The following is a 72,089-nucleotide window of genomic DNA, read 5'->3' as shown; positions in this document are numbered from 1 at the left end:
CCTTCTGCGGAACCATCGCCCAAGAGGCAGAAACAAAATTCAGGATAGATGGGAATCAGACCCCTTCCTTGTGGTTGCACAGAACCACTCTGATATGCCAGTTTTCACCGTTAAGCCAGAGGCTGGCGGCCCTACGCGGGTAGTGCACAGGGACCAAATGAAACCTTGCACTTTCGAGTGGCCCAGGTTGCAGAAAAGTCCCCGACCCCATCATTCACATAGGGCCTCAGATGAGTCCATGTCTGAGGATGCTGATATGATTTATGTGCCACATCGCACTGTCCCTGCCCCTCCTAACCAACAAACGCCTGGCACTCACCAGACACCTCACATGCTGCACGCACCCAACCACAGTACACCATGCAGAGACACTGACATAGGGGGGAGGGAAGGAAATGGTGAGCATTCGGGTGTAATGGAAGACCACTGCAATGAAGTTGAGTCAGATGCATCTTTTGATGATGCAGATGAGTCAAGTATTGATGGTGAGGATCAGCCTCTGCCTACTAGGCCTCAGAGAAGTTCTAGGGGTCAGCTCCCCCTTAGATTCAAAGACTATGTCTTGAAATATGTGTATGTTCTGTTTTGCTGTTACGTGTTCATGTTCTTACCATCTACACTACTTTTGTTTATGTTTGATGTAAGGTAAAAAAAAGGGGGAAAGCTCCCTGGTGGCACACATGGACTATAGTGTTCAAGTGGACATTGATCAACATGGTCCAATGCTGTCAAAAAGTCTTGGTGGTGGCAGGGTTTGGAAGGGGGGAATGTGGGGAGTAACGTGATGTGACGCTCGGCCAAGGAGGGAGAGCGATAGGTGTAGAGAGAGAGTGGAGATGCGGAGCAGAAGAAGGATGGAGGGGGAATTCCGACCGGGCAGCGGACGCCGGAGGGGGAATTCCGGACGGGGCAGCGGACGCCTACAGCCAGAGGAGTTTGGTGCAGTGAAGATATATGCCTGCAAGTAAACTTGTCTTAAGAAAAGTTCGGGTGTTGGAACCGTGCGAGTGGGGACAGCTGGCGAGCCGCGGCGAGAAGACGGCGCTGGGGTCCATGAACGTTGGTTCGCTCTGATCCGAACAGGTCGAACATTCCTTTCTCTACCCTCTCCCTTCTTCTCTTCTATGGAACTGTGAGTATACCCTGCCACCTGACTTCACCGAAGGCAGCATTGCTTTAAGGAGCCTTTTGCACCTTGGGGACAGAACTTTTGTGCAGCTGCGGGGCGGGGTCTCACCGAACGGATAACCGGTATTCGATTCCAAGGAACTGTGCTTACAGTTGTGTTGGTGGACATTCGGGACGCCGTGACGTTATTGCCTATATTGTTTTGCTGTATGTTTGTGATGTATTTGTATGCCTAGACTGGCGGTAACACTGATGATGTTTACTTTATGTGGGAAAATTGGGGTTGTCTCACCACGGTTTGCATTTTCAAATGAGGTTACTGTTAAATGATCCAGCATTTCAGTTAGTACGGTCCCGGGACATATTTAATAGTTTTGAGGGTTTTTTTTTTTTAAATTTCGATTCAAAATAAGAGTTTGGGTTCATAAGGAACTGATTGCATTTAAGTGCCTCTGAAGGTTATTTGGTGACATAATTTTCTGTTGATTACTCCAGGCCAACTTTTATTTTATGGTCCGATTGTTTCGTTAAAAAAAAAAAAGCAATTTACTATTCCATTTCCATTTATCAGTTTCTGAGCTTGAAGCTCTAATAAAATATAATTGTTTATCCAAACTGGTTGTTTATTCTAAGTTGTGGGGGGGGGGGAAGACATCAACATATCACACTCTCACAGGCGCATACTTCAAATAACTTCTACGCTTCTTAACCTACTACTAGTAGTATTAAGTGATACAGGATAGAAATTCTCATGTAAGTTCAGGCGCTTACACATAAAACAAAATATAAGGCTTTAACCCAGTGGTTAAATATAAGTATATTTACTCAATTGCTAAAGTAGAAATTTGAGGATGTCATGCAACTTCAACAACTCTGGGCCCTAGGCAACTGCTTATGTTTGCCTAATGGTAAGACCGCCCCTGCAATGACGTCATCAGTGACTTTGCCTCCAGAAAAGCTAGGAAGGAACGATTTTGAGGTCATTGTTGAGCTCTTGCTGTTCTTATGTTTGCTTTCATTATTTAAGTATCTTTTTTAACAATCTAGTTTTGATTATATTAATGTTTGTCTATTTTGGTTTTATTTAAAAGATTGCACATTTAAGGCACATTTGCAAATAGTTATATAATATGTTTTTTGACAGTCTCTATTCAGAAGTTTCAATAAAAGAGTGAAGTATTTTAAGTATAATTTATTTATTTTGTTTGTTTTTCACATTGAGTCTGGTTCTGGGGAGGTTTCTTCCTGTTAAAAGGGAGTTTTTCTTCTCCACTGTCAAAGGGATTGCCTTTGAGTCAATTTGCCACATCTTGCCGGCAGCCAACAGGCCGGAATCTACCTCATCCTCTGGGAAAGGACTGAAGTTTATGACCAGGTTAGTGGCTCACACATTCATAATCTTACTCTGCCAGATTGATGTGGTCACTAACCTGTGTTTTCTCCCTGCAGAGGTTCCGGCCTTAGACACACTCACTGTTCACTGCAGATCCGTAGTTTTTAATAAACTCTTTTTAAGATACGACACTGTCTGTCTCTCTGAATACTGAGTTCTCTGTTCTGAGAGCCGACAAAAAGGGGAAGGAATGAGATTCTTTTTTGGAAAGGGGTTGGCCGATGCATTAGGTAATTATCTGTCTCTTGTGTCTCCTAGAGCTTCCTAGGACTAAAGACTGATTTTCTGGAACCCCATGACCCAGTCCACTGAAATAACGTGCTAAAAACTTTTTTTTCCTTTTGATGTCTAGTTACTGCCATGGACTAGCGACCTGTCCAGGGTGTACCCCGCTACTCGACCGTAGACAGCTGGAGATAGGCACCACCACCCCTTGTGACCCCGCTTGGGAGTAAGCGTTTCAGAAAATGGATGGATTGATGTTTAATTAAGGTGCTCTATGTTTGGACAAGCATATTAGTTAGGTTTTGAATGCGTTAATTTAAAATCCTTAAAGTTGATAGTTTCATATGAAAAGATTTGGACTGAATGCTGACCTCATTAAGTGTGTGTGTGAATGAGAGTGTGAGTGGCTGGGCATTTGCTGTTTTTCTCTATCCCTCCATTTGTCCTGGAGGTTAATTTGCCAAAGGTGAGTGGCTGGCATTGTTAGCTTCTGGCTACCTCTTTCTGGGCCAAATGCACTGATCTCTATTTATTTTCTGGATTGCTGATTGCCCAAAAGAATTGAAGCAACTGTCCGCAATGTTTGTACTCCCCACTACCACGGAGAGTAAAGCCTACATGTATAGCATTTGGCTGCAAAAATAAGCAGTTTGCCGGCTGTGGGAAGTCGTTTCACAGCTAGTTTCACTGTAAGTGTGTGCATACATACTTGTATGTATAGTTTTTTTCTTCAAATGATCAGATTCTTGTTGTAAATAAGAGCAAAGCAAAATATTAACTTGATGTTGCTTTTATTTGACCAATTTGTGTGATTTTGCTAGTGTAGAAACTGAAGCTCTGTTAACCAAATAAATTGGTTCATCTCTAATGTAAATCCGTCAGATTTAAAGGCTAATGCACAGACACAAAATAAAAGTATATGGCGTCATGCATGCACAATTGGCAAATAGGAAAATACTATAGCATTAACAGCATTAACAGTAATTCAGTCTTTATGTAGAATCTTAAAACTATATGTAGGATGTGATTACCATAACAACGTAATCAATACATGTAATCTAAATGTACATCATCAATTTAGCACTTTTGGCACATCTGTATTATTGTGTTCCATAAACACATACATTTTATTGTGATGGATTTGTATAATATGTTATATTACATGATTTATAGACTTCATTGACTTAATAATGACTACACAATGTGCAATATTAAAATAATCTGCTTATGCAATGAAAACAAGTTTCTGTCAAAGTGATGGATTTATCTTTATTTTAAGTCTTAAGCCCCTCTAAAAATGAGAACATCATCTTTGTTCCATGCTGTAGTGCATGGAACACTTGTTTACATCAGGACCAGTCAAACATGTACCAATATGGCGGCCGGTGGCTTCACTTTAACCCTGTACTACCTACGGGCTATCAGCATTCCAGTGAATAAATAGATCAGTGGTCACATGATACAAAAAAGGATTGTGAGCTTTTACGATCCATTGTCTCAGCTGAAACCTGCCTTGAAGCTTGATCCCAATTGTTTTGCTACAATGTTGATACTGGTTAATGAATTTTGAATCACTATACTTGCCATTATTTTAAAGGGTTATCACGAAATTCATGAATGCACTTAAATTTAAAATGGGACATTCCTTAGAGACCTTTTCCCCTGTTCCCCGTTTGCTAGCTTCCGTTTAACTTGTGTTTATTTTCAGTAGTTTGTAGTGTTTGCATAAATATCAGATATGATATAATTTGAGTAATAGCAAAATAAAGATATCAACACAGCCTGTAGTAGTTTCAGGTTATTTTTACAGTGAAGGATTTATCACTGAGAGCCAGACCCCCTTCTTTTGGTTAACAACTTGATTAGACAGAGGCAAATATTTTCCTGGTGGTTAATGATTAATTTTTTTTTTTTATTTAACCTTTATTTAACCAGGAAGTTCCGTAATAACTCTGCTTGAATTATAAACCAAGTTATTGACATTTTTGGGTGGAGAAGAAATCTTTTTAACAGCCTGTTCGAAACATCCAGTCATAAAGGTTAGCAGTTGACAACGCCTGGTAATTGAGCAAATTGTCAGTTATAATAATTGAACTTTTTTTGGTTTTAACCTTGATCTAAAACTATCTAACTATAGCTTCCAGTTCTAGTTAATAATAACCTGCTGGTGAAATATCACAACAGAGGAAAGTGGGTTGCAGAATATTAAGTTGCCTTGCCAATAAGAACATAAAGGCACACCCAGGACTTTGTGACCTAAAAGTTATTTGAAATGATTCCTCAGGCCAATATACAGTGCTTGACATTATAAATACTACGAGCAGGGCTCCCCTATTGAAATACCACTTATATATGTTGGGAGAAGACGCACCGTCGTTGGCCAGCTCATGTGACCTGGGAGAACATATCGCTTTACTTGCCACAGTCACGTATATAGTCATGGAGCTAGGGCTTTTGCTCTACTATCTTTCTGCCTACTGGACTACTGGTCATGGCTAAGGCAAGGAAAAAGTTGAAACTTTTGAGGAGGCTAAAGGCACAAAACGTGAAAGGGATTGTGCGTTAGGAAAAACAAGAGTCGATCTTGGAAAGGAGTTTCGGGGCAGATCAAGGATTTTCAAAATGTTTGTGTGCACTTAAGGATAATATCAAGACAACATGAAGTGAAATTGGTGTTGCCCAACCAGGGGTGTGTGTGCCCCTTGTGGTCTGTGATCTGGTTCTGATTCGACCTCGGCTCTGGATATTCCCTCAGGGACACTGTTGCCTCCCAGAAGTCAGCTAGCGTTAGCTTATCATCCCTCTGAACTCTGGAAACGGCACCGGCCGTAATTGTTGGACAATCCGCTTCTTGGATTCTTCTCCTTCCCCTGTGATCAGACTGAAATCATAATCAGGTTAGTAATTTTTTGCCTTTAGTTGCTATCAGCCTGATATTCTTAGTCACTGACCTGAGCTTTCTATCCCTGCAGAGAATCCGGTTACTTAGTTTTGTACAAAGTACAGAGAATCTGTTCTTTGTTAAATAAAACTTGTTTGAAGTTAGTCCTGATCTATCTGCTTTAAATATTGAGACGCCCCATCCGATTCAGTTGCCCTGCCGCTGTTCCAGCCTGTCCCAGAGAGCAGCAGCGTTTCTTATGCCCTCCGAGCTGAACCTAGATGCCAAGCATGGTCCCCAATCAAAAGACATGGGAGGAAGAACAGGCTGACTTTTGCGACACTGCTGTGGCCACTAGGGGTGCTAGTTAGAGGTTTAGTGGCCAAAAGTTACAAAGTATGCCTTTAAACACATATTTTTAACATAGGCTCTTAGGTTTCCTTTAGTTAAACAATGGCATTTGTCAATCTTTAGATAAGTCAGGTGATAGGCCCCAACTGGTAAAAGAAGTATTCTGTTTTCATAAAGGGAGATAAACTTCCTGTTAATAAAACTTAAAGATTCATTAGACAGAAAGTTGTATCCGCATGCATGAGAACAGTGGGTATCTTCATTTTCTATATATAAGATATATACAATACTAACTCAGAAATGATTTGATATGTTAAATGTGTTAAACAATGAATCTTCCCAATGTTGCCGAATATCATACCCCACAATTTGCACTTGACTACCAGAGATTTTTTTATATATATTTTAAACTTTATTTTTTAATAATAAAACAAACAATAATAATTTCTTATTTAAGAGTTTGGAGCTTATCATGTGATAGAACAAGTTACCTTTAATCTTCCCTGAACATATGTGCATCATTCACATTTTCTAAAGCATTTGATTTGTTCTAAACATCTTAACAAATTCTGACACAAAAATAAAACAGTAGAGCTTTGACCTTCCTCTTCCATCACTTTACGTTTTCCTCTGCTCCAGTCAACCACCCCACAACGGATTAGCTCGGAGGAAGACCCATTTCCTCTTTGAGGCTGCTAAAATATTAATCAAAACACAGAGGAGTGTGCTGCAGCTCCCAAGATGCATGTCTTCTAATTGTAATACACGGGGAAAGGCAGAGAGGGAGGAGTACTGACTGTAATAGCATCAGAGAGGGGGAGGAGAGCAGGAGGGCCAGAGGTGATGAGGGGCTTTCACAAGGGACAAAGGGAATAAGAAAAAGGGACAAGACAGACAGGAAGAGTGGTAGAGAGAGGACAAGGGATGTGTGGAGAATTGTTGGACAAAATGAGCTGATATAAAGAGCTTCGAGAGATAGTCGAGATCAAAGGAGTATCATCGCCTCTCACAACTAATTTCATGTGCTTAGAGTTTTAGATAGCCTTGTGTGAAACTTCAGACTATGAATAATAGATAAAAACCATACAAATATCCAATTTAGCTGAACATTTCTTCTTGCTTATCAGCAACGTCAAATATTTGCTTTGGTTTTTGTGCCTGTGGTTCGTTTAGGAATAGAAGAGACAGAAAAGAAAGAACTCCAACATTTTTAACACATGTATATTTTACCTAAAATTCAAAGTTGATACAACTTGTGTGTTTTAAAGAAAAAGCTGTCTCTGTCTCGTGGGCCAAATCCAAACCTGCCTTTGGAACTAAGCCACTGCCACTGGGGACATCAGAGGAAAATCCACACTAATCATATGACTAAGCTTTCTCGTGGTAAGAGTAGACAAATTGTGTTATTTTGGCTCATTTTTTACACTTGGCTTTGAATCTTTCTTTTATTAGATAATTTGAGCACACTGACAGTTTTCATGTTTCCTAAGAATGTTTGAAAACCACATTAGTGTGATGAAAACTGTGAAATTAGTCACACACATGTTGCAGACAGCCTCTTTACTGACAGTTTAAGGTTGACAGATGCATGAAAAACATGGTCGGTAAAGCACAGCAAGCTGATCTATGGAAAATGCAAACTGTATATCCTCTTAGGTCATCTTCAGCTAACATGCAAATATCTGTGACTGTTCCCCTGCCTGGTAATTAGGTAGACGTGAAGTTCCCATGGATTACACACAAGCAGTGTGCTGCCATACTTCTCTTCCTCCTTCGTACATCAAAAATCCCAGGAGGTAGGGCCATTTTGGGAAAGGTGACATAACTCTGGTGACCGCTGTCTACTTGACCATTTCAATAATTAGATGGAACTGAAGCTTCATTGTATGCAAATACTGCTGTGCGTGACAACAATGTTGAAGAGAATTGAACTGAGGTAACCAAACATTAACTTCTCTTAGAATAATAAACGCAATGTAAAAAAAAGTCAAAGAAGGGTTGTGATGGTTTCAAAAATGAAGTAAATAAAATGCAATAATGCATCAACATATATTATTTTTTCTTCATAGAGATAAACCTTCCACTGAGAAGCTTTTTTTCTCCTGGGTTGCTTTTGCTAATATAAACAAAGTAGACTAACCTTGTGGGCCCAATCAATGCTTATTTTGAATACTATCGATTAACAGTTCGGATTATTGATTATCATTCCATCTAAGATATCCCAGTGGTTCTGATAAGGGCATGCTGTGGAACAGATGGCCAACCATCAACTGTGTTAGGGGACACATACAGCATGATCTTTTCTTTTGAAACACTTGTACAATGTTCTAGAACTTCCTGTTTATCATAAAGGTAATTGTTTTTGTTTTTTGTTTTTTCATAACTGATTGCCACTGACATCCTCCAACTTAAGAAGTCTGACATAACAGAGCTCCTTCTTTGGTCCAAAATATGCTTATTAATCGATTTTAGTAACCATTAAAACATATAAAAGTAGATGTGAATTAAACAGAATACATTTAAAAAAATTTAAGACAGAGTTTGATGAATCCATATGAAATAATAATGTCAATGTAATGTCTGCATTGTTCTCTAGATGATACGGTAAAAATTCTAGTTTTTCACTGGACAGAAAAGGTGGGGATCTATTGTAACATTAGAAAGTGCAAAATGCTTGGTTGGAGCAGATGGCTACTCATATTAAATAAGGTTGTATAATAAGTTTTCTTTTTGCCAAAATTTAGTCATTCCTTCCTTTCCACACATGCTCCCTGAGGAGGAGAGATCACTCCTAAGTCATTGACTTGTAAAAATATGCTGGCCTTTCTCTGCCATTCTCTGGGAGGGTGCAGTGTTTACTGTGACGGTCCTTGCTTTTGGGAACCTTTGGATGACTAGAGCTCTGACCATTTTCCAAGTCTGCTGTAGTTCCTGGGGGGCAGGTCTGGTGATCCTCAATGTGTGTGTATATATATATATATATATATATATATATATATATGTGTATATATATAAATACTACTGGAAAGCATTAACATTTGTGGTATTATTCCCTTCTCCGACTTTATGCATGCTTGGTTATTACCATTCACTACATGTCATCATTACATCATGAACAAATGTGTGAAGGGGGAGGAACAGTAGACTGAGATAGGTAGAGCTGAACAAATCTGTATTTTTAGAGTTCTTGGTCAAAACATTTTTAAAGTGTCAAAGAATAGGTTTTGATAGGTTAAATTTTTACCACCTATCATTTTTCATCACTCTGTGAATTATTTTTGCTTAACTTTTAGTATCTGATTAGAAATTATGTTTCATACTTCCTTTAGGCACGACAGAGGGAAATACATACATCTGTGAACCCTTGCTTGTTGCTTTTTTCACTTTCTGTAACTTCACTTCCTATCACTTTTCCTTGCTATGGATGAATCATAGAACTAAAACATCCCTGTATTTCTGCTAAAAATGATTTTCTGATCATACAATTATATGGCTAAGAAATAGAAAAGATGAGTAAGCACAAAGGGGATGGACATTAAAGTTTTAACTGAATGACTTCCATTAACTTATTGAACGATTTAAAATATGAGCATGGCATAAACAGTAAATTAACTTGTTGGTTAAAAGGGGTGTCATACAGCTTAAGTTTGACGCTGCTTCAAGCTACAATAAAAAAAAGATTCAGCCACATTGGCTACAGAAAGGCTCCTACTGTACAGGTTGAGCACATATCCTGATTTGGGCAGGACTGTGCCAGATTTTTTACTTTTGCCCTGTTTCCCACAAATTGAAACAATGTCATTTATTTGAGTGGGTCAAATTATGAAAGTCAAAGACAAATTACTTAGTGGGTCATTTTCTTAATATAAAGAAAGTCGAGCTGAAGTCATTGTCACCAAGCACTTCCAATAAAAAAAAGAAATGTCATGACAACTTGCACTACTATCTTAAAATTAAGCAGAAGATCTGACCAAAGTGGAACATTGCTCTAACTTGATTGGACCTATGCAAAGCAAAAAATTCTAGGCCTTTTAGGGTCTTTTTTTACTAGAACTCTCCAACTTTTTAGCTTTCAATGTATCTTTATTTAAAAAACATATCTTTTATACAGATACAGTACATTAATGCAATATTTTACAGTTAAATAATATTAATGAAACATATCTTAACTATATAGCTATTTTTGCCCTCTTTCCTTTTAAATTAAGGGTCTCTTGGAGCCTAACCCTATATGTTGAGATAACCAGGGGTGGGGATAGGCAGGCAGGCTGGCTGGCAGGCAGGCTGGCTTTGTTTTATGGTTGAGTGGATGAGCTTCTCATGGAGGATGACTGGGTGGATCATGCTGAAGGCCACATGAAGGCAACAAGTATGATCCTGGCATACATCCCTGGGTGATGGAGCGAGATCATGTGCTGTCCCAAGATAATTGCACCCTCTACAGACCTGTTTGCATGGTAAACACACAGAAGGGGGTCAAGCATGCAGCCCGTTTCATTATAAACCTGTGATGTTGTGGATAATGGAGGAGCATTTAAGTATTTCAGGTTAAGTGATTGGATAAGCCCAGATGCTATGTTGTCTGGGCAGGGAGTTGAGACAGCCTGGCTCGTGGAGCTCCTGAGGCAGCTCACAGGTACTACAAGACCAAGTGTACCGGTGCCCAGGCAGTGGCAGAGGCAAACAATTAAGTGAGACCTCAAAGCAATTCTGGTAAATTATCCAGTTCCTGAGAGGGTGAAACAATGTTTCACTAACACTATTTACAGTGAGTGTGGAGAGCTGCTGACCTTGACTGTGAACATTGTAAGAAGGGTGAGAAATATTTTTGAGGATTTACTTAACATTACTGTACTTAACTTTAAAAGTGGAAGAAGAGATTGGATGCTTGAAGATGGAGTTGCTCATCAGCCTGAAGTCAGTGATGTTGTCAAAAAGTTCCATAATGGTAAGACTTTGCAGGTGAATGACATCAGTATAGAGTATGCTGTGTCTCTGAATGTTGTGGGCTGTCAGGGCAGATGCACCTGATGTCTTAGATACAGTCCTAATCATAATAATAATAACAATAATAGTAATAATAATATTAAATCTTTTTAGAAAGCACCCAAACAAACTGTACAAACTGACAACAACATCAAACAAGATGTGCTTTAAGTTTAGACTTGAAGTTGGAAAAGTGTCAGTAATATCGAGGGCTGGAGAACTCCAGGGTTTGAGGAGGACCTACTCCTACTTTGTTCCCCATGGTGATGAGACATGAGGGAGGAACAGTAAGGTCAAGGGAAGAGAAACTGGTCTTAAAGCAATTCTGGCAAACCATCGTCTTTAGAGTCTGCCAGACCACGGATTGGCAGACACCCACCAGTCCTCCCCCTTATTAGAAAGAGTAACAAAGGCTGTGATCCAACTACAGGGGTACCATATTTCCCACCCATCCCAGCAAGACCGATTATATTTTTAAAATAATTATTCAAAAATCTAGAGATTTTTTTTAATTCACACCCATTCTGGCTTTAAAATGCATGTCCCATTGAATAATCATTATAATAATGTGCATGGGAGAGGGAGCAGTTCAGACACCAACCTGAAAAAAAATAAATAAAAATACAACTTCCTGAATAAACTTTTTTCAGGTCTGCAAAAAAGGGTCTTGACTGTGCTGGTCTCGGTACAGACATTGCAGGTCTGCAGCCAGACTCTCTTTGCACCTGACAACTTACATCAATATTTATATGAAACTTATTTTTTCTTTTTTTTAAATAAAGTTTAAGCATTGTCTTTGAACTTTCTTTCATAATCATTTTAATCAAATTACTTTTACTAAACACTTTTATACTAATTGTATGGCATTGATCTAAACATTGTCTTAAGATTATACGTATCTTAACTTCTGTAGGAGCTGCTGCTCACCCTTTCCTGATGAATAAATGAAAATACTGCTACAGCTGTGTTGAGCTGTGGACAGAGCCCCTGTGCCTTTACTGTTTTGTCAGCAGTGCAGGTTAGCTCTTGTCAGCCAGCCAGTGTTGAGCAATGCACTTTACATATGGGGGCTCTTCCGTAATGAGCCTCTATGTATGGGTATCATGTGAGATATCTGAGCTAGTGTTTGCCAATCCATGGCCAAGGTCAAAGTCAGCCCACCACACCACTGACTCCCCAACCCTATCCATCACCTGAGAACACAGACCGCAGCTAAGCTCACATTCCAACCCCTCTGGTCATCCTAACACCAATTTGGGGGGAACTTCATCATTTCATGATCATACCTATTTATTAGCTCACAATACCTCCATTATATTACTATAATATTATATCCCAAGATATTGCTGCCATTTTAGAATTTGATATTCACAAAATAAATACATAAAACAAATATTTGGTGTAAAATTTGTTTCTTTGTTTTCCAAAAAGCACTTCCTTTTATCCTACCACAAGTTTACTGCTTGTGCTAAATTGCTTATTTGTTCCTACATAAAAAGGAGAGGAGCTGCAGTGCACAGGAGCCTGGAAACATCTTACCATGCACGACCATCAGTAGTCAGTACTAGCTTCCATGTATAAGATTATATGTCAATATCTTTTGGAACTCAGGGTTAAAATAAAGAAAAAACAAAACAAAAAACATGTAGCTTAAGTAAGGAACGTTTGTGCAGCTGTATGCATATATGTGAAAATGAAGCTCACTTTTTGCAGTCGGGCAGGTCATCCTCTTCCACAGACCCAAGAATGAAGGATCTTACGGTATGGAAAACAGACTATAGTGTCTATATGTGCATGTTTGTAATTATTATTATTTTATTTTTTTCAGCAAGGTTGAACACAAATTGTGTTACATTTTTCCTTTTTTAAATACTAAAACAAATTTAGAGGTCTTTTTTTTTTTTTTTTTTTTTTTTTTTTTTACAATTTCCATGTAGGTTTCTTTAGATGGCAAAGAAAGATGCTGCACCAGTCAATCTCCTTTTACAGTTTTTCTTTCTCCAAAAAACAAACCCATGCATTAGAACATGCAGGCTCTATTAACTTACAGTTTGGCCAGATAGTCTAATGATTTATTTTTTAAGGCACAGTCTTGTGATAATGTATTTTTTTAAACTAATGCAGGTTGTATTCTTTTGAGGTGAAAACATTGGACAATACAATAGTTGATTTTGTATTCAGAATTATTAACTGAAGAAAAAAAATGTTTCATTTCTTTTTATAAGAATTATCAAATGAAACATCTTATGGTAAACGTGTGGAAGACACAAAAATTGTATTGTAAATTGTATTCATTTTTGAAGAGCTTAAAGTTATTGTTAACATAGAAAGCAATTACTACTTTCTCCTCTGAACAGCAAATGCAGAATAAAGAGATGAAGCAAGTATGTATGTTTTGTAGTGAAAATTAGAATAACCTACAAAAAGCAGGGTTGGGTTTTGCTTTGAGTTTATTGGCTGTACATATTCAGATATATTCTCTAAAATACAGGAATCAGGATTTCTTTTTAAATGCTGTGCATATCCTCCCTACCAGGGTTAATGTTTGCCATGTTTCATAATGTACAAATTATAAAAAAAAAAAAGACAAAACATACAGAAAGCTTCTCTCAGTTTAGTCTAGTATGATTTTTTTTTTTTTTACATGAGTTCGTTTTCATCATCACTATTACCTGACCTTGTGTGAAAAATATTGTGATTTGGAGTAGGTATACAAGAAAAGTGAAAAAAGAAAGAACGGATGGATTTCCTGCCTGTTGTGATATATGACCAATCTGCCTTTCTGTGTTCAGATTTGCTGTTAATGGCTGATGTTCAAGATTTGAATTCTTTGTTTAGTTTTTTTCTTTCTCTTAATCAATAAATTGGCAACCGTTTGATGAAATGCTAATCCATTGTGTTAAAATGAGCCTGAACTGATTTTGTCTCTCTTGAGCAATGGGGTTGTTTTTATTACAACTTTACAGATGCGCTTCAAAAGAGGGCCTTAATCATCCATTTCTGAAAATCCTTTACTATTGATTATCAAATGTTCATGAACAAACAATTAGTTTTAGTAGAAATGTTAGGTTTGATCAATATTGCCCTCCCTTTCTTACATTCCATTGCAAACAATGCATATTACATTTTATGTGTTATTGTCACCTGTGGATTTAATTAGGGTACAACTCCCTTATAAGATTTAACAAAAAAATTATAATTCTTAAGAAACTTGAAAAAGAAGTAACATTAAAATAGAGTAACTTTTTCGCTGAGGAACAGCAATGATGACCTCCTGTTTGTATTATAACTATATTGACTATAATAATTGTAATTATTTGATGAGTTTACTGTGTTTACATTTAGTCATGCTTAAGTGACTGGAAACCATTTAAAGCTGCAAATAAATGTGAAAACTAAATGCTCACTGTGAGCTCATCAATATTACCAATAAGATATGGAAGCTTGAAAAGCTTTAATTCTTTTCATATTTTTTATTTTCAGATAACAATTAACAAAATATCTCAAAATAAATTTGTTACTATATGCTTTCATCCCTCAATGTCTTCTTCTAACTGCTAGAATGAGATATAGGTAGCTGTCATAGGAATAGATCTTAAGCTATGTTCTTCAAATTCAATGTGGGAGTACAACATTCCTGTGAAAAGTTTCTGAACATAGCTGAGCCAAATGTAGTAATTTTCCTATAAATGGTACAAAAGAAAAATTGTCAATATATCTTTAACAGTGAGTGCTTTTGAATAGTTTGACAAACAAGCTCACAGAAACTCTGTAAAAGACGGATAAAAAGTTGAGTTTTTAATTCCTGCACATAAGAAGTGGACACAGCTTAATGAAATTTATATTTTTAATCTCCATCGCATAAATAAATTCATTATATTGCCTAACTAAGTTTTTAGGGGAGAAAAAAAACGAAAGAAAACTAAAGTGTTTAGTCATCAAATTTGCTGATGGACTGTGGCGAAAACACCACACTGATAGAGTGAAGTCAAGTTAGTATTCAAACATAACGTCAAATTCAGACAGATTTACAATAGAAAAGAATAACAACTGCAGTCCTAGATGCAAATATAAACAAAAGAGCATTCCTGAAGGTGTAGTTAAACAACAATGCCCTCTGTTGGTGTGCCATTGCAACCGTCATTCCAACTGAGGCCATCATGCTAAAAGCACACTGATGTCTTTTTTAGCACACTCAGCAGAAGCATAGCATTGAACTGCATTCACCTCAAACCCCAAAGTCTGTCCTTATTAGTCTTCTAACTACCACAAAGTGCTCTGTTGTTAATTTACTAATGTTATAAAGCTACAGCAGCATTTCTGCCAAGATGGGAGAGCCTTAAAAACATATTAATTAACAATAATGAATAAAACCACAGTAGGTAGGTCTAAGAGACTCAAAGAGTAACAGGCTGTATTCAGGGTCTCAGATAGTGCAGTTGTGTGTGTACATATGTGTGTTTAAGTATGGGATTGAGAAGGAGGAAGGTTTATTGGATCACAGAAGGACTTTTTGACAGGAATGAACATAGAGCCTTTCGTTTCCCTGTTGCGTTATCTACTGAACCGGAACAATGGTGTAGACAAACAGGGGCGCCCCAGAGAGCCTGGCAGGCTAAGTGAGTGAGCACAGAGGCTTAATATGACAGCTCAACTTGCGAGTCTAGAGCAAGGAAAATGTCCTACACTGTAGAAGGCTGTGAACAGCCTCTTAGCAAATCAAGCTGCAGCATTTACTTCAAGCGTCTTAAAGCGCTGAAATCCTACCAAAGTCTATGTGTCTTAGAGGGTCAGTTTTCCAGAGAAACTAATTTTGCTTTTAAGCTTGTTTATGTTGAGGTTGTTTTTCCACAGTATATGGATATGGAGAAGATGGATGGATGGAATTGCCTACTTTTCTACTTTTATTGAATAAGCAAGTAAACAGAAACTTTAAAACAAAAAATAGTGTAATATTAAAAAAAACAAAATGTAGCATTCCTACAAAAAAAACGAATCAAACAGACAAAATGTGTAAACTACAGTCTTTATTATATTACACATCCAGAATCTTCTTCAATGATTGAAAATATAGTACATTCTTCGTATTGTTCCAATAGCTTTATATCAGTACAATAACTCAATGTTGCATTGTGTGGGGGAGGTACCTAAATTAACTGTAGATTAATCAGTAATTTTAAGGATCATGTTTTGATTTCGGCCTTCTCACCATATCTGATCCATTTCTGATTAAACTTGTCAAATCTGCTTTCTCTTTCCTTGTCAACTCTGTCAAACAGCCACTTTTTTTGTTCATGTGGCCTTCAAGGTCTATGGCATCTTTGTCATACACAGAAACAGTTGCCCACTCATCCCAACCAGGACAGTGTCAGGTACATTTCTTTTGCGGTTTGTTGTTAAGTGTTTTGGGCTTTGACATCTTGTAAACAGAAGTCGCAATGCTCTCTGCTCACAGGTTATTCAGTCTGTAAGCAGAGAAAGAATTACTCCTATATTAGTAGCTCAGGAATTATGTTACATTAAAGAAAGGCTGTTGTATTTCATGCAATTTTTTAGTCAATTTAAGTCACAGTTAATTGACCTCTAAAAAAGTTGAAAACCAGAGATTTTCATTAATCTATGAATCCACCTTAGAAAAGTTGACATGTCCATGCAAAAGAGCACATTTAAAGTCTGAGGTGAGAAGGCCTCCTTGGCCTCATAAGCAAGGCTGTACCAGGAAAGTAATTTATTTCATTTGCAATAAGAATATAGACAACACTACCAGGGTGTCACACTCCGGGTTCTATCCGGGTGCAGGCCAGTTTTTCTCTGTCTCTCCTCTGCAGGGATGGACGGGCAGGTGCACTACATCTGAGGTGATCACCACCCTTCTTAAGGAGCTGGAACCAGAAGGAGGGCGTCAGTTCGTTAACGCCTCAGCGTTGGTAACAGACCAAACCCAAGCCTAGTCCTAGTAAAAGTTAAACCCTAGTCTAAATCCATTTTTGATCCTTTTTTCTGCAGAACCCTTGTTTCTGACCCCTGGACCCAGCCGTGAACCTTAGACCTTGGACCCTCCGCCTGAGAAACAACCAGGAACCCGAGAACGATCTCGGGTTAACCACCGTTCAGCCCTCCTACCTGCGATCACTTGCCTGTCCACCCTCGAACCTCCAACCAGGGAGAGAGTACTGGTCAGCACACGGACCACCGGGGACACTTCCCCCCCAAGACCGTACCACAGCCTCTCTTCTGTGAGTGTCACCCCCACCAAAGTCCTCCAGCACAGTTTCCTCTCATTCACCAGCCTCTTCTTCTCTGCAGAAGTCCAGAAGAACCTGACCTGACCAAACTGCTTCCAGTTCATGTCCACTGCCTTGTTTCTCAATAAAACCTCTTAAACCTTCTCCAGCCTCTGTAGTTGCTCTCGTCCAGAGTCACCTTCAATTATGACACAGGGTTATAGGTCAATTTAAGCCTTACAAAGTAAGGCTTAAATATACTTTCTCGTCAATGGTTAACGCACATCAAGGTGCAGCAAAAGGTCCTGCAGCGTGTTTTGAGCAGCCGAAGCAGTGCCTCATGGGCTTCTGAGCATCTTCAGAAGAAGCAGGTGCTGGATTTGGAAAAATTTTACTTTTACTGCTCAATGCGTCACATTAACCAATCAGAGAAGCTGATCTGGGAGCTGGCAGAGAAACAGACACAGCGCTGCTGATGCAGATAGCTATGATCACACCTCTGAAACAGTTAAACTTAAATTTAAATGAAATGTCAAAACCTGTCGGCAAAATATGTTCCATTTCATTATTTTGGTGCCTGCAGTTTGGATTACATACATGAAAAATGCCTTCCAGCCCATGCAACAAGTAGCGGAAAACCGCAAAGAGGTGACCGTTCCAGAGGCTCCTCTGCCCTCCTAGTGACAGCGCAGTGCTGGTGTACGGGATCTGAGCGGCTCCGACAACACAGTAATATTGGAAGGCAGGATCCTAATCTTGACGAACTGACTTTACAGATTAAGTTTTCAGGTGGACTTTCTCACTTACTGTAAAAACATATTAAAACTACTTTTTACCGACTGATCACAGAAAATCTAGCTGCTATTGTTACAGGCAAAGAAAGGATAGAGAAGCTCCGCCCAACGTGCATAAGACCCACTTTTCGACCGCGAATCTGGAGTAGCAAAGATGCTTCAGCCGAGCATCAGAACTAAAACTGAACAGGCATCAAAAATGAAGCAGTACGCATGTTTTTGCTGCTCCTGCTGCTGTTGGTGTGAAAGTAGCATAAGACTATTATAAAAGGTTTATAATGCTTTAGTCACCGACTAAGAGAGGACTGTAGTTAAACAGCATTTTCAATCGTAGATATTGGATTGAAGTATGAAGGTTTAAATCTCCACTTTGAAACTTTGCATTTCTTTTTTTACGGTGTGTGTCTGGGTTGCATGGATTAAGGCGTCATATTTCAACAGGGTTATACCATCCTGCCTACCTCTCAGAAGGCCATAAAACACTTTCAGACTTTCAGGCTTTAGGAGGGGATAACATTGCAGAACAAGTATAGACAGACAAACAAGCAAATAGCTGTTTTGCAGTTATAAATGTTTTTATAAGAAGCTGCCAAATTATTTAAAAAATGTACTTTTATAATTATGAACATAAATTATGTTAGAATAATTATGTTAAACAGCTTCTACTTTGTCATGAATGCTCCTTGTGCTTTATTTTCAAATCATGTTTGGAAAATTAAAATGTCAACTGGTGTTTGTAAGACCTGAGAAAAAGTTCTGCAATGGTGTTACAATACATACGTAAAGAAAATATTTTGAATCCTCTCTCAAATTTTATTGCAGTTATAGGTCTCGTTTTTATGCAGAAACCTTCAGGTTGACTATCTCTAATCTCTTAAACATAGATTCCATGGAAAAGTCTTAGTCTAGACAACTGTACGTAAAATTTTCTAAGACACAGTTTCTTGAAATCGTCATAGTTTCCTACAGTAAAATCTACTTTTTCAAGCTTAACCATTACCTGGATGAGAATCTGAGAATCTTTAGAAATCTATAGAAAATAGACAAGTTTTCCTGTTGTGGTGTTCAGCTGCACATGCATACTTTAAAACACTCCATATTTGCTTTAACCACAGTGAACAAAACAATCAGCCAACAGGGAAGAAAAGACAGACAACACACACTCACATTCTAAATGGAGCTGACAGGCTTGTTTCTCATTCTGAGTCTTAGCTCCCCAAATGTGATTAATCAAGATTCTGAATATGCATATGGAGAGGAAAAATCCAAGCCTAAAAAGACACATGTTGTAACTGCCGTGGAAACCGACACATCACTATTAAATGAAACAAAGAAAAACATGTTTACTTTAATAGAATATCATTTAAAGTAAAAAAAAAATATATATGTATTAAATAAGACAGGTTATTGATCATGAATTGAATGGCTATTTAGTATTATTTTAAGGTGTAAGGGAGGATTTTCCCTAATTTTTGAAAAGACGCACCCTCTCCACTTTAAAAAAAAAAGCACAACCCTGTATCCGCTCCCGAGAGGGAACGCCTGTTAAAAGTGTGTTAGGGGATGCACAAGCCCATTCCTCCTTGTGAGCGATGTTGCGTAAAAAAGAATCTCCAAAAAAAACTCTGGTCTTGTTTCTTTATTCTGAACTCTTTCTTTTCTTCTTATACACTTCATAGACACTTTTTCTCTTAAAACCATCTGCTATTTTCAGAAAAACACGGTGAGAAAGGTGAGCTTCAACGACTGGCTGAAACCGTAGCTCACCACAGATATACGCCTGAAAGTGTGCATGTGCAGAAAAAGATAGGTAACGGGACGGGCACGTAGGACTGCCTGACATAAACATATCACCAAAATGATTGACAATTAGGAGGACCATTTATTATGATTATCCACCTGGAAACAAAAAATCCTCCATTATACTTTAACATTTAAAATATCTTTTTAGTCTCCTTACAAGAAAGAGAAAAATATAACAGTCTCTCACAAAATATATGCAAAGGTGTACCACAGCACAATCTAAAGTTAAAAATCAGATATATTTCAGCTAGAAGCAGAAAAAAAAAAGTAAAACAGAAACAATGAAAATTCAAAGCAGTATTTCACCGGTTAAACCATGTTGAATAGCATAGTTACTAACCCCAGGATCTTAATTCTTCCTCAGAACTAACTTGCATGTTCATCTAAAAGGTCTGGCTGTTCATAATCTCCTTTTATAGTTTTAAAATCTGATGGTGTTTTAACTTTTAAAGAGAAGTGGAATGGAATGTCATATAGTAAAAATAATTTGATGTTACTCCGTGGTGTACTTTGACTTGTTTCGAAGTTGTACTGGGGCCACACTAAAGGCATTGAGGAGGACCCGCCCTCTCCACTTTAAAAAAAATGTGTGTGCGAGGGCATGGATGAGCTCATTTCTCCTCGTGCACACCCTGTTTAAAATATTCTGTTCTCATAGCTCATACAAGCTTGCTGTGTTCACATACAGCAGTGATTATATAGTGGACTTTATAGCAAACTCAGTTAACTGACCTTTTGTACAGATGATCACTGCTTTATACTCCATTGTTCACATAACTCCGCCTCGTCCGCCAGGTCTCTGCGACATCTTTGTAATTAGTTGCCGCTGTCTGGTAGCGACAGCCTATGGTGATAGAGGGCCGCTGTGACAATAATAATAAAAATAAAGTGAACTTTACTGAACTCACAATGGAGAAAGTAACGCTCTGCATTTTGCCCATCCCCTTTGGGGAGCAGTTGGCTGCCATTGTGCTGCTCCCGGGGACCAGTTGGGGGTTAAGGGTCTTGCTAAGAGACCCAGAGTGGCAGTCTGTGGGAGTTGGTTCCGAACTCACAACAACAGGATTCCTAGCCCTATGCCCTAACCACTAGGCCGCCAATACCAGCAAACAGCAAATCCCATAGTGCTTTGCGAGCAGAACTCTCTGCTCACAGCATTCTGGGATATATATCTGCCTCTTCTGAGGCCTTTCTTTTCTTCTTATACACTGACACTTTTTCTCTTACGACCCTCAGCAATTTCCAAAGAACAAGGGTGAGAAAGGTGAACTTCAATGACTGTCTGAAACTGTAGCTCAGGTATACGGCAAGCTCACAAAAAGATTGCTAACAGGACAACCACGTACAGTAGGACAACTTTACATAAACATATCACCAGAATGATTGACAAAAAGGAAGACCACATATTTAGATGATCCACCCAGAAATAAAAGACCGTCCCCTATACCATTAAGGGACTCAATTAGTATTTTCTCAGAAATGGTCTGCAGGATTTCAAAGCTTAAGATGGGTTTTCACAGGCCAAACATACAGTCATGGCTAGTCAGCACTATCACATTGTGTCCACTTTCTTGCTTGTTTTAAATACTTGGCAAATTGCCACATTTTTTCTGAACCCTTGTTTTATTTGCACGAGTTACATACGATTTTGTGTGGTTGTCTGTTAATACAATAATACCCAACAAAATATATTTTTCTGTGATTTAGAGAATCTCTAAACATTTCTTTCAATCCATTCAGCTCTTTGTATGACACAGGCATGCATATTAAAGGGAAGCAGCCAGCTGTGAAAACAGCTTAATTAGTAGTAATCAATTCTAATGGAACATGTTTCCACTATTTGCCTCCATTAGGGATGGGTTATTTCTCATCAGCCAAATGCTGCAGTTCTAAACCAGGTGAGGTAGGTGAATTACTACGTAAATGTCTCCCAAAGGCAGAAAAAAAAAATAATAGTAAAAATAATAAAAAAAATTAAAAGTATATTCATTAATTCTTCAGATTGAGGTCATCTAAACAGCAATGACCACCAACGAATATCCTATTAAAAATGTACTGTAAATGCTTTTAAAAAACAGTAGATAAAAAAAGCAAATCTGAATACGCAACATCAAGCATGAAAAGGTCAAGGAGACTGATTGACTTACATGTAAAGGCAACATGGATAAAAGAAGCTATTCTTAAAGCCTTTCTGATTCCTTTAACTGGGTAACAGTTCAAACCTGTGTAATAATAGTTTAAGTTTGTGGTCCAACTGTTTTATTTTTTGTTTTACTAGCTGCTTTTAGCATCTTTTTACGATACCTTGCTTTTATTTTTCCTCTACTTTATATTTTAATTTACAAAGCATTTGTACTAAATTGTTCTATATGAATAAACTTGCCTTGCCTTATGTTATATGCTGAGATGGCAAAAGTACTCACTTTCTGTACTTGAGTAAAAGTACAGATACTTGTGTTAAAAAATACTCTGGTAAAAGCGGAAGTACTGATTAAACTTCTTTACTCAAGTAAAAGTAACAAAGTACAGGCTTGTAAATTTACTTAAAGTATAAAAGTAAAAGTAGAAACCACTTTTTTCATGCCGTTGCCTACATTTTAAATGGATGTCTGCCAATAGGACTAGATCTCCGTTGTGTTCATTTTCAATCATCTCGTCGTCCATGCTACTATGCTAACGCCACCGCCACCAAGCTGTATGAATACCGCCGAATCTGTCGATTCATCTTGTAGTGGTGCGTCAAATGCAACGTAGATTCCCATCCAATTAGATTGAATTTGGTATTGATGACATGAAAAATAATAACGGTAACTCCATTGAAATGATTCAAAACTAAAGTAACGAGACAATTTTTTAAAATGTAAGGAGTAGAAAGTACAGATATTTGTGTAAAAATGTAAGGAGTAGAAGTAAAAAGTCGCCATAAAAATAAGTAGTAAAGTAAAGTAAAAATATCAGAAAAATGTACTTGAGTACAGTAACGAAGTATTTGTACTTCGTTACTTCCCATCTCTGGTTATATGTAATATAAAAGTGCTACTAAAAACATCTGAGATGTTTAATGGTATACAGTACGTTTTTTCACTTTGAAGATTACAAAATTATTTCAATATTAATGCTTAAGAATTTGTTTCAAATGGATTCATTTATTTTTATACAGTGTATCTGGAAAGGGTTTGAGTTTTTCCATATATTAGCATTTGTTCACAGCCTATTCTCCTTTATTTATTGATAGTGCACTTGCGTCTTTTTTCTGAGCTCTGTGCAATTGTACAAATTTTATTTCAATCACAGTATTATTAATTTATATAAGGTTGTTGAAAATTATACTAATATTGATGCTAGATCTATGGTATTTAAAATTTGCACTAGTACTAATTTTACATATTTTACAGAAAAGACAAAAAAATAACATCACTTCCAAAAATCCAGAGAGGATAAATTTTGTTACAACACCTCAGTTTATTCAATTGTGGTGATGAACATCATCGTATTTCAACTGAAAAAAAAAACTGCCACTACTCAGCAGTAATCTTACCTCTAGGCTGCAGTAGAGTTTCCTCAAGACAATATCTGTACAATTTCCTCTGCATGGTCTTTATTGCTTTATTTTATCATTCCTTTTAAAGGCTGCAGCATTGAGCAATTTGTGATACACATGCTCTATATATAAGATCATAAAGAGTCAGTCTACAACACTAGTTTCAGTTAATTTGCAAACAACATAATGCAAACCTCAATGTAGTCTTTGTTTAAAGGATCACTTGCACCTTGTCAGTGACCGCTAGACACACAGACAGGGATTCTTATCCCACCACAGCTTGCTTAAACATCCGTCCATAAGCACTTAATCAAAGCACATCAACTTGAGGTGAGCTTCTACACACACTCACTGCTATAGCCATAAAAGGCACAGATGCCCAAAGGAAAGGACAACATTCAACTCAATACAGTTAAACATTTCTGCTGAGTAGACATTACTATGCACGGGGAATTAGCACTTGGCTCACAGAGCTGATGACCAGGCTGACTGGTGTATTTTATGTGTGATTCAGTGTTTTTTTTATTATTTTTTTTTTGTCTCTTTGTTGTGGTTTTTTTAAGGACAATTACTAATTTGATTTAACTTTTATTTTCAGCACATTCACAAAAAATTATAAGGTTTTAGATAAATGTATTAAAAGCATTTTTATTGGAAATATAGAAATAAAAAATAAATAAATATAGAATCAGGAAAAATAGATTTTGTGTGTACTTTAAACTGTAATATATATTTAGTTTTTAAGTTAAAATGATAACAATTTGTGTGATCTTTTAGTTTTCTGTATTAGTTTTCACTGTATCCTGCATTCAACACCTCTACTACCTAGCGTGACAGCACTTTGAAGCTTTGAAGAATCCCTTATGAGACACAGGAGAATAAAAAAAACACTTAGGCTGAAACATTTTAATAAAATAATTTCCTGATAATTCTAATTCCTTTTTCCTCCTGTATCTCTTTTCATGTTCCTTCTGTCCTTACTAGTTTTCAAAGACGTACCTTGCAGGCAGTAAGTATATGTACCATGAATACATTTAATTTTCCCTCTTAGTCCACAGTACGGCCAGAGGTGAGGTTTAATAAGGATCAATGGAACTTTATCTGGGAAAGAACCCACTGCTGTGCATGCGAATCACAATACCAGCAATGCATTCAATTAAAATAAGAGAACCTCTAACCAACAGCACTGGAAATTCAATTAAAGGATTTACTGTATGCAAAGGTGTGTTGGCTTTTTCCTAGGTTGCTGGTTCTGTTTATGTAATGAACTCTTCATATCAGGAATCAATACATTTTCTGGAGTGGAGCCACTCAATTTGTGTTGGATTTTCTTTACATATGTATAGAGGACACATTTTCATAAAAGGCTCTTTAAAAGAAAATATCTTTCTTAACAAAATTCTCCTCTGTTGATTTTAGTCAGGTGTGATTGTCCCTCCATATCTGTAGTTCACATCATTGACTTGAACTCAATTTGCAGTGCCATGTTTTCCTTAGATCCCCTGATTAGAGTTCCTCCCCCAGTCAAGTATGAGAAGTAAATGGCTAAGGTGCCTGCAGGTGTGTGTTTTAGCTTAATGAAATGTGATCTCACTAGACAATAATCCTTATTATAAGATTGAACAAGGACACCACTGTCAATATTAACAAACAGGATTGCTGGTTTTCTGTGTGTGTACATATGCAGTCACAACGTTGTCATATCTTCATATCCATCTAGCTGCAAACTGCTCTCTCAAGTTTTCAGTGGAACAAAACAATATGACCATTGGCTGAATTTCAAAGTTTTGTGTGGGGACCCATAATATTTTCCCACACCTGCATTATTAGAGGATTTACACTTCCCTAAAGTTCCTGAGAAGTTTTTGATTAATATGCTGCAGATGCACCAAGAGTACTTATTCAAAGATAGCGGTGTAAGAAAATGGATGTGTCAACGGAAAAGAGAAGCATAAAATAAAAGCGGTATAACAACTCTCTTGGCATTTGATGTAGGAAAGCACAGTTATTAGTAGCTGTACTTGTGTCTGCGTAACGAGTATATTTTGCATGTCTACTCATAAATTGGGATTTATGGTAATCTAACCACATAATTAGTGAGACAGTCAAAACCAAAATTAAAAATATATCAGATGATACAACAAAAACAACATGAATACTGTGTGTTAGTCTTCTTCTGGATGCTCCATTTAGGGCTCCCAGTACACATCCTCTCACCTTTGGATTCCACTGAATGCATTATCAGCGTCCACGCCCTGATGACGCGGTTGGATGCAGACACTCTTGTCAATCAGAGTGGTTCCACTTGGTCAAATGCGAAGCATCCTTGAACTAACCCAGAAGCGTGGTCTGCCTGAAATTAGCAGCTGGTCTGTTTTTCACGCTTAACGATTCAAGTCCTCGTCAATTTGGAGTAGAGTGGATTGCCCAAGCAGTAAATATTTTGCTAAAAAGTAGTGTTGCACCGATACCGATACCAGTATCGGACGGGGCCCCGATACTGCCCTAAAATTGTGGTATCGGTATCGGCGAGTACCAACAAATAAGGCACCGATACCATTTTGAGAGCCATAAGTTTATTCATCTATTGTCACCTACTCCTGGTAGGCAATAAAAAGTTCTACTGGATTCACTTTGTATTAGATTTTTTCCTGCTTCACAAAGGTAGGCAGCAGCTTGACAAAACCATGATGGTGATTATATTACATTATTATGGTATCGGTATCGGCCGATACTGCACAGCCAGGTATCGGGTATCGGTATCGGAGCCAAAAAATGGTATCGGCGCAACACTACTAAAAAGCAAAGTGGATTTGATGGAGCTTAAAAGTTAAATACTACACGTGTAGATTGTGGATCTGTTTATTATAAAACATCAAAGCAACATTACCTATGGTTTCAGCACAGAGCCACCTTGAACCATGAAACCTTTTATTTTAAACAACTCATCTGTTTTACAGAGATAACCCCAAAAAAGAAAAAGACACGCACTGCAAGGTAAGGTGACCAGAAAAAAACAGGCATGCAAGACACTGGTTGTAGTAGCCAAAAAAAAAAAAAAAAAAAAAAGGATATTGTTCTATTTAAAGCCTATATGTGTCATAATCCTACCTTTTCTGGAATTTTTGGTTTCCTGTTTGGTTTTTCAGTTACACTTTAATTTATGACACACTGTGTTTTCTAGGTCCTTGGTTTCTTTTCAATTTTTGCCATCAAAGTTTTTTTTGTAGTTATATTTAAGCACTATTGTATTTCTTGTTTACTCTCTGTTGCTCACTTGTACCAGTCTCCTCTCGCTTAGCCCCCTTCTAGATCCCTCTGTCCACAGCTGCTCCCAGCGAGTTGATTACCAGCATCCTCTGTAATTGTAGATACATCAGGTATCTTCCAAATCCAAACAGAATAAATCCTAGTACCATAAATCCAAACATGTATATGTCTTCCACGTCCTCGAGTGACTGCATCGTAAAACACACCATCCTCCAACCCTTCCAGGAGTCCAGAGTGTATCCCACGGAGTATGTCCTAGCAGGACAGGATGGGTCTCCTTTACACTGTCTTCCAGTTGAGCAAATTCGATCAATTGCACTGAGAGACCAGCTGACCAGACACATTGCTTGATTCGGTTGATATGAAGAGAGGGCTCAGAAAAGACAAGACACAGCAAAGCAAGGACAGAGCAGGGAGGTGCAGGAGCAGTAGGAAAATGCAACTGCAAAGAGCAAAAGAGGAAAGAACCAGTAACTCCTCTTGAGCAGTTACTGGTTGCCGGATTTTCTTAATTCCTTCATTTCTTTATTCCCTCATTCCTTCAGTTTATTCCTCCCTAGTGTCCCCTAGTTTTTTGTTCCTGAGTTTCTTGTCAATTGGTTCAGGATTATGGCTTCTGTATTTTCCCTCTTCATTAAATTTGGGTTCTCAACAAGTATACACTAATCCCAACAATATATATATATATAATACTACTATGTAATGATAATCCTTACAGTATATGATCTGAGTCATACCACTCTGAGGTGCTTTGCTCTGAAACACTCCCAGTGGAATAGGATGCTATGAAGAATCTGTGGCGTTTACTAGGATGACCAGACGTCCTCTGGACATGAATCACCAATCTGGTGATCCATATCCTACTTTTCATAGGTGGGAGGGTATGTAGGCGTCTACATACCCTCCCCTATGATAAAACTTGTATGTCCAGTTTTATCGTCTCTTGTTTTACACGGAGGGAGGCTCGATTGAAGTCTCCAGTGATGAGCAGGAGAGTACGGGATGCGATGTCTGGAGCCTGGTCACTGTACCATGGGTCCGCTCGCACGCAGCAGTAGTGTCTGCAGAGGGGGGGAGATAAATACAGAGTAGTATCACATTCCCAAACTCTCGTGGAAGATAGTATGGTCTCATGGTCTCCGTGAGTGGCTCCACTTCTGGGGAGCATATCTGTCTCCTCTCGTAAAAATGAGCTGTGATGCACCATCTCTCATTAACAAACATCGCCAGCCCCCCTCCTCTCTTTTTTTCATTCTCTGCTAAAGTCCTGTCTGCGCTAATTAGTTTAAAGCTGTCCAGTGAAACCACTCAGTCTGGGACAAATCCATCTAACCACGTCTCAGTCTAGCACATGATACTAGCATCCCTGTACCTCCCTTGGAAGCGTGATTAATGGTGACTCATCATATTGGGGCTCCACTATTGATGGATTTTCATAGTTGTAACACATGCGTTTAACTCTAATTGGACCTACTCAGAGTTGATTAAAGTAAGTCACACCAGCCATTGTGAAACCAAAAAGTTTCTAACATCAGGCAGGATCAATTTAGAGTTGAGGAATTCCATCTGAGTTTGTTTAACCCTCCTTGTGAAACTGGCCCACAGGAAGTGCTAATCCCACATCTTACTGTAGGGACAAAATCCTATCTTTCAAGATGATAGGGCTTAGTTCTGCAGAGGATGATTTATCACATATTACATACATATTTTTGGAGTGGAATCGATGGATTGCAGCCCCATTAAAAACTGGTGTAATTTGGTGTAATTTGTAATTTGTCCTGTTTCTACCAGAGTAGCCAACACATGAACAGTGGATAACCTGTGACAAATGCCAAAGGGACTGGTATGGCATCTTACGGCAGTGTGTGATAATGTGGATTACAGTAAGAAGGATATGTCCAGTTGAAGAGACAGTGTAAGGTTCCTTAACACCCATCTAGGTATATCTCCCATCTAATACATTTGTTAATTTTTAGAGTTCAGATATGTATTATTTCCTCAATCAACCTACGCAGTTAACACCAGACAAGAGTCCAATGCAGATCAAGCTTTTTGCCACTTGCATAGAGGATTTGAGAAGTTTTTTAAGGGTGTGTCCCCATATATAACTCTGCTTTTCAACCCACAAGGATTTGCATTACATAGCCAAGAGAAAGCACACATTCAACTGCCAACAACTGATTTCCAAAAACAGTTGTAAAGAAAGCAGTAAAGAAAATACATTTTCATGAGTTTGCATTACATAGCAAACACATGAACAGTGGATATATAAAGAGAAAGCACACATTCAACTGCTAACAACTGATTTCCAAAAACAGTTGTAAAGAAAGCATTAAAGAAAATACATTTTCATGAGTTTGTAAAGAGTAAAAAGTTCTGGTTGATTTTAAATAAATGTGACAGGCAATGGCATAACCAGGAATAATGCTCCCTGGCGCTGTTTTGAGTTATTTAAAGTTCCTGAAATAAGGATGTATGAGCTTTTCAATTGTGTAAAACTTATAAAAATCAAGAAAAAAAGAAATGGACATTTGAATGTTGAAATTATTTTATTAAAAAAGTCCTGAGCAAGTTACAACTTGACAGCATGCATTGTTGCCATCAACAAACTTGGTTTAATACGTTACCACTCATAACAACAGGGTTGTTAAAATCTTTGGCTTCCCTACGTGGATCTGGCTTTTAACCATTTGAACCAAGGTCAGCTTAATTCCACTGGCTTTATCTTAACTGATTTATCCTTTTAAAATCAGTTTTGTGTTATTATTGTATCGGAGCCCATTATTCTGTTTGAGTTTCACAAACCATCCCATTCTGGTAAAATAAAAGTCATGTAGCATAGTAGCTACTAAGGGGCCCTATCTTAAGAGGTTATTACTTGTTTTTCAATTTCAAATCAAAACAAAAATCCTTACAAGACAATCAAATAATATTGACGATATTGACTTGTCAACAGCATTTAAAATGCTAATAATGGATGTTGAATTGCATTTGAGCATAAAAGCCTTAAGTTGCACAACTTCTTTCAAACATAATACCAACAGAACTAACTATGTGGACATTTTCAACACAATATAACTTTAACCACAGAGAACAATGCAAGTGCAGGCTGTTTTATCCTTCGTCTTATCAGCACTGGAAGTGAATTGGAAGACTGAGATGTAGAGCAAAAGAAGACTAAAATTACCATCTGTATGAAAAGTGAAACTAGGCAGGTTATTCACATCCTGGCTCTGCTATAAATAGGGTAAGACACACACACATGTGGTGGATTGGTAGCAGGAAGCAGACAGACAGTCATCACAGTCCTTGTTCCCCATAACCCACCAGGTCCTGGATGCCAGCAGATGTCATACTATCTAGCAAATCAGTATCAGCCAGGGACTGTGTCCATTCACAAAAGCTGTTCCATACAACTCTCATCCCCAGTGTATTGGCTAAGTGTCCTGTTCCACGGTTTGATTTTCCATCAGGGTTTTCCTCCTCTTCACTGCACCCTTTAAACTAAGTGTGTAACTAAAATCACAAGTAAGGACCCCCTCCTCATATCTATATAGAATTCACAAGCATGCGTCGTAGCTTGAGTGGCTTTTTACTGTCAGAGTCATGTAAAAATCCACTCAAGCCATCACTTTCAAGCAAAGCGTTTTCTCCTGCAATGAGAGTGAAGATGTTTATTTGGCTCCTTATGTTTTTGTTTTTTTGTTTTTAGTAAAAACATAACAGTAATCAAGTCAGTTTATATGCGTAAATAACAATTGTAAAACAGACAGATATATAAAACTTTCTGTTCCATGTGTATTATTGCAATGCACATAACTACAATGTATTGCATCTTTTTATTATCATTTTATAGAATTAATTTAGGAAGGCAAACAGTGATTTAGCTGTACAGAAAAAAAAATACTTTTTTAATTCACTAAATCAGCGACTGTTGCTGTTTCTTCATTCTAAAATCAGACTGCCAGCAGACACTCCCTCACCTTTCCTCTCCCCTAAACACCAATTAGGACTCTATTAGTATGGCCTGGCAGCTAATTTGCTCTTTAGGTTACTGACGGGGCCTGTTATGTGGGAACTCTGCCCATAGTGTTCCACCCCAACAGCCCCAGCACCACATGGCTGTTATGGTAATGTTGCCTCCATGTCTCCCTCTTCCACAAGTTAATGTCCCCTCCCTTCTCTTTATCCACTCCCCGTCTTGCAATGCTTTGCCAGGGAAATCCGCAGCCCTCTAACAGCCTGCAAGCAAGTAAGCAGAGCAACTAAAGGGCAGTCAGCATACGTCTGTAGGGCCACTTGTTAGGCACTTCATTAAATGTCTGTCCCTATGGTAAGAAGGTGAGGTAGAACCCTTATTAACTGAGCGGTGACAAATCCCCCAAGAGCAGACAGATGAGTAAAAATCCCAGCTGCTGTAGCAGGTCTGTGTGGGATAGGGGGAAATAGCTAGTGTTGTAGGAATGGTGCAAGGCCCAAGATAGAGTTTGATGAGACAGAGAGCAGGCACTGAGTAACATTCAAAGCACTAAACAGTCTCTTTGCAACTCAGGAAAATTATCCCTCTGGCATGTAAGACAAGGCCTAAAGCTCTCAGGAACTTGTTAAAGCTGCAGACATCCTATGCCCCTTGCTTACAGTCTCATGCCTGATATCACTCATGAGGGACTTGGTCAAAAGATCAGTGTGTGCATATAAAGAAATACATGAAAGGCCAAAGGGGGCAAAAATTGAGAAAGTGAGGAGGCCAGCATCTGTTATATAGCAGGTCTAAAGGGAAAATAAAGTATTTAATTTACATATCAGCCCAGTAACTTATAGGTTCTATTGCATACTTTATTTAAGCATTTCAAAGTGAACTATAAGAAAATATGACAAAATGTTTTTAAAACTACTTAGGTATTCATTTGTTTTTAAATTTTTTTTTTTCTTTTTTTTCCAACCTAAAAGTAAGAAAAACAAAAAAAACAACCTCAATCGCCTTCAAGGGGAAGCCGGCATTCCTGCATATTATGTTGCTGTATTACACCACTTCTGAAGGCGAAAGACGTCAGAGACCTCTCATGGTCAATGGCCGATTTTCACAACTTCTTAAATTAGCTAAAAAAGGGGAAGTTGATCCCCTGTGCGGCATTCCTTGTCAGGCTGTGTTGAGTCTCCAGTCAAGTCTTACAACTAGATAAGAAGCTCTGTGTTGTTTATTCAAGAGTACTCTTTGTATTCATTCACACTAAGACTGGTTCTACTAAAGATTTCTTCTTGTTAAAGAGTTTTGCTTTCTACTGTTGCTACATGCATGCACAGGATGTGGTATTGTTGAAAATTCATTGACAGAATGTAAACCACCATCCATTTTTAAAAGTTGTTCCTCCTGGAGGAGTGGATACTGCAAATCAGTAGGTACATTTCCAATAACCATTTAACTGCACAAATTGTAGTTACAAAAACAAATTCACTAAACAGAAAAACTACAATTCCTCATATTTTTCAACAAATATATGAGTCGTCAGTGAGTTCATTTAGTTGGTTTGTCGGTCATATTGAAATCGTAATATTTTGCTAAACTGCAAAGGAAAAAAATTATTTTACATAGCACATGTCATATGATGGACTTTTTTGCCTTATAAAAAGATGAAGAAGCGTACCAAAGTAGTTGGAGGATAATGGCAGCCAATAGAGCTGTGGCTGAAATGTGGATATATATCTCACTTGTTTAAATCCGTCACTGCCATGTTGCTTTCAGAGTTAATATCTAAAAAAAACGTATTCACGTGCAATTTTAAGTGCATACGTTAGTTCATGAAAATAACGCAATTGCAAAACTTTGAATTTTCCAATATTGACATAGTTTTGTGCATATTTATAATTGTGTTTTCTTAGATAATACATGCTAGTTATCTCTAGGCTTTATTTTGCATAAAGTGTTGTAAAGTAGTGATTAATAAATAAACCGAACAGAGTAAGTTGCACTTTATATTTTCTTGGTATTGAATTGTGCTGTATAGATAAAGTTGCTTTTCCTTAGTGAGTGGCCTTTTTGCTATAGGACTTGTTTAACTGTGTAAAGAAATTATCTCAAACTTCGGACATAATGTGATAATAAGTTCTTTAATGTTAAATTTAAATGATGCAATAATTAAAATTATATGATTTAAAAATTTAAAAATAAGATTAACCTTGAGAACCTGATCTAATCTAAAACATTAAAGTCATGTCTTTCACCCAGTAATAAATAGAAAAGTGTGTAGTCTTTTTATTCAATGAATGCAAGTTTCAGCAAAACATGACCAAGTTGCTGCCCTGGAGCTGAACCAACTTACACAATATAAAATCACTAACAGATTTTAGGTGTTTTTGACATGCAGCAAATGTTATATAAATGCATTAGGGTATGTTATTGCTTGTGCCAATCTTGTCAAGTAAGAGCAAAACAAATCAAATATCACTAATGTATAGTTTGGCTTTGTAGAGTTGTTTTTTGTGATCCTCTTTTCAATATGCTGGCATTGCATTCTCTGTAATCTCCATGGATCCCAGGAGCACGTACAAGCAATTAAAACAATAGCATCTTTACGCCCCTGCAACCAATAAACAAGCTAATGTCACTGCTGTGTAAAGACACTTAGTGTCAGGGGCAATACCCCTGTTGGATTAGAACAGAGCTCTTTGCTTTTAATACCAAACTATAAAGATGGTTTAAGGAAATGCATGCACTTTATTAAAGAGGCTCAGAGGAAATAATATCAAATGCATAACCAAGACAACAATCTGGAGTTAGAGCATAAATTTACAAGGCATACTATTTAAACTTAACTTTTTTTATCAATACTTCTATAAAGATCTTGTTATTTTGGCTCCTCCCAAGGACTCACAAAGGCAGAATAAGAATATAAATGCATAACTATCTACTGAATATAGACACTAAAATTATATTTATTTTCTATTGGTTGGAATCTCCTGAAGTTGTCTCATTGCATAAAGAACTCACATTATAAAACATATTGTTAAGCCAGTTATCAACATATGTGACTGCTGAGCTTGAAACATAAAATATAATTGGAAATAGTTGTCAAACTACTCTGTTGCTGGCTGCGCAGAAGAAAGGAATAAAAAGATGCAAGTTCTAATAAAGGGAAACTTAAAAAAAACATAAGGATGTCACACCAGCTCCTCTGCTGTAACCCACACACCTGGGATTCATCACCCTAATCAGCAGTTGCAGCCATTTAAGGTCAGATCCTCCACCTGCATGGCGTCAGATTGTTGTCTATCCCCAGTGGTAACACATTCAGGCCATTTTACTTGAAATACCAAGTCTACAAGATCTAATCTGCTTGTTTTGTTCTTCTTTTTGTCTAGTTTGCTGCCTGTCTGAACCTGAACCCCCAGCCTTGAATTCCCTGGCTTTGACCCTCTGCTTCTCTGACGAAGATTACCTGGATTGTCCAAAAATAAACCCACCAAGCTTTGCCAACTGCTCAGTCCTAATTCAATCTGTGCCTTAAGTGTGACAAAGGGTTCCAAGATACTAGAGCTGCCATCTTTGTTTAAACCATGTAAGTAATTCAGTGACACCAGTTTGTACATTTTGCTTAATTCTATATAGATTAAGAACATTATAAGGCAAATATATGGAATATGTATTATTGAAGAAAAAAAAATAGGAAAGAACTAATTTTGGGGAGAGCAAAGACCTGTTTGGACTATTTCTCAGTATACTAATACTCTGCTTTCATTGGCTTTTTCCCAAAGATTTAATGGGGCTGTCCGGGGAGTGGTCCAGTACCTTTAGCTTGTTTGTACTGTGGCTGGTGGTGGATTTACATACTACCCTTCCTTCTAACCATTTCTTCCTTTTTTGCATCTTTACAAAAAGTCTAATGGGACTTACTTTACCCTTGGTAAATAAGCCTTGCAGCTGGACAAACAGAACACCAAAACCAGCAGAAGAGCTGGCATAAAAGTGTTCAAAAGAGGGAGAAGGAGGAGGAGTAGGAAATAGGACTCTGGAATGTGCAGAAAGGAAAAAAAGAGGGGGGAAAAAATGTAAACCTTTTTTATTCATGGATTTCTGGCTCTCATTTCAGGAACTGAACAAACTCTACAGGCTAAAATAACAGATTCTATTTTTAAAATAACACAAATATATGCCTGAAATGAAGTAAACATGACACTCAAATAGAAGCATTACTGAGAAATAAAGTCAAGATAGAAGCAAAACAAGAAAACATGGCTCCTTCTATTTCTTATTCATGCAGAGTAGAAGTGAGGTTAAGTAAAATTTGTAAAAAAAAATTCAATTTGCACAAAAAAAAATGTAAACACAGCTTAAGTCCACAGTCAAGAGTACGACGGAGTATTAGGGCCACACATGAAGAGAAAAAATATTTTTGCCATGACGAGATTAAACTGGACATGTCGACATTAAACTCAACATTTCGAGAATAAAGTTGAAATGTCATGTTGAGTTTAATCTCGACGTGTCGACTTTAAACTCGTCCTGTCGACTTTAAACTCGCCATTTCGAGAATAAAGTTGAAATGTCATGTTGAGTTTAATCTCGACGCGTCGACAATAAAGTTTAAATTAGTTCAAGACACTGCATGAAAAGTGAGATTTTCGTCCCCGTAAACCCCCGTAAACTCCCGCAGATCTGCCTGATTTTCGTCAGTTTCCGACAATTTGCAACCCGGGCTTGTCCGCGTTTGTCGTGCCACAAATTGTCGAAAACGTACCATGACGTATGTGGAGAGCGATCAGCTGTACTAATGGCCCTAATTAGCATATGAATACAGCAAACCCGCGCGGCTGGCCAGGTCTGGCTTGAATAACCTTCTCAGTATTGGCTGAAACCACTATTCTCAAACAAATGAAATCGCTCGTGATTGGCAGCAAAACCACACGTGGCCACGCCAGGCTTTAATTTTCTTACTGAGTATTGGACGGAACCACTTCTTTTTAAACAAGTAAAGTCGCTCGTGATTGGTTGGCATATATATATATATATTTACATATAAATTTACATATATATATTTATTCATATATATATATATATATATATATATATATATATATATATATTTATTCATTCATATGCTGTGTATTTATGTTATCCTACACTACTACACAATTATTATGCTACCATCAAGGACATGAATGAATTTATACAGGAAATGAAGATTTGCCGGGAAGCTGTTTATGCAAAGAACAAGCTTTATTAAAACACACACAACTATATACAACGCGTATCCAAACCCATGCGTTTCTAAAAATTAAAACTCCGTGAACGGTCCGTTTGCTTCCTCGGGGTTGGAGGTAACTGGCAGCATTCCCTCCGAGGCAGGTCCGATGTGCAGACGCCTACTGTGCGTGGCCCTGTACTTCGGCATCGCTTCTAACCGGGACTGCAGCTTAACACAGAGTTCAGTGAGATCCGGCCTACGAAATGGCGGCGACCGTACAATCCATCCAGAGACACCGCCGAGGAAGGCGGACTTCCAGAGTTCCACTTCCTCATCTGCTAGCACACTCTGCCTCGCTTTCAGCAGCTGAAAAAAAAAACAATGAATCAGCGCACTGCGTATGGACACAACACATCTATTAATGCACCTGAAAAATAGTCACCAAATAAAGTCTTACCCTCTTTCTTCTGGCCCGACTCCGAGCAGATTGCCTCCGCACGCAGCGTGTGGCTGGCTGCGTATATCTGAAGCTCCTGCGTACCGTCTGAAAATACGTCTTACAGGCAGCTGGAAAACAATTAAATGAGAGTGGTATAAATAAAAAATCAAACGCAAGTCACAGTAACAAGGAAGGAGAAAACATTAAAACAAGTCACTTACACACAATGTCGTCTTTATCAACATCGTGCAAATCTGGACTTGCCGAGATGGGAGGTCTGTGAAAACAAAATGTAAAGCTATGATCGGTATCTATCCGTATCCATTGCCTTTTACCGCAGAATGAAAGCATATTCTTTAAATCTTACCCTTGCTCCGGTTCATAGCGCCTGCAATTAGTCTCCGAGTTGTTAAGACGGCGTACTGCTACCTGTAAATCACAAAAAATACACTTTAATAAAGCTTGTTCTTGCAAGGCTACTATTAGCCGCTATTAGCCGTAGCTCAGGCTAGGCCACTTTTAGCCTAGCAGGCAGTAATCGAACATATATTTACCGCTAGCATCTCTTCTTTGAGTTCGTCTTGTTCGATGCAGAGTCGCCATCGCGTCCAAGAGGAGTTTTACCCCGAAATCCAGAAGCTCCAGACCGCTGCACAAAGCAAAGCATCCATCCTCCACTGTGGATCCAGCCCCGCCGTTCTGAGTTTCTTGGAGATCGTACAGAGCATGCGCGAGATGAACCAGGGTGTCGGCGGATCAATAAAAATAATTAAAAAATCATTCTTTTTTTTTTTTTTAATCAAGGCCTTAATTGGCACTAAAATTATTTAAATATGTTTATCGAAGTATTTATAATTCTTAAATAAAAAATGCTTATAAAAACAATTTCGTCAGATATATTATATCGCTCCAGGCGGAGAAAAAGCTAGAGGATATATATATACGTATATATGTGTGTGTGTGTGTGTGTTTATATACATACAGGAGTCATGGAACTCTGCTTGCAGCTCCTTCATATTTCATGTACACTAATAACTTGTGTACATGGTTCTTGTTGATGGCATTAAAATCATTTCAAATAGCATTAAAATAGCATTAAATTACAGTCACTCATTCCTGTATGAACCCTGTGAGCGCTTAATTTAATATGACATATTAAAAAAATCCCACCATCATCCAGCATATGTTCAGTTTCTGCCCAAATATATATATATATTTTTGCAGAATTTTGTAACGGGGATAAGGATAATTCAAAACTGCTTTTTTTTTTTATGAACTTGTTCACTACTTCCAAACTCAGCATCTCTTTTCATTCCTGTAATAAGAAGTTTCTTTTGAATGGATTTGATTAAAGTTTAAGTCCCTCAGTATAAAATAAATATTTTGATGGAGATGAGAAATCTGCTTCCTCGTTGGTGAATAACCAATAGTTTGGATCCAATCATTTAAATAAACGGTGTTAGTTTTTTATATATATATATATATATATATATATATATATATATATATATATATATAAGAATTGTGCTATAATTTCTAGTCACCGATCTGTTGCTGCTATATTTTAATTTGACGAACCGGAATTTGTCGATGTTCTTTTTCCTGTTTGGTGCGATTGCAATTGCGGATCTTGACCTGGCCGGACCTTATGACCACAGTGTACCATTCTTCTCATGGCTACTTCCAACAGGATAATGCGCCATGTTATAAAGTAAATCAGCTGCAGCTGTGGAGCGCGGTTGCTCTTTTCTCCAAACTTTGGAATGTCGAGATTAAAGTCGCCACGTTATATCAACTTTATTCTCGAAATGGTGAGTTTAAAGTCGACACGTCGAGATTAAACTCAACATGACATTTCAACTTTATTCTCAAAATGCAGATCACCAGGTTTAAGTTTCCCTTCCAGAATCTTCTGAGAGTCGGCTGGCAGGTCCTTGACAGATTTCCAACAGAGAAATTCTCCAGGGGTTTCTGGTTTCAGACAGGTTCAACCTGGGAAACAGAGAAGACAAAAGGATCAGGTTCAGGTTCAGGTCTCGTAGTCAGGAGACTAGACAGACTGGTTGGCTCAAGGTTTGCTGTACCGTGACTGACTAAACACTCTGGCACTGGAGTGAGGTTCTCAGCCCGCTTAAGTACTGGTCTCCTGATGAGCAGATAAGGAACAGCTGGTGAAGTCAGCTCCAGCTTCAGGAGATCCAATACGCCCTCTGGTGGAGGAAGGTAGACAGAACCACAGATCCCAACAGTAACACAAAACCCCTAGGAAGGGATCCTCGGCGCCCTCTGGTGGGCAAGTCTCAGGATCCCAACAATTGGGCTGGTGGGGAGGTGCCCTAGCCCCTCCTATTGGCCAGCCCAGTCTATTGGGCACCCAAACAACTGAAGGGAAAACTTTGGTTTGTCCGGGAGCCCCAAAGAGTAGACAACTGTGCACATTAATAGTTCTCAGTTCCTTTACCTTTTTTGGTAAAAAACACTTTTGTCTCTTGTAACATCTGAAAAAAGAGCAGGTGACATATTGTGAAACTGGAGGGACATGTCCCCGGCATAACCCACGTCTGTTTAGCCCATGTCATTGTTATGTCATGGTCAGGCAACAATGAAAAAAGAAAATAGTATTAGGACTTTCATCCACTTCCTTCACATCTGTAGCATCAGGTTTTCCACAAGGTCCACAAGCTTTCTGAAATTATCCCCCTCTTCATCTTTCTTTTGGTAAGTTACAGCATGTGGCCTTTTCACGGCAGCCATATTTTTGCCACATTTCGTTTAAGAAAATACAAGAAAAGACTTGGGGTTGCTTGACAAAAAACAAAAACAATAGGCTTTGTGATTGGTCAAAAAACCCAACACTTGCTCAATGTATTGTCTAATTAGTTAACCACTAAAGTCGAAGGTAAATTGACAGTTATTGAAGTTTTTTATTTACATGGGGTCAGGACCCAATTTCAGTTTAATGAATCAGGGTCATCCGAATCAAAGTCTGACATTCGATCCAACTCAACTTTTTGGCAGTTTGAGATATTATTAAAGTCTTTTAAACAGGACTCTGATGCTGACTGAATTACGATCAGGTGGGGTAAAATGCTAAACAGCTGCTTCATAGAAGGATGAGCCTCTGATTACATGAGGGAAAGTAATCCATTTTGTTCAGTTTATTCAGCATTAACCTAATTTCTTTCACTCATGTTTAACAAAGTCATTGATATAAGCATAAAATTGCAGTGGAGGTCTGTACGTTTTTTTCTCAGGCCTGCTTTCTCCTTATCCATAGCTCAGGGACCAGCAAAGCGTGCAGAACAACTAAATATTTTCCAGTTTCTCTAAAAATGCAACAACTGGCCAGGAGATGCTTCTTCCAAAATGCTTCATAGCTGCACTTTCCTGCTTTCTCCCCCACACCAAAGTATTACCATGCAAGCTGATGCTAGACCCTTTCTGGTCATCATAGGTTCAACTTAGCCTTCAGCATTGGAATGTCATTCTAGCTGACTTACACAGAAAGTGAAGAGACATTTAGAATCAGTGGTTATTTAAAACAATATAAAATAAAAATAAAATTAATCTTAACAATTACCCTCTTTGAGGTGGTCTAAAAAGATCACCTCTCTTGAAATCAATCCCCCCTTAAAGGAGAAGGAAGCGAAAAGACTACAACTGTGTAAACAGGCTCCATTTCCGTTTCCGGTGGCAGCGGAATATTGACTATTCCTACAGAACTCAATGGGATTTACAAAATGCTAAATAAAACACTACAGGAACGTTTTTTCTTCACAAAACTTTTTTTGGAACGTCATTGAACAGCGCTGACGACACTGTGAGTAGCATATTTTAAAAAAAAGAACGTTTAAGGTTGTTTTAAGGACATTATCGGACATGCTCTATGCTAGCCATTCTAAAGCAGCCAGGGGGTGATTCTAAATGAGCCAAAAAGCAGAGACAGGAGCAATTGTCAAACTTTTGGTGTCGATCATTCGATTTCATCCTGGACACTACAGAAAATGGGCTTAAAGTGTAAAAAACCGAACTTCTCCTTTAAGAGTGGTGTGCCTTACCTTTCAGTGTTCAATAATTTTTTCTTTGACAAAAAAAAAGGCTCAATATGTGTACTGATGAAATTCTAGATTGATAATGAGCATCAGTCAGAATAGCAGTACTGATAAATGCTTACTGTTCCCAATCCCACCCGGGCCTAAAGCTATAGGTAGAAGCAGTACAGCAGGGCTACTTCAAAATATTGAAACCCAGCTATCACCCCAACATCCAAGCCACAATGATGCAACTGTCAGGCCAGTATAGCCACAAAAAGAAAAAGAAAAAACCTGTCACTGCCAAAAACCACATACACAATGCCTTGTCCCTGCCAGAATGGAGGAGGGGTCAGTTGGGGTACTAGTGCTTATATTTAAGCATATTGAGTCACTTTGTGTTTCCGTTGTGCACTTGGTTGATTTTTGTGGTGTGGTGTTTGAAATGTTCTAAGTTTATTCTTGATTCTTTTCTCACCCACCCTGTTCTCATGCTGTCTGTCTGTAACCAATTTTACACGCTCAGCAAAACACACCCTGAGATGTGACCACTGGTGGCAGGCCAACAGAGGGTGCTAAGCCTCATGTACAGGGCGTAAACCTGTACATTAAACTATGTTTTGATTTTATAAAGAGATTTTATAATGTTTTTTGTTGTTGGCATTCATATAAATATAGTGGTGTGAAAACAGGCAACACCAAATCCTTTAAAGAAAATGGCAGTTAATTTCAGTAAATATTAAATCAAGATCTTCGTTGCAATTTTAGTCTAATTTCAAGTAGATATTTAAGCTGCAGTTTTAGTCTCATAAATTGCTTTTTATTCACATTAAGTCAGATTTTTGTCAGCAAAAATCTTGTTTTGACAAAAAAAAAAGACCAGATATTCATTCATCCATCTTCTAACACGCTAAATCCCAAGTCGGGTCGCGAAGGGTCCTGGTGCCTATCTCCAGCTGTTAATGGATGAGAGGCGGGGTACACCCTGGACAGGTCGCCAGTCCATCGCAGGGCAACACAAACAACCACTCACGCACACACTCACACCTAAGGAGAATTTAGAGAAGCCAATTAACCTAACAGTCATGTTTTTGGACTGTGGGACTGTGACTAGATATTGTAAATGACTAAACAACAATATTTCCCTGGTCTGAGAGTTTAATCATATCTTTGGTATGGATCAATCCATTTTTTTCTGTTCCTATGCACAAAGACGCACCATACTTCAACATTCGGGATGGTACTCCTCTGAAGACAGCCGTATTCCCCTCTTGCAGCGTTATTATGTTGTTGATATTTCTAGTATACTGGGTGAGACAGGCCAGCACCCCTGGACTGAACATCTGTTGTTGCCATTAAAGCTCAGATAAACAAACAGACCATCCCCTTGCATACTCATATTTATTATATATTTTTTTGTCTTCATTGTCAGGTTATGGTGGTAGCGATAATAGGAAATACAATAAACTTATCGAATTGGATAAGAGGGCTGAAGGGGGACTTGTTTGTCGATTACGTTCTGCTCGCTCCCTCCTGCCAACAACTGCAGTATGCACTGGGGTCCTTCTCACCCAAAGGCGATGCTGCCAAGATTGAAATCAGCTTCTCCAAGACCAAGGTCTTTGTTTTTGACTGGAAAAAGATGGTTTGCCCCATTCAGGTTTAATCTCACATTTAGTCTGGTTTATCAGGCTAGTTCTTTGCTCTAATGCCTGAAAACTTGCTGTAAACTGAATCACTTACAATCACAGCTTTATGAATAAAAAAAACCTTAGCTAAACCTGATATAATTTGCATAAATGATAGATCATTAGGGCCAACTACTGTGGCTAGGGTGGTATGTCTGGCAATACGCAAGTTTAAAGAACATTCCTGCCTCAAGCGTAGTACATATGGCTCCAAGCAACTTATGTTGTACTGGGCTAAAGTAAAAAAAAAAAAATATTTCAGATATTTCCACATTCATTAGAAGCCCAAAAACAATCAGGCTTCTTTATACTGAGCAGAAAGTAACTATTTAGAATGAACTAAACCATTTTCTAAATGGTGTTCTCCCTATGTTATTTTCTGTAAGTGGTCCCCAAAGATGACCCCATCCACCCCATTGGCTACACCTAGAAATCGATTAAATAAAACTATTTTACAAAGTCCTGATTATTTAGAGAACACTACATTTTTTGTTTTAGAATTGATATGAAGAGGAGTGGGCCTGTATCCTGGAACTTTTAGATATGTCCTTGACTTAACATACCTGCATCAAGTAAATAGATCATTAAAAGGACTCTGGAGAAATTGATTGCATACAGGTAATTGAACCATTTGATTCAGGTGTGTTGGACCAAGGATGAATCTAAATGTTGCAGGAAACCGGCCCTCAAGGACTGGAATTGCCCACCCCTGATATATATAATAGGTTAATGTTGCACTTCCGAAACAGAAAGGACTCCGTCTTCTCTTTGGATGACTTTATTTGCCCCACGCTACACTTTTTTTAATTTTTTTTTCTGATTGTTCTCTCTGGAGCAGCAAGGCATGGACACGTAGATAAAACCATCATGCATTCTTCTTCTAATCTTTTTTCGCTACTCCCGCCACTAACATTGACGTAGTGCCCAGATCAGATGTGCCTAAACAATAGCAACTAGATGCGATGTTCTGAACAACATAATTGACTAAACAAATAAGGGTCACATTAAACAAATCAATAATTCAGTGAACAAATGTTATATAACCAAATACAATATGCTCAAGGTGCAACATTAAGTCAGAGTAAGTGCTTTGAAAGTAGAGGTTTTCTTATAGGACATTATTTTGAGTAGACACTAAGGCTGCCACAAACTGTTTCTTTGATTGTTCCTGGGAATGCTGTATTCTGACAGGTGTTAGAGAAGGTCCTTAGATAGCACAGGTTTTATATTCACTTCATAACGACACATTATGCTCTAGGCAAATAAAGAGATGGCAGTAGCAACCCTTACGATGTATATGTTGAAAAAATGTTTGTAACTGAAGCATAACTGTTACTTCAAATCTACTATATCCAAAAAGCTGCAGAAATATAACATTTTCTCTTAACACCAAAGACACCTTATATTAGTTAAAGGTCCCCTTTCAGACCTGTTGGCAAATACGATTAATTAGTTATCCTTTTACTTTACATCCTCTTTTCAAGTTTTGTTCATAGTTGACACTTATGTCTTTAGGCCAGCCTCTCTGTGTCATGATTTTTGAGCTGTTTATATTTTATTTAGCTTTCATTGGTTTTTATGTCCATTTTCTGTTATCTAAGTTCTTTTTGTTTGTATCTTTTGAGTTCTTATGTATTTCTTGTTTACCCTCTGTTGCACTCTTTTGTCAGTCTCCTTCCTAGAGCTCCCTTCTAGATGCTTCAGTCTGCATCTGCTCCTTGTCACCCCATTAGACTATTCATTGTTCTGTGTCCCATATATATATATACTCTCTCTGTGCAGTATGTCTGTGCTGGTTCCTTGTCATTTCTTGATCCTCATGTGTGTTTTGCCTGATATCATCTAGTTTTTGTTTTTCTGTTTTTTTGTTATATATATTCTGATCTTTTTGCCTCAGTTGCCACCTTTCTGAATTAAAAAAATCTGCAAGAAACCACATCAGCTTCTGTCACTGCATTTGAGTCTTTCAAAGCCTTCACTCAACCTGACACTCTGATACTACAGTAATACCAATACAGTTTAAAATTGATTTCATGAAGCGCAGTTCTTTTGCTGTTTAGAAAAAAAAAAATCACACAGAATTGCTCCTTTAACAACCCCTCTTATTGAAATTTGTTTGTGAGTCTTCTTCCATTCCCTCATCATCCCATACCACAGTCAAGTAGATCATAGACAATCTTCTCGTTAACAGTTAAAACCCAGTCTAGTGTCATGTGCAATTTCTCCATTAAATGGTTTCCCCACCCCCAGTGCTCTGTGTAGAAGCTACGAGCTTTAATCTTGTTGCCCCTTATGCAAGAATAACTGTGACTACTTTCGTGGCAAAGACAGCTAAAGCTGAGGGGTTACTGCATGGTTGATTCTCCGGCAAGGTCCTTTCCATTCTTATTCAATCAATCTTTATTTTAGCTATTGCCAAAGTCATTTGTTTTTATCCTGGGATGCTTGGTTAAAATATGGGGAGGCACAGAGTAAACCAGGGAACTACGTGGTAAAGGATGCCCCACCCTGTTCCTGTGTAGATTCTTTCACATTCTCTGGTTTCCTTCTTTATTCCAAAGCATTACAATTGAGTTCACTGGTCTCTAAATTGTCCTTTGTAGTGACTTGTACATGATATGCCAGACTTGCCAATGATGGGGAAACACACTGGACTTATCCCCAGGTTAAGTTAACAGGATGATCTGGGCAGGGTTTTACCTTTTGGACAAGGATTGCCATCCTCTGGTTGCTATCAATGGCTTAAGTAACAGGTCCCTCTTTATTTGCACTATTAATAACAGTTATGTGTGTAAACATTTTAATCGCTCTCTACCAGTCGTGGGTGAGCGGTTAGGGTGTCAGACTTGGATCCCAAAGGTTACCGGTTCGACTCCCGACCCGCCAGGTTGGTGGGGGGAGTAATTAACCAGCGCTCTCCCCCATCCTCCTCCATGACTGAGGTACCCTGAGCATGGTACCGTCCCGCCACACTGCTCCCTTGGGGCGCCATTGAGGGCTGCCCCCTTGCACGGGTGAGGCATAAATGCAATTTCATGGTGTGCAGTGTTCACTTGTGTGTGCTGTGTCACAATGACAATGGGAGTTGGAGGAGTTTCCCAAAGGGCTTTTCACTTTCACTTTTTTCACTAAGACCTTTACCAGAGGCAATTTTTTTTCTTAAACACTATCACTGCTTTTGGAAAAATATATAGTTTATCCCATAAAAAAACATAGCTGACTATTAATACATCATGGGTTACCATACAATTGTTACAAAAGACAAATAATATCTTAAGCATGTTAATTAAAGTCATACTAGCACACGCTCAAGGCTCAGGAACATAAATTTGGGCATGTACACGGTTAATTTGGTCACTGATTTTCCTTTTCCTGAATTATACTGCAAACTGTCCAAGTGTAATTCCACAAAAGATATTCAAAAACATTGCTGGACAGCATAGGTTCAATGAAGGCAAGGAATGATGATGATTAGGTATGGCAGATTATTTGGGCTATAAGGTAAGGAACATTAACAGGGGTCAAACCAGATAACCAAGGTTTAATCATGACAGGGATGAAAAGGCTTAAGATTGAGAGGAAACAAGATTGACACTGCCTCTTTCTGCTTGTTATAAGGTTCTTTCGATTATGTATTACCTATGGTGAGTAGGTGGTAGATCATGATTATTCTTCATAATTCAATTCAATTCAGTTTATTTATATAGCGCCAATTCACAAGACATGTAATCTCAAAGCACTTTACAGAGACAAGTCAACCAGATCATACAGTCAGATCGGTTCGAAGTTTTCTGAGGAAAACCAGCTGATTGCTTGTTGACTCAGCAAGCCCTCACACCAAGCATCCTTAATGCGACAGTGGAAAGGAAAACTCCCTTTTAACAGGAAGAAACTTTCAACAGATCCAGGCTCAGTGTGAGCAGTCTAAGGGTTCAAGGAGACAGAAGCAGACATACGGAAAGAAGCCGAGATACAAAAGGATACAAAGAGGATTTTAGTGAATATCAAAATCACAGATTAATTGATTTTAATGAATGTTAAAATCCTCTGCAGTATTTCCTTAAAGATACAGTAGCTATACACATATATTTGCTAAATATCTTCTCTATTTACACGGTAATCCTGTTAACACACACCATCTGGGAGGATGGGATCTTTTAAATTTGTGTCTCTTAAAATTAATCCTGACACGACTAGCTAAGTTCATGTTACTTTGGTCATTTGGAAACAAAAATACAGATTTTTCCTGCATCCTATTTCACAAAAGCTGAATTCAGAAATCTAGGGATAATAGATAAAGCCACACAAACCCTGGCATCAAATGCATCCTAGCTTCATCTGTTTTACAGATGCCTAGCCAAGCTCCTCTGGTGTGGGTAGCTTAAACCTTGTGTAGGTAATCAAGCTAAATGCAGGTCTGCAGTTTTCTTCAAAATACCATAAGGTCGATCACATAATAATTGACTAAGCATACAAAAGCGGATAAACTTAATGCTGAAACTGTAATGACCTCAGAAACTAGGACACAATATTTAGACAGACAGACCAGGATGGTTTTCAACAGGATTTGTAAAAAAAAAAAAAAAAAAGGATTGCAGCAAGCGGCTGGGTGTCAGCTGGGCTTCGGCTGGGCGGATACTCTGCAGAGATAGGAAACACAGGTCAGTGACGGGAAAGCAGGCTGATCATGACTTGGAGCTATAGTCACTGACCTGATACTAAGTTCTGTTCATTTTTTGCAGCCGTGGCTGCATCCAAAAGCCTGAGTGAAGATGAGCTGATGCCAGCCAACACTGAGGGAGCAACGATGTCAATGAGGAGAATCTAAGCCGAGGTAACCAGCAAAATCCAGGAAAAACTGTAAAAAACCTAAACAGACTGAGCAGACAAGGGTAAGGCAAAAACCGGAATATCAAAAGCAGAAAACTGGTCAGAATCTGAATAACAGATGCGACTCACTTGATGGGCTAGAGTTTCTCTCACAACAGCTTGAATAATCTGGCGCTGATGGCACGACAGCAAACAGCATAAATAGCTGTAGGGACCAGGTGAAACAGATTGGTGATAATCAGCTGTGGGACCAGTTTGACAGGTGAGCAGGGGCAGATGAAAAAAAAAAAAAAACAACCATCAGAGCCAGGACCGTGACAGAAACAGCCTTAAATAAACATTTCCTAACCACTTCTAAGAAAACATCACCATTTAAAGAGTTACTTGTCATGTTTTTATCAACTGTAAAACCACCTAAAAATGAACAATCGAATCTGTGTAGATCTCACGGTTTATAGATTTATACTACTTTTCTCACCTTTTATTTAGTGCCTATACGGTTCAATTCACACCAGCCCTGTTTAGTCTGCTATTATTGGACCACAGTTTGTTTGTTCAGACAGTTACAGATAAAATCTGTAACTGTACTGTAATTGAATAATAAAACAAATGAAACTATTCATATCTGAAAAATAACTTGCTGGACGTCTGTGCATTTTTAACATCAGTGCAATTAAGTCAAATGTGCTGCTTCTTGCACATCCCCACCTGAAGGTCATATATGCTTCCATCCACATCTGCTCCTTGTCAGCTTATTAGCCCAGTCTTTGTTCAGTCTCCCATATATACTCCTCTTGTGCAGTTTCTCAGCACTGGTTTCTCATTCTTTCTTTGCTCCTCAGGAGTGTTTTCATTGATGTCTACTGGTTTTTGGTTTTCTGTGTTTTGTTATTTTTTATTTTTGCTACTGTTGCAACCTTTTGGTTATTAAACCTACCAGAAACCACCCCATTCTCTGTCTCTGCATTTGGGTCCCCTAGAAACCTCCACACAACCTGACAATATCAGTGCAATGTTGTGAAATACATCACAATGCCTGATTGCTTTGCAGAAGTTCCTCTCATAAAAGTGAGCCCTCTAACACATCAGCACACCACAGCAGCATTTCAGATAGTAGATGTTGTGCTCCACAACTGGGCATGAACAGGTGTGGTTAGAATTGAAGTGTGTCCCCTCAACATTCTGGGGGGTTTAAAAAATTCAGTTTAATTCAGTTTTCAATTCAGTTCTTTTATATAGAGCCAATTCACAACACATGCCATCTCAAGACATTTTACTGAAACAATTCAACCAGATCATACAGTCAAACTGATTGAAAGTTTTTTTTCTAAGGAAAGCCACTTTATTGCATAAGCTTTTTGACTCAAAGGCAATCCTTTACCCCAAGTATGCTTGTAGTGACATTGGAGAGGAAAAAGGAGTGAGGAGCCAGTGTTTGAGGGAATAGCCACTGCCTCCTGTACACTACAGCTAAAAAGCAAACCAGTTAAACAGTAAAAAGGTGGTTTTCGGTAAATCACAACCATTGTGTGAAAAGTGACATACAAAGGATTAGGCCTCACTTTGTGCTTGATAAACCATATACCCGATCTGGTATAAGACAGACCGTTATAAAATATCCTTCATATCTACAGCTATCTACAACATTCAAATTCTTTTTGGAATAAATAAAATATTTTTTAATTGAAATTAATCTCAATTGACATTTGGAAACATGGAAAGCATTTATGTTTGCCATACATATTGTATTCAACATCTGAACGATAGTCTTTGGTCAAACATTCGATTTCCAGCAAAAAGTTATTTTCTGCTGTCCTGAGACTTGTTTTGTGATTCTCTACCAGTGTAATATGAACAAAGCTGTGCTAATGCTCTAAAGTTGACATTTGATTTTGTTTATTTGCAAGAAAAAGACACTGGGACTTCTAATAAATACTGTTAAAACTTAAACCTTGCTGTCACATACTAACCTAAGACTGCAATGGAGCATCAATTTTTTTTTGCCCTAATTTCAACTGAATCTGTCTACAAGAAACAGTGCAGAACAGCCGCACAGTAAAACTAAGTTTTCATTAAGGAGTAAGAGTTCTTATTCATGGAAACACTATTCACTGCACTCTGGAAAAAGCCCCGTGATGACAAAATAATAATAGGCAAGAGTACTCATCATGCACAAACCATAAACTCCCCTAAATCTATTTCATCATATCATTTAACATTTACACAGAGCTCTAAGCAGAAGGGGCAATTTTCATTGCTCTACAGCTCTGTCTAGGTTTACATGAGGATTAAGACCCATTTGTCAGGTCTAAATCCAATGTGAATTCTTCTATATTAAACTGGAGTAATTACCACCTCACTAAATGGCTAACCTCTTTATTTTTGTGCCTTCAAGAGATGCCCCTTTTCACAAGTCAGGACCTTAAAAAATGGTTTCAATAGTCAGACCTTATAATGTATAATGTATTATGCTTTTGGGAAATCTCAGTTTTGACCGCAGATTTTTTTTATTATTTGCATTAAAACATTTGTGAGAGAAACAAATGGAAAAAAGACAGAGAGGCAAAAATGATGTGATATATCCTTGTGGTGTTGGGATATACTGTGGTAAAGCCATGAGGCAAACACAGAGGCTTTTTAAATCCACCAGGCAAATTTACTCGCATGGAAAATTAGGCAGAGAAGGCATTCTCTCCCCCTAAAGACTTTAAGATATATGGCTGCTTTTGTAATTATCATGGGTCAGCTCCTAAACTGAGATGTGCTCATATGCCAGTAATTCCAGTGTAAATCTTTCCTTGTGTGTGATGATTCTTTCAACGGCCAAGTTGTAGTGCGTCATGTTTTTTTGTTTTTTTTTACCCTTTTAGTGCACATCGCTATCTTTTTTGTAGGTATAAAAGTCTGGGTGTGCTTGCACATGTGTGTGTGCATCTTTGCTGTGCACCCGGTGGGTGATATATGAGTTGCGATAGGATTGCGAGAGCCTCGTCGACAGCTGCTGGCTGCCATTCACACCTGAGAGGACCCATGTCCTTATGAGAATTAATGTACTCTGACATCCTCTGGGACTTTGGCAGCCCCCAGAGGGAATAATGAAGAAATACAACCTTGCCAAGAGTGAGTGGGGCATTTTAAAGGGCTCCCTCAGGCCCCAGGAGAGGGCATTCAGATAGGGCATGGATAGTTAGAGGAGACAGAGAACAAAGGTATTTAGAGTTAGAGCAGAAACAATGCAATTTCTGTTCAACTTCTGCACCTTTACCATTTCATTTATATTGTGTAAAGTGAGCCTCAACATGATTATCTGTGTAATCCATTAAGCAAGGGAAAAGTGTCATCAGAAATGTTAGAAATCCCTGCCCTGCTCATTAAAAACCTAATAATCAATAATTTTTATCATTATATGTAGAAGAAATGTCATAGAAACTATGTTTCCTGATCTTTGAGCAAGTCCACATGGGTCCCGAAGGTCTGGAAGGTTCAAGGGGTAATCTCTATGGGTCATTTGTGCCATATAAAACGACACATTTGGCTAGCATAAAAAAAAAGCTTCACCTGTCATTAGAGCATTAATTATTGTACAAAATCTGGCTGGGTTTCATGTGAAACATCATTTAAATTCCAATTATGATAGATTTCTTTGAATTCAAGAGATGTCATATTTAAGGCATTATAATTAGCCCACACAAATCTGCCCGTATCAGCCAATATTGCACAGCCGGGTATCGGTATGGGGAAACAAAAAATGGCATCGGCGTAACACTACTGAAAAGAAATAATTATTTAAATTCTTAAAGGTGATATTTTGTTGTTTGAAATTATTTTCTGATCACTTTCCCTAGGATACTTCCACATGCATACAGAGTTTTTAATAATGATCCCCAGAATTTTGACTTCAGATCATTGCTCTCAGCTAACACAGTTAGGGTCCTTTGAGTTTCAGAGAAGAAAATGGAGTAGACTGTGAATCCTGTCAGTATTTCCACAGACCTTTGGATCTCCTCACCATGTTGACTAGTCATCCCAAAACCACTAGGAAATTGTGGTACAAGCTGACCCAGACAGAATCCCAAGCATAAAACCATGTGACGTCAGAGCAACCAGCATTTATCATTAGAGCATCTACAAACTGTCTCACAATCTCTTGCTCTTTAAAGCAGTGCAGGCGAGTTATGTTATAATGAAAGCAATGTATGGTAAAAAATGCATTGTAAAAAAAATAAGAAAAAAGATCAGGTGGCCATAACAGCTGAATTAGGATTCAGTGAACGTTTTTTCTTGACAGATAATCCTTTAGGTATATTTTTGGGAGAATGCAACTGTCTAAATTCTGCTTTCCACTAATCCCTGTAAATTACAGTGTAACTCCATCCATGGAAAGTCAATTCAATCACTTGGCCACTCCTGTTCATTCCAAATAAAAACTCTTTGAATAGCATATATATTTATTGCACCAAGCCAAAAAAAAAAAAAAAATTATGAAATTACATAGAGAATTATCGTATTTTAGTTACGTATATCACTCATATTTTAGAGCTATGATTAAAAGTTAAATGAAAATGCTCCATTTGTCTCAGGTTTGAAGGATGTATTTTCCAAAGGGCTTAGTTCAGCTCCACCCAAAGATGCTCAATAGGATATAGGTCAGGTCTCATAAAAGGGCACTTCAGAAAAGTCTATATTTTTCCTCTTAGAACTTCTTGGGTGTTTCTAGCAGTTATTTTGGGTCATTATCCTCTTGATAATGACTTCATTTTTTAAGGGGTAGCATCATTTATGTCCAGGCCTGTTAAAATTAGGAAATCGAGATGAGACAGAGAGTAAAAAGATTCAAAGCATTTATTAAGAAGAGAATGCAGAGCTGTGGATCTGCAGTGTCTACAGGAGGAGGCAGGGCATCACCCATCACTGGCAGCTCTGGTTAGAGAGAAATACATGTAAGTACCAATGATAATATGATGCAAGATGATTATCATTGTGAGTAACTTACCTGGTTAAACAGTTCAGTCCATCTCCTTAGTGCTGAGTACAATCCGGCCAATGGACTGCAAACAAGATGCGGCGGACGCCGCCCAGAGTGAGCCAGATACAGCAGGGAAAAAAACAGGAATCCATAGCCGGTCAGGGGTTTCTATCAGAACAGGGACAGGCAGATCCAGGTTTCCAGTAATCCACAGAGAGTTTAGGCAGGTTCAGGGTTCCAAGAGTCCAACAGAGAGATCAGGCAGAACATTCAGATGGGAACAGGCAAACTTAGTACTTTAGAGGCAGAACAAGGCATGATATCAGGAAAACTACGATACATTAAAACTAGCTTCCTCCTCTGAGCCAGAGCAGGGCACGCTCATTGGATAAGAGAAAGGTCATGATCAGGAACACTATGACAATAGTAAAAACCTCTCTCACCACTGGCCTCTGAGAATGAGAACATGAAGCATGGCAACAGCCATACTCAAATTCAAAGACAAAAACAATGATCTGGCCCTAGTGGCTGGGAATTAGCTGTATGCAAACTGGATGAGTGATCATTGGTAACTGGGCAGAGATAGGCAGGTAAGTGAAATGAGTAATTAGGTCAACTATCAGAGTCATAATAGTTGTTTTTTTTTTTGTTTTTTTTATATATAATAAGGTGAAGCATTCCCAAAACGGAGTGTCTAACTTTCATTTATTAATTTATCAACTAATTACATATTTACTTTATTCATTTTCAGCAAAACTTTAGGTATTTCTGTGAGTATTGTGTGTTTTGCTTCATTAAACAAAATATGTCCTTATGGCAGACAGACAGACACTGTGATTTTGTGTTTTCTGGATACTTCCTTTAATATTTTTTCTTCTCCACACTTATTGTATCTTGGTTAGTTGTGACTAATTTTGATTGATGAACTCCTTTGCATGGATTGGGAAAGTAGATAATTATCAGCAGAGGTTTTTTCACTTACCAATCCTTAATCACTACTTTGCCTTAATTGTTTTAAGTGCAACTTTATGAAATAGTCGATTATCCTCTAGACACCAATGTGATGCCTTCATTTTGCAGCTGCAGGCTACACGACCTCTAACCCCACATTCTCACATGATTAATGATTACAGTGAGGATAGACCTTTGCCCTGACTCTAAATAAACATGCTCATATTGCTCACTATGTTTGCTTTAATTACATTGCATTTAAACCCTGTCCTTTAATTGTAATGGATTTGGCTATGGGATTTTGTTAATGTTGGTTACTTGAATTTAACATTGTTATTCTGAAGCAAAAGCTGAATAACACTAGTTTCTATACATGAGTTTTAGGAGATGAAAATAATCGTAAGGGTTTAAAACATGAACCATAATGCTTGCCATATATTTATGAATTACTTGGCATTACCTTTGGAAAAATTAAATTACTTGCGTGGCTCTATCAGCTCTTGAAATATTTTTTTTCTTTTTGGTGCAGGAAGACAGGTTCGACAATGAATGTTGGCTCTGAAGGAGACTTAAGAGTTCTTGCTTGAGTGGGTGTTACAGCTTTAGTTGTCCTATAGTTTATGTGCGCTCATGGTAAAATGCAGGACACTTTCAGAACATTTATCATAAAACATTGAGAAGATGCTTTGGTGTAAAATGGCTTCTCTGTTCTCCCCTGGTGTCTGCAATCTCACGAAAACTCCCCTAATTAATCTTTGACTAATGTTGAGAAAATATCAGAGCACAAATTATAATGCTGCTTTCATTGTTTTTTTTTTTGTTTGTAAACACAATTTCTTTTTGAGATGTATATTTTTAAAACTTCCCTTAGAAATTAAATTGAAAGTAGTTATTTTGAACAGGGTAGTTTTAATAGAAGTTTCTAGTGCGTGAAGATTTATAACCCAGGAAACATTTGTTGACTGTTAAGAAAGGCAAATTGAAGCCAAAAACACACCAGTAGCCAATTTATGATAAAAGAAATCTGCCTGTAAACTTGACAATTTACAGGTGTTTTTAATAATTTGTTTTTAAAAGTTTCTTATTTATACAATAAAATTTCTGGTGTTGAAAGTGATTTTTTTTTTTTTTTTTTTTTCCTGCAAGCACATCTTAAAAATGAATCACCCTGATTTCAAAACCCAGAGCCCCTGGTTCTCTTAAGTTTTCTCCCTTTTGTGCGTTTTTCTAAAAACATAAATAAAACCTACAGCGACTCTCAAAAGGACACAGGCAGTGGGGGACTCTGAACACATTGGCAGCATTTAGCAGGTGACAAATGGAGTTTCTCAGGCTGAACCAGCCCAGAAGGCTCACTCAGATGGGTTGATGAATGTAGAAGTGAGGCGAGACAGGCAGGTTTATTTTTATTACGTCTGTCAGAGCACCTTTGCTGTGTCTCCATACCAAGTCTACATTCACACTTCGTGTTACTCGAAAAGGGAAATGGTCTTGAATCTCAATGAAGGGCTTGCAAATTTCAGCTTAAACTTTTTGTTGCCTTGAAAATTGCATGGGGTAAAAGTAAAAAATCTTGAAAAGTGAAACTTATCAACAGTTGTAACTGTATACCCCTTTTTTAAAACATACAAGTTCGTATAAAATAAGTTTGAACAAAAAGAAACAAAAGGTGAGATCAGAATTTTAACCAGAACAAACCAGAGCAAGATAAAATGTGGACAGCATCCAAATAAGCTATTTATTATATGAAAAACCAAGACAATGAGGGGCAGACTTGCAAGAAGTGGCAAAACGCTCATCATAAAATTACGGAATTTCATTCCCAATAAAAAAAACACAAGAGGGCAGTGAAAAACACTCTTTTTGTATTTTGCTACATCCAGACTACTTTATCTACTTGACAGAGGATGTGAAATCACAGAAAAGGTGTGCAGAGAAGTTAAAGAATATTCTTTTTAAGAGGATGATTCATGAGCTCCTGACTGCACAATTCATGAGTCAACAATGTACTGCGGGTGTCTTTGGGGGCGTGTTCATAAGGGGTGTGTATCAATAGCTAATAAATCTCCAGACGTTCCCAGGATGAGGACAGCCTTACAGGTGTCTCACTGTAAACAGAGCAGCTTCAGCAGTACACATGGGTCATAGAGATACTGTGACTTTGCACGCTGGCAATATAGGAGTGGAATAGCACTGTGTCCTGAGCAGGTAAGCATCAAAAACAGTTATAAAATCCTCTAAACATTTACAAATAGCAATAAATAATAAATAAATAAATAACTAATAAATAAATAAATAAATAAATAATCTGACAATTTTTGATTATTATTATCTAATTGGAAGCAGTTAAAACAACTTAAAACTCCTTAAGAGGTTGGTTCTGGAGTTGAACTCTGGACATGTTTTTTTTTTTTTTTCTTTTTTTTTTTTTAGCACAAGCAGGAACCATGCAGTGGCAACTGTGTTCTTGATTTCTTTCACAACTAGTGGAGTTAACTGATGAATCAAATTTTTACCAAAACTAGATGGAAGAAAATCACATGCAGTTGTTATGTTTATCTCTACTGAAAGACACTCAGAGGACTTATTCGTCTCTCAATATGTCTTTATTTACTGATCAGGGCAAGTATTTTCCCACTACAGTTACGGGGTTTCCCCATGTGCTTTTCTGATAACAGGGGATGCTGACCTGTGTATATCTTGAAGCTGCATGTTACTGAGCGTTTTATTTCTATTTCTGCAGAATCCAGCTGGCTAGCTGCATTAAAGAGCAACTGGCTAAACCTGTGGTCTATGTCCCTCCAACATGAGAACACAACGCAGAGCATTACAAAGTGAATCAGTGTCATATTTAAGGAGTGTTTAGTATACAGATAGATGAGACCAGTTACATGTAAAAGGTGTACTTAAATGTTTGTGAAAAGCTGGATCCTCTGAGATTTGTTTGGTGTCTAGTTGTTTTTCACTGAACTTATTTCACTCCATACTTGGGCTTGAGTGGCTGAGGTTATTCCGAGCTATCTCTATAATCATGTTGCTATATAGGCAACTAGAAAACATACAGCACCACTTTTCATCATTCTGCTTCATTCTGCTATTCTCCAATTTTGTTGTATTTGTTTATTCAAACCCTCACTTTATGATCTCTCACCAAGGTAGCTTTATTTGGCCTGGTCTTGTTTAGCAATGACACTATCCTGGAGGAAAATTATTGCTGGGTTGCTGTCATCAACAACTTCGATAGATGGAGTTATATAAGTGCATACTCCTGTTTCTCTCCAAGGCCTAGCCATGTGGTCAGCTTTAATCTTACATGTGGACAAGATTGTTGGTTCCCATTGTTTAATTAAAAAAACAAATGTCATTAAAATAACTTAAATCTGACAAAAGCTATAATTAATACAAATTTCATAAAAATTAACAAATGAAAGTCAGACATTACTTTTCCACCATGCTTCTCAACTTCCAGTCTGAGACGCTGCAGCCTCCACACCACACAGTGGGACAGCTGGTCAGAACGCTCTCTATGGTGGGATGGGTGGGAGCAGGTGGGTTCTCCTCATCCTCCGCAAGAAGTACATGCACTTTTGTGCCCTTTAGATCATTGAGGTGGTGTTTACATTCCAGGTGAGGGTTTCTGGGATGTGCACCCCCAGGAATTTGGTGCTGTTGACCACCTCTACAGCTGAGCTGCTGATGACCAGTGGAGCATGGTTAGGACGGTTCTTCCTGAAGTCCAAGATGATCTCCTTCGTCTACTCCACGATCAGGCTGTTATCTCTGCACCATTCCACCAGCTGCTCCACCTCCTTTCTGTAGTTCTGGTCGTTGTCGTCTCTGATAAGGCCGACCACCACTGCAAACTTTACGATGTGATTGGTGGTGAACCTGGGGACGCAGTCATGTGTCATCAGGGTGAACAGCAGAGCGCTCAGGATGCAGCCCTGAGGGGATCCTGTGCTTAGGGTGATGACATCAGAGGTGATCTGTCCGACCCGGACTGATTGAGGTCTGTTTGTGAGAAAGTCTAACAGCCAATTAAAGAGAGTTGTATTGAATCCCAGCTGTTCCAGTTTACCTATCAGATGTTGTAGGATGATGGTGTTGAAAGCTGTACTGAATTCCAGGAACAGCATCCGCACGTAGGTTTTTGTCTCCAGGTGTGCCAGGCTCAGGTGGAGAGCAACAGAAATAGGCAAACTGGAACGGGACGAATGTTGGCGGCAGACTGGAGACAATGTGTTTTTTGACCTGTTGAAGCTGATCCTGTTGCAAGGCCTATGATATGGGACTAAGAACAAGCTTTCTGAACCTTAAGCAGGCCATTTCTATAAAGAATCCCATAACAGCCTTGAAATTTCTTTGTACCCTTTGGAGATTTAAGACACTCACATGAAGCAAAGCAACCTCAGAACATAACAGAGCCTCCTCCATGTTTTACAGTAGGGACAGTGGTCTTTTCTTGATTTGTTTAGTCTATCTGTGAGCATAAAGCAGATGTTACTTACAAAAATTTTTTGTCTCATTTGTCAAATGGACATTCTTCCAGAGGCGTCATAGCTTGTCATCAGTAGTAGTAGTAGTTAAACAAATTCCAGCCTAGCTGTTTTTCAACAATGGTGTCCTCCCTAGTTGTCTCCCATTAAGTTCATTTTAGCTCAAACAACAAAAGATGGTGCGACCTGACATAGATGTTCCATGAGCTTGAAGTTCTCCTGTAATCTCCTCTGAAGTTTTTCTGGGCTCTTTTGTAACCATTCTTAATATCTGTCTCTTTGATTAGTCATCAGTTGTCCTCCCGCAGCCACGGCAAGCTGGGTTTCCTCAGACTGAAAACTTTTAACCAGTATGTTATGATTTGGTTGTCTTTGTAAAGTGTGTTGAGATGGCATATGTTGTGAATTGGCTCTTTATGAATAAACTGAACTGAATGTAATTTTAATTACATAAAAATTTTGAGTTATGAACTAAATGAGATTCTTTTCTAATGTGTCATCTCTGCTCAAGTCAGCCAAACAGGGTCCTCTTCTCCAATTCATCTGGAGTTCAAATGTCGAAACAGGCATTGTTCACCCTGTCTGTGCAGGTGTCTTTTAAGTAGAAGCCATAGAGGACTCCTTTCAATTAGTATGATTTATGGAAGACCTTATTGAGCTTATTATGCATTGGCTAAAACTTGGAGTTTTCTGCACAACACAGAGGATAATTTACGTGTTGATATCACGAAGAAAAATTGGAAGCATTGGAAAAGCATCAAATCTCATCCTGGATCTCATCAATCTGTGATAACTTACGCTCCATTAGTTTTAATGAAGTCTGTCTCACCAACAATTTCCTTCTTATATTCACCCATATGACATAAACAACAGAAACAGACCAAAACAGTTTTTATACAGCAGTCGAACATTTTTTGCATGATATAAAAGGTGAATATTATTAGCTCCTTTCCTCTTCTGATAGATTTGCAAATCATGCATATTTTAACAGTTTGTTAGATTACCAGCCATTTTCCCAGGTTAGTCTAATTGCAGCCCTAATAATGTTGTCATGCACTGTGTGGAGTGTAAAGGCAGCTTCTAAATCTAAAACAATTAGGACAGTTCTCATTGTACAATTCAGCAAAGAGATTTCACTGGAACAGTTCTACTTTGTGAAGAGGAAAACATAAATCTTAAGACAGAGATTTTTTTTTTCCTTTCTCACATAAAACAGTGTTAAAAAAAATGTTGGACTTATCAAATGATTTTGAAAGCCAGCTAAAAAAAATATTTTAACACAAGGTCAAACGTTTTGGCTTTATCTAGAAGAATGGAGTATTAGAATTCAATTTTGGTTTTTTCTAGTTGATTAAATTACCTTTACAATTAAAATACAAATATAATAATAATATATATATTTCCTTTAAAGATATTATATAATACAATTAATTTAATGATTTAAATCTGTCTAATTTTTTCAGTTTTGAAACTGTAATTGTCCTATCATTAGGTGAGAAGGAAAATAGAGATGTGTTGTCAAGAGTTCCACTCAAATCCAATTATTACCATACTGGTATCCAGTAGTGCCCGAGTGGATGTTATTAAATTTGCATTCCAACATCTCAACAATGCCAAATGTGTTTAGGCAGCATTGCAAATCAGGTAAAGCCTCCAAAATCATTAGAGATAAAAGAATTTCTTTCTGACAGCTTTCACCAAGGTTGTTATTTAGCAACTCAATCTACTGTTGTCTTTCATAAAAGAAATGCAGATTCATTTCCTCTCTACACAGACAAGCTGCAAAATGTTATGCCTGCCTTTGAAGGTAATTCAGTGTTGCTGGGGCTTCTCTGAATTTAACTTTGTTGGAATTATTTTCAGGGGGAAACGAGGTAGGTGGGAATATTAAAATACTCTATGCCCCAGGTGATTATCCACAAGTCTTAGACCGGACCTATTGATGAAATAGGCTCATATTTATACACGAGCGGGGGATTACACTTTCAGACAGTCAGACCACCATTTCATTTCTTCAATCTGTAATTATAAGCGGATTAGTCTGCATTTGAAATGCAAACAGACTTCTTACTTGGAACCATATCCTGTCCAAAATATTGCCAGATGACTGCATGTCTTCATCTTATCACGTAAGGAAATAATCGTCAAAGTGTACAGAGAAGAAAAAAACATCTATTGGAAGACTATACTGTTTGCTTTAAATCCACAATGCTGCACAATGTTAAGGTCATATTGCGTTGGAGGCACTGACAGCAATGAACGTTGGTGGTATATTTAACAATTATAATGTTCATGACCAAAAAACCGAAACGTGTTTGACTTGTTATTACACATTAACAATATATAAGAAAAATGTTTGCTGAACAAAAAGGTGGACATGTCTCCAGTCCCATGGTGCCCAAGTTCACCACCTGCCACAGGTCTTGAACATACACCACACCTGTTAAAGGCACAAAGACAGCAGAATGAGATGGGATACTGGAAAATGACTTGATGATCGTTGAAAATAACCCATGCAATTAGAGTAGGACTGTCGAAGTAAAAATGTTAATCACTTTAAAATTGCAAAAACAAGATATTTTTCTTGATGGTTATCTCAAGCAGACATATTTAAAGGAAAAAGGTTGTGTTAATATTTGTTAAAGCCAGTTTTTTCAAAGTTTTACAAACTAGCCAAAGGTGTTTGTGTGTTTATTTTTTTGTTTGCCCTATAATCAGTCTGTCCCTCTGCACAATTTTGTAATACTTGCAGGCAAAAATTATTACAGCTATGGGAGCCTTCTGGCACGATAAAGAAGTGGAAGTTGAGCCAGCCATTCATGCAATATGGAGGAGTAACATCAGAGAAAGAAACAATAACCGCTCTTCCTCAGCAATGGTGCCCCTATACACCGTAATGCAGAAAGATGACAGGAGGTGACGTTCCTGGCTGCATTACTTTTGAGTTATGGAGGTGATTTGCAATTCAAAGAGTCTGAGGAGTGCTGACCACAACATTAACGCCTCCACAGGCCCGCTGAGGCAAATAAGACCCGGGGCAATTTGCAGCACTTTTTGCTTGGAAACACTTTTAGGCCAAGTCATGTAAAATACAAATATGATAAATACCAAAACTAATGAGGCCAAATTTTGTTTTCTGGGATAAAAATAGGAGTGGCGTTGGGGCTTCTCTTAATGTCAAGGATACCTTTTCTTGGCTAAACTTTGTTGGCCTTGAGCTTGTTGAAAACTAGCTAATGTTTTACGCAGATAAATGAACACTTTGCATATCTGCTTATCCAGGGAAATCACAAGTGTACTAAGAAAACATGTACACATTGAAGAATTCTGTATTTGATATTTTTTGAGTATTTTACAGCCAGAACATCAAGCATTCTTACCTCAAACATTCTTATCTGAACTATTAATTAGTGTTGATATCAGTAGTGCCATATGGATGAACAGAATATAAAGAGCACAAATTGTAATGATCTTGGAAAAACAAAGCTCACCTACTTCTGCCAGCTATATTATTTTTTCAGGTTGGTTTCAGCCAAAGAAAAATAATGACAGAATATTTCTCAAAGCATCTCTTCAAGTCAAATATAGAAAAACCTGGAGACAAACCATGAAAGGATGCGGGAAGGTCTAGAGTAGGCTACAGTATATGCATACCATGCCCTTGCCGTGTCTGCTCCATCATCCAGAGCAAACTGTTACTTTGCAGTAGTCCTTACTTGGTGCCAGTATGATCGGCCTGTGCAATGGTTCTTATGTTGAAGTTTACTTGATCCACATTGCTCTCTCTAGGTCTTACTTCTTGACGGGCTAATCTGTTTTTTAAAAAATGTATGCATATTGCCCTCTCATATGTCACAAATAGCCTCAATCCTCATATCTGATGGCAGAAGAAAGCTTTCAGTCACACTGCAGCCAATAGAATCATTAGGAATGACCACTTTGTGTAGAAAGCTTCTATGTGTGATGAAAAGGAGGCCACATAGATAGAATAGTCTGTGTGAATAAGGAGTAAGGAGAAGTGATGTTGCTGGACTTGTGGTATCAAAGCTCTTCTCGAATGAAAATGAATTGTATTTTGATCTATAAACCTTATCTTATGACTCCTCATAATAAGAAATCCAGAGGTTCAAAGACCCAGTGTCACTATGTGTTGAGTTTTCATGTTCTCCTTAGCTATGTCTGGGTTTTTGTTTTTTTCTAAATATACTTGTCCAAATTGCCCTGTGTGTTTAGTTATCCTAGGTACAGTGAGGGTAAGGGCTAATTACTACTCAGTTGCAGCCTTGCCTTATATCTACATACCTGAATTAAATTGAGAAAGATATACACATCAATCTGAGACTTTAAGTCACAGAATTGGGCTGTAGTTAAAAAGAAAAGAAGCAGAGGAAAATTGCATGCAAAACAGTATTGTAAAAGTTGATTCAAAATCATTTTAACTTCACTGGTAACCTGCTATAATGATATGCAGATTTTACTGTATGACCACCTGTACATCTATTCGTTTATCGACTGGTTGACTTCTGCAATGTGAAAGGGCAAAAGCCATTTTCTCATGCAAAAGAATCAATCAACAGGCATTTGGTGCTAATCAGAGACTGCATGCTCAAGGTAAAGACCACCCCTCTCAGGTCCTCTGGAATTTAAATAAATCCACTGTCAAGTATTTGTATGTAGGTTAAGGATATTTACAACATCTCCATCAGGATTTACTGTGAGTTGTACTTTTTTTGCACACATGACAAGAATCAGAGTCATCAACTTGACGGCCCAATGTAAAACTTTAATTATTTTTCAGACCAATTGTTTTTTTTTTTACACAAAACAAAATTATACTATTTATCTTAGCTTTTATCTTATCTTTCATAAAAATCCAGCGCAAACTTTGCTTAAAATCACTTTTATTGTGATGCTTAGAAGAGGAACCTTTTTTGGTCCAGAATCTACCTGTGTTTACTGTACCTTTAATCTAACATACCAGCTCAGCACAGAAAATTCATCTGGCTTGCATTTAATTTAAGACAACATTTTGTGGAGCTTTTGAAATGTGTTGTGATTGAATTAAAAACTACATTCTGTTTAACAAACTGGATGTTTCCAAGAACACGTTTGCAAACACCATAAATAACACAGAAATATTTTAGCATCATAAGGGACACTGCCAAGCATTTTAGATTTTTAATTGTGTGTCTTTAAGTTCCAAAAATAACAACCTGTTTTGCATTTGAAAGAAACGAAGCACTAAAATGATTGGAATTATGGTTTTACATTTACCTTGTAAGTGGAAATATTTAGATTGGCCATTATGCTTAACGTTGCAAAGAGTGAGGTCCGCAATTTTAAGAACTGGGCCATCTGTTTGTCCATTGTGTGTCTAAATCAGTTTGTTGCCCTAAAAGATATCTAGTGTAAAGAGGATTAACTCTCGTCAGACTGCCACCCTTAGAGACACCTCGAATGCAGAGCCCTGACGCTATGGAGGTTTTTCTTTTCTTTTCCTTTCCCCAGAGGTCTACATCATGCTGGCCTCTTTTAGATACCTGAGGCTAAATGACTGGTTTATCTTACTGTCTCCTGTGTGTAGTTTTAAGAAGTCTTCCATTCAGAGAAAAGGAGATATATAAGGTGATGTGAAAAGGAGCAATATAAGATAACAAAGCAGAGCAGGCAGACAAAGACAAGGGTTCAAAGTTTCTCTGTCTGTTCTTGCAATAACTAATAATTAAACATACTTTATTTTCCCTTTACAACCATAAACTGTTTCTTTATGTCAAAAGTATGTTTATATTATATAGTGTCTTTACAAAAGCAACTAAAGATTACAGGTATACTGATTCATCTCCATAAATAAGAATAACTAGTTACTCCGGTTATATAGCTTCAATACACATTACGCAGGAATATACTCATACTTGTTATCTCCCGCTTTGCCACAGCAAAGACTCCCAGACTTCCGTCACAGCAGACATGTCCTCCAGCTCCTCTTGGAGAAGCCTGAGGTACTCCCAGGCCAGCCGAGAGACATAATCCATCCATCGTGTGATGGGTCGTCCTCTAGACTTCCTCCTAGTGGAACGTACCTTGATCTTCTCCCAAGAGAGGCTTTCAGGCGCATCAAAAAAAGATGTCTAAGCCAAATCAGTTGTATCCTCTGAATGTGGAGGAGAAGTCGCTCTACTCCGAGCCTCGCCCGAATGGCAGAGCTCTTCTTCCTCTCAATCCCTAAGGGAGAGCCCTGCCAGCCTGCAGAGAAAGCTTATTTCACCTGTTTTTATCAGGGATCTCGTTCTTACAGACAATATCCAGATTTCATAACCATAGGTGAGGGTAGGAACGACCAGTAAATTGAGAGCTTTATCTTTTCCCTCAGCTCTCTCTTTACCACGACAGAAAGTGCCTGCATTATAGCAGCAGTCTCACCGATCCATCTGTTTCCCACCCCACCCTCCCTCATTCGTGAACAGGACTTCCAGATAATTTAACTCCTCCACTTGAGGCAGGAATTGTCCTCCAACTGTTCCACAGCGTGAGCTGGTACTAGTGCTTCACTCTGGGACCTGGAAGATGAGAGTCTAGCTTGGATAACACAGGTTGCATGAACCTGTCCATGATGAGCAAACATGGAGCGATAGTGGAGACGAAAACTCCCCTTTGGGTAGAAACCTCTGGCAGAACCAGGCTCAACATGGCGGCCTTCTACCAGACCGGTTGAGATGAGACAGGGAACGCAACTCTGATGAGTCTTTTGATACAATGATGGAGAAGGTGCTGAAGTTTGAATCCGGTTGAACCGGGTCATCTGAGTAAAAGTCCGACATGGTGCAACCACTGCCAAGGCTTTGGGTAGCAGACTGAGATGTAGAGGAGATGGCTTTCGTGGAGATGTGGTTCAGCATTTATTGGCTTGTGATGGAGCTGGGTTGGGTAAGTAATAGTTTATTCAGTTGAACTTCCTCCTAGGCTCCATATAACACAATACAATAATATATTACCGCTGTTAACACCAAGGACAACATTTCCATTCAAGACTTGAAATTTACTTTATTGTCCTCCTGCTATATATAATTGTAGGACCATAAACTACAGGAATGGCTGTGACAACATGGTCAATGAAAATATGTAACTGCAAGGAGGAACTGAGACAGTTGGAAAGTGAAGGAGAAAAGGGAGGTACCTTCAAAATTTATGTCAGAAATAAACAGTTCTCTGAAGTGGTTATGAGACCTAATTCCACTTGATCTATAGTTGAGTGCTTGGTGGTGTTTGTTTATTCAGCCTTTGAAACATTCCTCAGGTGAAGCCAACACATGGAATCAAGGTTTGTTTATTAGTCTTCTGAAATCTGGGTTATCCTTTAAAGTTTTCTAAGCTAGTTTAAAAAAATACCTTTAAATGAAGTAACTAGCTTTGCTTGAGCTGTTAAACAAGAAGTAATTTATCATTAACACTCATCTCTAACTTTTTTTCCCCATGTTTGCTTTTAACTGAAACTTACTTCTGCCCACAAGGTTATGAGACTCAGTAGTGTGATTAAGATTTGCTAACATTCACAAATGGCAATGCAGAGCAACAGGGCAGTCTTCGTATTTACACAAAATAATAGAGACTGAAGACATTTACAAAAGGACAGGCATATTTTTGCGCCAAAGTTCTGAACAGGCTTTTCTTCTCCTGCTAGGTGATAAATGGTATGTTCTTTCAAAGGACCACCTACCTGACAGAAAAATCAGGTCATCCACCTGGAAATGGTCTCAGCCACAGACACTAACCAACAGCATGTGATTAAGTTGGGCTATTACTCAGGGCTTTAGCCCACACAGAGCTAGACATGGATGTAAATGGGAAGAGGATTAAATTGAGTGTATGCTCCAGCGGTGTATTTTTTTCTTTACACCTATGCTATTATTTTTTAGGAAGTATCAAGAATATGATGATTAGAAATTCTAAAAGTTTAATTAACAAAGGCGTTCAGTCTAATTTGTTCAAGCAACATTCTGGGAATCGTTGAGTCAACCCAGTTGGTAAAACCGAGACAAACAATAAAAAAATAATTGATTGTCTTTTGCGCATTAACTGCTAAAGATTTATTTAAATGTCTTATTTGTATCAATTTAATTGTTCTTGTACATTATTGCCATTTATAACCCATATGTTCTGCTCTAGTGGAGCAAACTATTTGTCTTAAATGATTTGGTTTATCCAAAGGCAACATACTTCTTTTGTTATGCTTCCTGAATTCAAAACCATTGCATAAGCAGCATTACATGTGCAAGAATTGGTCAGCCATTGTTAGAACTTGGTTTCAATTTATTGTGTTTAGCTTGGTACATGCAGAGCTTTTTTTCAATAAATCTGGCATTAACATTCTACAGTAGCTGATTTCACAAACCCATGTCATGTGCTTCTAATTCTAAAACTACATTTTTTTCTGAAGCTCTAATGAGAGTCTGGATGGAAGAAGAGATTATTTTTGGGCAGCAGAACAACGCTACTGCAGTTGTTTTCTCTGTAAATCACAAAATGTCCTCCAACAAGCTGGCCATCTACCTCCAGCTGTGAGACATTAATTAGGATTTCCTGTATACAGCCTATCCCAAGCCATGACTGCACAATGCCCAAATATGAGTCATATTCACACAGCAGACATAAAGAAGTGAGTAAATACAACCAGTCAATCAAACACTTGCTAAATACTAATGAGAGCCAAGAGTCTCAGCCAAAATTTTGCCCTTATCAGACGAAACATGGACATTATTTTTACTTTGTGCTTTTAAAGCTCAACTTTGTTACCCTTAGTTGTAACCCAGCATTCCCATCCAAGACCTGATGACAGAGGCTTATCAAATTAAAACTGGAATAAGGTAAAAGCTGTTGAAATTGGCACTTTATGTCAATTTTTGTGTTCATATTTTCAGTGATCCTTCTCTCAATAGCAAGCACTGTCCTTACTTTAGATGATGAAAAATGTAGCAGAAACTGGCAGGTCATTCATCTCTGCTGCCCTGGTGGGTGGTGCTGGTTACAGGTTGACTAATGGTCCTGCTAAAATGCTTCAGATGTCTGAATAATGACAAGCTATAAAAGATAAGCTGACTATAAAGTCAACTGACTGTTTTGTAGCCCTCAAAACTGTAAAACGTTTAAAATAAGAAAATCAAACTGGATAGGATGATGTTAGGCCCTAGCCTCTGTAAAATAATTTGCTGTTAAACAGTACCTTAGGTAAACAGAGATAAAGTGCAAAAAGGGTAGTTTCTTTTCGAGTGCCTGTAAAACTGAGGAAACTTGCAGATCGGAACTTCAAAAGGTTAAAACTTCTCAAATCAGATTGAAAACTTGTTAAACTGTGAGAAGCTAATCTGCAGTACTGACCAGATGCAAATTTAACGTCACATCTGAAATAAGCAGAACATCAGGAGCAAACCTTTTACGCATGCTTTCCTTCAGTGAAATGCAGAACATGTGCTGATGAACAAAATTTGCAAGATACTGGAAGAAGAATATAAAAATTTTATTTCTTACCAAAAACATAACACTTTATTAAACACAGATTACAGGTACAGTTTCTAGCATCTATATTCAGAATTTTTAAAAGGCTTATGCCCATTTTTAAATGCATGTCTTCAGTCACTGATGATATAAGGAAACAGATCGGTGCAGTGACAGATGATGGAGAGAGAGTATTTGCACATGTCCCCATATTGTACTTGGACCTTCAGAGAAATAGCAATATGAAATAGTATCAGAAGGAAAAGATGTGATTATGTGGAGATGGATTAATACAGCAAGAAAAAAAAATCTTTATGCAATTGAACCAAAACCTTTTTCTTTCCTTAAAGTTCCTTAGTTATTTTGTTTAAATTGTCATATGTCTTTTTTGCTTGCAATATTTTGGATCAAGCAGGAAAGACCTTAAGCTTGCTCTAATATTGACAGTTGCTGCTTCTTGGACTATTTCTTTTAGTAAAAGTGGTGGGTGAGGGTTATAAAATCAGCTTTTCCAAGTTTAATATTTACGTTTGATTGTTATAATTTTCTGTATTTCAAATATTTTTTTTACTGTTGTTTTTGGTACTTTGGTGTACTGATGCAGTACAAAAACTTCATTATTAATGAGATTTCTTATCATTATTGTTTGATGGTGGTCAGAGTGGCCAGTTGGGCCTCTGTACGGCCTCGCTTCTGTCAGTAAGCCCCAAGGCAGCTGTGGATACAATGTAGCTTACCACCATCAGTGCATGAGTGTGTGTTCATGAATGGATGAATGACTGAATGTAGTGTAACGTTTTTTTCCTGACTGGAAAAAGTGCTATATAAGTACATATATATATTTTATCCTGCTCCCCTAAACTATTAGTAAATAATTTCAGCTCACTTATTTAAACAGGGCAGTCAAAATAACTTTTCCCCCTGTTATCAATTGCACATGAAATCCTTGCAAAGCACCCACAAGACGTCCACTTATTGCATGTTTCTTCTCTTTTTTTTTTTTTTTTTTTCTGCACAACCAATTAGGAGCTTCTTATTTGGAATCTTGGAAGACAAGGCCCTTAAAGTGTTGTTTAATTTTAACCATCAAAATTAAACTGTGCTTTTAAACAATTTTATGTGTAGTATGATAACATAATCTCTATATGAAAAACGAAAGAGTTATTGATAAAAAAAATTTAAAAAAGAAATAGCTTGTGTTTACAAAAAAGCAGGTACATGCCACTATGCCAGAAGTTAAAAAACAAGCATTTTCCATCATGCATTGTTTCATAATTACTTGTCATTTCAACACCTTCAAATGAAATTAAACTAAATTAATTTCCCTTGTTTCAGAGCAACCCAGTGTCAAAGAATAACATGTAAAACTAGCTATTAATTAGTATAAAAATTAAATAAACGGGATAAATGTGCTAGTTTAATCAAGTGAATAACATAAATATAGGAGTCTACAACATTACGGCAGTTGTAGATAAAATTTTGAGGCTTTTTAAAGGACCATGGTAACTCTTGAAGTAAGGGAAAGTTACCACAGAAAGTATTATTATTTTGAAAATTAACCAGATGTTTTATTTTGTTTGTGCACATGACTTTCTACTACCGCGAATTCTGCTCTGTGGTGTCTTACTGCCTTGAGAGCCGCCATCCGGCAGAAATATAATTATAAGTGCAGAAAAAACACTTATTTGAATCCTTTTAAAGAAGGACATTTTTAAATGAGAAAAAACTGTATGTAGGATGCATAAGGGTCCAAGATTGAAAACACAGAAGGAAGTGAATTCAGGAACTGTGTTGACTTTGGAGCCATCCCTAATCTGAGCCGCTCCTGCTAATACCCCTCCCTGCCTCCAGCCTTACCCCCCTCTTCAGTTATTGCTCCTTCTGCTTCTTATGTCTGTTAAGTCAGCATGACATTTTATGATGCCTGGATATTAAAACGCAGTTTCTATTATGTGTGAGTGGAAAGTGGAAACAGCCCTGCTCATGCTCAGTAATTAGGGGAAGCAGGCCAAGGGTGTATTTATGAATACAGGGAAAGGCTAGAGGGGGACCAGGGGAATTGGTGTGTAATGTCCTGCTGCCAAAAACAGTTTTCTCTTTAAGTCTATGCAGACCGCTGTTAAGGGCAGAATTCATTTTGAATCTCATTTATGATCCATGATTCCTCTGAATAATTTGGTTCATTTGTCCTCTGTGATCAGTCCAACAGAATAATGCTTGTATGAGTGCTGGTGAAAGTAACGCTAAGCTGTTTTAGCAAATAAGGCTGTGGATGGTTGGCTTTGTGGATGGCTGTTCATTATACCTGATGAGATGAACACAGAGAGGCAACACAGTTTAGTCTGTATTACAGTCAGTTATGTACTGTCAACAAGGCCATTATATTTTTAAATTGTCCTTATGTAAAATAAATTGTAGTAAAATCTGAAGATGTCCTGTAGCTGATAATAATGCACACACCCTTTCTTAAGTAGGACACATAATAGCATACAATAAGCATCATTATGGATTTGGTCATGAATACAAACCATGCAGTTTTATGTGACAACCAGCACAAGTGTATTTTCAGAACAATTTAGACTGGCTTTGCATTTGCTTTTTATTCAAACTTTGCAAGACTCTGCACCTGGGAAGAAGGAAATAAAAACTTCTTGCATGAAGTTTGCACTGGAGCGCCTACTTTAATGCAAATGGGAAATTGAAGAATATCTGGGTTTTTTTCTTTCTCCTTTAACCCCAGTTGGCCGCTCACACTGAGTCGGGTTCTGCTGGAGGTTACTTCCGGTGAAAAGGGAGTTTTTCCTCTCCACGGTCGCTACAAGCATGCTTAGTATGAGAAATTGCCTTTGAGTCAATGAGTCGATGCTATCAACTGTCTTTCCTTATTTAGAAAACTTTGAATCAATTTGAATGCATGATCTGGTCAATTGTAAAGTGCCTTGAAATGACATGTGTTGTGAATTTGCACTTTATAAATAAATTGAATTGAATTGAATTAATTTAACAATACTTTGTGATTCTTGAAATAAGCTTCAAGTTCAAGCGCAGTATAAATTGAGTGAAAAGTTAACATTCCGTTTAACCTTGTATATTAAGGAATTTGGCTTCAGCTCTGTGAGGCTGTATTCTAGCTTGCTTCTCTTTTCACAGGAACATTAAACAATATTTTCTGTAAGACCCACCAAGCCCCCAGCTCAATAACAGTTGAGGATGTGAGAGAAATGAGTGGAGGTGGTTCAGACACCCCTGAGCCTGCAGTGCTGCTTTGGGATCTCCCAGGAACCACAAAGCAGCACAGGTCACTCTCAGGTTTGTTGCTTTTCGTTTTCTCCACAGCACTGGGACAAAATGAAGCCTTAACCTTGTAATCCAACCAATGTGTCCCCTGGTAGCACTTCTGGATTTAAAGCTTGGAAATTACACTTCAGGCTTAAGAGGTAAGCAGGGAGATATGTGATTTTGAGAAAAAGAGAAGACTGCAATTTAGACCACAAAACCAAGAGACCTGGAGTAAACACTGGTAGTTGTTTGATCATACCTCCAAGTGTAATATAGTTTCTGACACAGGCACTGAAGTTACCTTTTACTTATTTAAACAAAGAATGAATAACAACTGTGATTATTTTTATCTGGTTTCATCTTTGATGATTTTGTTTAAAAAGGTGTGGCAGGCTGAAAAGTGACAGCAGTCACTTTGCCACCTGTCACTCTGTGGTTTCAGGGGAAAAACACCAGCATTCTTTTCCTCAGAGCCAGCTCTAGTCCTTCAGCCCACTCCATCTGCCACACAATCAGCCCTCTGTTTGAGACTCTGGGTGGGTCTCTCCTTCCAGCAACACTTCTGTGAAAACAACCTGATCTCAAACAGTCTCTCCCTCTCTTGCTATTCCGTGTGTAAATACACACGGCTGAACCCACTTCTAAAGCCCGTTGCCCACCCCAGAAGCGGGGGATCTTTGGGGAACTTGATTCCATTCCTGCCATTTGCCATTATATTCATGCCCTTCTACATAATTGAAAACATACGCATGTGTGTATTTAATGCAAAGATGCATGTCAGTGTAGGTCTGCAAAGACTATGTTTCAGTAATGGTTGCTGACTGTAGTCACAGACTTGCAAACATACAAATGTTTGCCATTTCATGCCCTCACCTGTAGACTTGCTCTCTGCAGTACCTGTCAGTCAAGCATACTCCCATACACCGCTATTTTCACTAAGGTAACCATGCTATTGTCTGATTTTTCAGACCATATTAAACTAATGTAGCAATTACACATTCAATAATGTTTTTGTCCTGGCAAAATGCTACATACAGAAGTCAGAAAATATGAATCAACATTCCTGTCATTTATACACGTGCATCATGACTAAGGGTTGAAATTTGCACCCGCCACTGGCAACTTAATGAAGTGGTGGGTAGATTTCAACCTGAGCTGGTTTATGCTTCACGTTAATGGCACTGCATTTGCTATAATTTATACTTTGAAGAGCTTTTCCTCATTTATATTGAACTGTACATAATATTCTGGTCGACTCTGGGGGGTGGGGGTGAGGGTGGTGGTGGTGGGGGGGGGGGGTTGCCACAGACTACAAGCTTTTACAGGTGCAATATTGAGTGGATAGTACTACTACTACTTTGAGAAAATACAGGTACACTTTACACCTCAGCTAATCTATAAGGCTGCAGCCAAACCAGTGCACAACAATAGTCAGTTTCTGCAAACTACTGGTTTTATTAATTGGCATCAGCAGATTGTTCAGTGTATCCTTTTGTACTCAGTTTCAATCAGTTTTATCTAATGTTTCTGTAACCTAATGAAGTTGGATATTTTTTGGAGATGACATTGCATACTGTTATACACATACCTATTTCTGCTTAGTATGTGAAGTATTTTTAGTTATCAAAAAAATGAGAATGTCTTTTTTTTCACTTTTTTTTTTTTTACAACATTGATTTTACTTTAAGGTCCCATATTCTACATTTGAAAATAAAAAAAATGGTACAATGAGTTGCTCTAAACATTTTTTTTGCGGTTTTTGTAGTTACAAATCTTCCTAGAAAATTATTTCCGCAAAGATGTCTCTTAGAGGGGATTTGATGCCCAAAATTACTTAATTGGGTCCCCAGGACCTCACAGCGTGTCAAGCAGTTGCAAGTAGAATTAGCAGTATAAGCTAAGACAGAAGATGAGGAGAAGAGGACTGGCTTAGAGTTGTCCTCTGCTTGATCTGTATGTGATGGTTTGTTGATTTGGACCAGAGTGCAGACAGATGCTCAGAGGCTGCATGATGAATAGATTATATTTAATAAACAATAAGCAAAGAAACAGAAATTAGGAATGCAGAGAGGAGATAACCAGGGAATCCCGTGAATGGTGACTGCAGGGTGCCAACCTAAGAAACAGTTTATTTTCTTTCTT

Source organism: Cyprinodon tularosa, unplaced genomic scaffold (genome assembly GCF_016077235.1).
Source record: "Cyprinodon tularosa strain WSP-4 unplaced genomic scaffold, ASM1607723v1 ctg59, whole genome shotgun sequence".
Taxonomy (NCBI): domain Eukaryota; kingdom Metazoa; phylum Chordata; class Actinopteri; order Cyprinodontiformes; family Cyprinodontidae; genus Cyprinodon; species Cyprinodon tularosa.
This window is presented reverse-complemented; position numbering follows the sequence as displayed.